General features: G+C 37.8%; 6 protein-coding genes, 1 long non-coding RNA gene, 1 other non-coding gene and 1 pseudogene across 9 annotated transcripts in view; 3 read left to right on the forward strand and 6 right to left on the reverse strand.

The window, feature by feature from the left end:
- Positions 1–9,720: 9,720 nt before the first annotated feature.
- On the reverse strand, positions 9,721–11,826 carry LOC126627492 (uncharacterized). The gene is made up of 4 exons (XR_007625027.1): positions 11,475–11,826; positions 11,275–11,373; positions 10,885–10,987; positions 9,721–10,018 (listed from the first exon to the last, which is right to left on the reverse strand). It is a non-coding gene; the product is annotated as an uncharacterized LOC126627492 (long non-coding RNA).
- Positions 11,827–22,871: 11,045 nt separating this feature from the next.
- LOC126625057 (NAC domain-containing protein 71-like) lies at positions 22,872–26,061 on the forward strand. Its single transcript, XM_050294129.1, has 5 exons — positions 22,872–23,707; positions 24,302–24,579; positions 24,732–25,058; positions 25,148–25,382; positions 25,475–26,061. Exons 1-5 carry the CDS (start codon positions 23,551–23,553, stop codon positions 25,588–25,590), a joined length of 1,113 nt encoding a protein of 370 aa, XP_050150086.1. The 5' UTR covers positions 22,872–23,550; the 3' UTR covers positions 25,591–26,061.
- Positions 26,062–30,820: 4,759 nt separating this feature from the next.
- Positions 30,821–31,996, reverse strand: LOC126625223 (uncharacterized). Its single transcript, XM_050294311.1, has 2 exons — positions 31,764–31,996; positions 30,821–31,431 (listed from the first exon to the last, which is right to left on the reverse strand). The coding sequence occupies exons 1-2, from the start codon at positions 31,939–31,941 to the stop codon at positions 30,911–30,913; spliced, it is 699 nt and encodes a 232-aa protein (XP_050150268.1). The 5' UTR covers positions 31,942–31,996; the 3' UTR covers positions 30,821–30,910.
- Positions 31,997–32,617: 621 nt separating this feature from the next.
- On the forward strand, positions 32,618–32,689 carry TRNAC-GCA (transfer RNA cysteine (anticodon GCA)). The gene has a single exon. It is a non-coding gene; the product is annotated as a tRNA-Cys (tRNA).
- Positions 32,690–34,215: 1,526 nt separating this feature from the next.
- LOC126625360 (aluminum-activated malate transporter 12-like) lies at positions 34,216–37,095 on the reverse strand. The gene is made up of 6 exons (XM_050294462.1): positions 36,634–37,095; positions 36,381–36,521; positions 35,925–36,197; positions 35,628–35,746; positions 35,373–35,516; positions 34,216–35,065 (listed from the first exon to the last, which is right to left on the reverse strand). Exons 1-6 carry the CDS (start codon positions 36,938–36,940, stop codon positions 34,451–34,453), a joined length of 1,599 nt encoding a protein of 532 aa, XP_050150419.1. The 5' UTR covers positions 36,941–37,095; the 3' UTR covers positions 34,216–34,450.
- Positions 37,096–43,106: 6,011 nt separating this feature from the next.
- LOC126626031 (MND1-interacting protein 1) lies at positions 43,107–48,127 on the reverse strand. The gene is made up of 3 exons (XM_050295191.1): positions 47,983–48,127; positions 46,175–47,822; positions 43,107–43,825 (listed from the first exon to the last, which is right to left on the reverse strand). Exons 2-3 carry the CDS (start codon positions 47,819–47,821, stop codon positions 43,307–43,309), a joined length of 2,166 nt encoding a protein of 721 aa, XP_050151148.1. The 5' UTR covers position 47,822; positions 47,983–48,127; the 3' UTR covers positions 43,107–43,306.
- A 7,806-nt stretch (positions 48,128–55,933) lies between these two features.
- LOC126627467 (plant intracellular Ras-group-related LRR protein 5-like) lies at positions 55,934–58,736 on the reverse strand. Its single transcript, XM_050297032.1, has 3 exons — positions 58,063–58,736; positions 56,653–57,569; positions 55,934–56,345 (listed from the first exon to the last, which is right to left on the reverse strand). The coding sequence occupies exons 1-3, from the start codon at positions 58,595–58,597 to the stop codon at positions 56,202–56,204; spliced, it is 1,596 nt and encodes a 531-aa protein (XP_050152989.1). The 5' UTR covers positions 58,598–58,736; the 3' UTR covers positions 55,934–56,201.
- Positions 58,737–61,677: 2,941 nt separating this feature from the next.
- On the forward strand, positions 61,678–63,514 carry LOC126626852 (homeobox-leucine zipper protein HAT5-like; annotated as a pseudogene).
- Positions 63,515–66,167: 2,653 nt separating this feature from the next.
- LOC126626997 (eyes absent homolog) overlaps positions 66,168–70,988 on the reverse strand; it is a 5,480-nt gene continuing 659 nt past the window's right edge. The window contains exons 2-6 of one of the 2 annotated variants that reach the window (XM_050296410.1): positions 70,849–70,988; positions 70,599–70,766; positions 69,621–69,714; positions 67,758–67,949; positions 66,168–66,679 (exon numbers count right to left, since the gene is read on the reverse strand). The exon at positions 70,849–70,988 is cut by the window's right edge and continues 140 nt beyond it. In XM_050296410.1, coding sequence (XP_050152367.1) covers positions 66,420–66,679; positions 67,758–67,949; positions 69,621–69,714; positions 70,599–70,766; positions 70,849–70,988 — 854 coding nt within the window. In that variant the 3' untranslated portion in view covers positions 66,168–66,419. The remainder of the gene's footprint in view (positions 66,680–67,757; positions 67,950–69,620; positions 69,715–70,598; positions 70,767–70,848) is intronic. The other variant, XM_050296411.1, reaches the window with a different exon arrangement.

Below are 70,988 nucleotides of genomic sequence, written 5' to 3' on the forward strand. Positions count from 1 at the left end.
AGCACATTCATCAGTCCATGTAATGTACTTCTTACTTTCTTTAAGTGCTTTGAAGAAAGGAGCACATCTGTCTGTGGCCTTAGAGATGAACCTAGTTAAGGCTGCCACCTTGCCAGTAAGGCTCTGGATGTTTTTTGAAGTTATCGGTTCCTTCATGTCGAGGATTGCTTTGATCTACTCAGGATTAGCCTTAATGCCTCGTTAGCTTATCATGAAGCCTAAGAATTTGCCAGAGCCTACGCCGAAGGCCCATCTGTTGAGGTTCAACCTCATTCGATACCTCTTCAGAATGGTGAAAGTTTCAGATAGGTTGGTGATGTGTTGGTCAGCATGTTTGCTCTTGACTAACATATCATCAACGTAAACTTCCATGCTCTTCCTAATCTGTTCGGCGAACATTGAATTGACCAGTATCTGATAAGTCGTTCCTGCATTCTTTAGGCCGAAAGGCATGACTTTATAGCAATATAGTCCCCTGTCAGTAGTGAAGGCTGTGTGTTCTTAGTCCGGAGGGTTCATGATGATTTGGTTGTATCCTGAGTAAGCATCCATGAAGCTCATGAGTTCACACCCTGCCGTATAGTCTATAAGTCTGTCTATGAGAGGAAGATGAAAGCTATCATTCGGGCATCCTTTGTTTAGGTCGGTGTAATCGACACACATTCTCCACAAGACCTTTTGGTGCTGGAGACTTTCCTTGGTCGGATTCTTCTTAACAAGGACAACATTTGTTACCCACGTTGGATAATTGACTTTGCGGATGAAGCCTATGCCTTTGAGTTTTTCAACTTCTGCCTTCATTGCCTCGTACCGTTCAGCGTCATAAGATCTTCATTTTTGTCTCACTGGCTTGGTCTTGAGGTTAATACTTAAGCGATGACAGATGGTATCGGGAGAAATGCCTGACATGTCCTCGTATGACCAGGCGAAGACCTCAGTGTTCTCTTGCAAAAACGAGATCAATGTCAACCGAATGGGTGGTGACAAGGTGGTGCCAATCTTCACCATGCGATCCGGATAATCTTTTGAGATAGAGACCTTCTCAAACTCTTCAGTGGGTTGTGCTTGATTGTTGCCACCGTGAAGATCTAAGTTGGCTTCGTCTGGGCTGGTCTTTATGACTTGGTCATGTATAAAAAGGGTTTCCTTGGGCACATGCAGGTGTTGTTGCTTGACCGAAGTGTTGTAACATGATCGTGCACTAAGTTGATCTCCTCTGATGTAACCATTGCCATAAGGGGTTGGAAATTTCATCAACAACATATGTGTGGATACCATGGCCTTGAGATCATTGATACCTGTGCGTCCGAAGATGACATTGTAAGCCGTTGGGCAATCAACCACCAGGAAGTTAGTGGTAATAGTAGTTGTGTAAGGGCCTGTATCAATGGTGAAAGGTAAGTGTATGCTCTCCAAAGGTTGCACGATATCACCGGAGAAGCTTATCAGAGGGGAAATCGAGCAATCGAGCAAATGTTCAGCTACATTAAGTGCCCTGAAAGCTTCAGCAAACATGATATTGACCAAAGCCCCCGTGTCTACCAGGATTCGTCGTACTTCAAAGTTGGCTATGTGAGCTTCCACAATCAGTGGGTCGTTGTGAGGGTAGATGATACCTCTTTCTTCCTCAGGGTAGAAACATATTAAATCCCAGTTAGGCTTTTGATACTTACCTCTCCTGATGTCTTCCACGTGAAACACTTGGTGGCCAGACCTTAAAGCTCGTTCACTATTTTTCATGGCCCTGTTGGAAGATTTAGATATGGGTGTGCCACCACTTATGGAATATATCACATTCACCTGGCGTTGGTTACGGTTACCCTTTGGAGGGTGAAGGAGAAATTGATCAATTTTTCCTTCACGTGCCAAAGCTTCAATATGATCATGAAGGGTGATACATTTCTCGCCGTCATGGCCGTTATGCTCGTGGTAGCAGCAAAACGTGCCCGTGTTTTTCGTGGGCTTGTAATCCGGGTGCCTCGGCTTTGGCTTCGATATCAGTGGTGCTATGCTGGGGTAAATGGCCACGCATGTGACGTTCAAAGGTGTGTATGCCTTATACCTCGGGGTAGGGGCTGTCCTGACACGTGCTTGACCCATTATGTTGACTGCCTGGGGTCGGGGATTATCATGGCGATACCTTTGGTTATCGTGGTAGTGTCCCTTACTCCTTTTACTAAAATGAGACTGGTGATGATGGAAATCTTTCCTTTTGCCCTGAGATTGATATGTCTGTTGACTTGGCAAAGTATTAAGTAAGGCAGGGGAAGGCACCGCTGCCGTTTGGAAGGTCGAGGTCTTCTCATTTAGTTGGATCTGGCTTCCATTCCCTACTTGCTGATAAGGGGTGGTTGTGGGGGTTTTCCCTTGATATGTCATTGCCTCGACGGAGGCATGGTTGTAAGCTTGTGCCATCACCTCAGAGTAACTCTTCCAAGTGTTGGCATTGATCATGTACTTGAAGAAACAATCACGTAGGTCTGCCATGAAGGCTTTGAGAGAGGTCTTGTCATCTGCCTCAGCGCAACGAGAATACTCATGGCTGAAACGACCGGCATACTCTCGTAGTGACTCGTCCGGCTTCTGGCGAATAGTGTACAAGTCATCTGCAGAATGCAAGCGATCGGTCTGGAAGATGTGTTGAGAGACAAACAGTTTCCTCAGTTCCTCAAATGAGTCTACTGCCTCAGATGGAAGACGACAATACCAGTTTAAAGCTCCGCCAGAGAGGGTGGAGGGGAAGAGAAGACATCGCTCTTCGTCGGTGTGCATCCGATATGCCATGGTGGACTCAAAGAGGTTTAGGTGTTCAATTGGGTCTTCCCTTCCAGTATAGAGTTGTAAACCAAGCTTTTGTTTTGTCTCTGCTTAAAGGGGGTGTCAAAGATCCTCCTTGTAAGAGGGCCAGGCCTAGGTTAGTTCCAATTAGGTATCTCAGCTTGTCGTTCGGCCTTCAACTTGTTTACTTCCTTAAGAAGCTGTAGGACAAGAGGGTCCTGAGTGGAGTCATGTACCACTGGAGCTTTCTTTCGTAAATCTCCATATCCTCTTGGAAGTATGAAGGTTTGATCAAGAGCATGTGATTTTTCTTTGGACTCGCCGTACTGACTTCCAAGGTATGTCTGTCGGAACATCTCTGAGTCCCCTATACCTTCGTGTTTCTCTAGGACTGGTTGCCTCTTCCCCAAATTGGTAGCCGGCCTGAGACATGGAAGAGGGTCGAGTCTTTCAGAGACCCTTGGGTCATTGATCTTCGAGCTTACATGGATAAGATTGTCTCGACATTGCTTTAGGAAATCTCGACAAGTCGTGAAAGACGGCTTTCGATCCTTCTACTCCTTCTATAAGGAGGTGTCTTCCTCCACTTCTCCTACTTTGGGTCGAAGCAGCTGGGTTGAGAGAAGTCTCATGTTGATCAATGTTTTGATGATTAACTCGCTCTTCATCAGGGATACCTATGTCAAAGGAAGGCGACCCTCTGTGTTGGGGGGCACCCAGATGATGGTTGATGTCCACAGGGGTAACGAGCTCGCGTATTTGAGTACGCCTAGTTTCAAGGAGCGCCTCAAAGAGTTTCTTATACTGCTCCTGTAAGACCTCATTCTTCATTGCTATCTTGTTGTTCTGAGCTTCTAACTCATCGACTTTAGCTTGAAGAGTAACCCTCTTTCCTTCCTTTTTTCGTTGCTTAGCACTAGGTGCAAGAAGGGTGTCATTCTATGTGTTATGGCTTCCTTCGCTCCCCATGTTGGAGAGGGATACCTGGTCAAAAGAGAGTGTACGAATGGTGAAAACCAGCTTGACAAAGCTGAAGAGAATGGGAAACGATGCCAAATGTTGATGCACAAAATTAGCGAGGACTTTGGTACAACAGAAAGTGTTAAGTTTGTGACCTTCGCTAGATTGCTCTGGTCACTAGTGTGGATAAGTATGTAAATGGATAGGGACAGGGAAGCAAACACAAGATGTACTTGGTTCACCCAGATTGGCTACGTCCACGGAGTAGAGGAGTTCTCATTAATTGTGAAGGGTTTACACAAGTACATAGGTTCAAGCTCTCATTTAGTGAGTACTAGTGAATGATTTAGTACAAATGACATTAGGAAATATTGTGAGAGAATGATCTCTATTTATAGAAGAGAGTTTCTAGTTTCATCCTGACATTGACACGTGTCGTGTTGTGATTGGCTTCTGATATTGACAAGTGTCGCGCTATGATTGGCTTCTGATGTCGACACGTGTCACGTTGTGATTGGCCTCTTGGTTGGAGGGAAACTTTTCTGGGTCTTTGACGGTATAACGTTGACCGGTGCTCAGTAGTTTCGGGATTGGTCAAGCATGGTACAAACAATATATATAGAGAATATGATTATGAACTTTGAATATTATATCACGGTACCAAGATAACCACTTACTTGAAGACGACAACATGCTTTCTGAGATTAGGGTTCTTCTGCAGCTCTCCTCTTTAGTATGCAAGACCTCAAGAATGGGTTTTGAGTTTCTGTAAGCTTGCGTGTCCAGAGAGAGTGCAGGGACCCTAATATACATACCATACACAGTGGTAATCAACTAGGACTCTTCCCATTGAGTAATCCTGATTGATCTTAACCTTATCACCGTGAATTCTCTTATTCATATCAGCTAGAAAGACTTCTAGTAATGTTGTGAGTGTTCAAACTGAAGAATGCTAATATACATGTTCCTTATCAGCTCACAAACATTGTCAATCTTGATCTCTAAATTCCCACGTGAATAACAAGTGCTAACCAAGTGCATAGCTCTTATTAGAACTTACAATTTTGACATAATTCTTTGACGAAAATGACCATAGCTGCACGTTTTGACGAGTTAAACGACCAATGATTATGAATTTTTAGTTGAATGATTATTGCTCCAATTGAATTAAAATTGAGGGACAATTGCAACAATTTTCTACAAAAAGTAATAGATGTAACTAAAATACTTCACACTTATTAGTTTTAAAAACAAAAACATTGAATCCAAAAAGGATACCAATCAGTCTATTTTCTTGACTTATGTCTCCATTGTAAACCTCAGTGGACTTGTATCGAAACTTGTGGAAATAAAAATTGTGCGAACCTAGACATATATAGCTATATATCATCAAAATAGTTGCTGCGCTACAAATTGTTTATGAAACGCGATGTTTTCAGTATCAAAATAAGCGAGTATTTGCAACATAAACCGATTAGACATCAAAATAGTTCCAAAACGAATAATATAGCTGATGGCCCGATCGATGGTTGAAAATTTGCATCATTTGCTACAACTCTGGCTAATTGCCTAGGAGACGTTGACATTTAAATTTTTCATCAGAATTCAAAAATTTCTGCTGATAAGTTAGATTAGTTTAGGATACTGCACCGATTTGAAATGAATAATAAAGAAAAAATGAAAACCTAGAAAACATTGTGAAACACAAGGCAATAAGGAAAACCAATAAGGTCGATAGAAAAAGAAAAACCAGCAAAGAAAAGCACTATGGTTTTGACCCTGGAGATATGACCACTGCACAAGACGGCAGAACCTGCAACACGAGGTACTTTGGTTGTGCCATTAATTAAATATGATTATCCTCTCCTTAGTGTTTGTTTTGACCAAAACCAAAGTACCTGGATGACGTTCATGCAACTGCATCATTATCGATTGAATACAGTAGATCGAATGTCCACTAAAGCCGGATGATCAAGATTTTCTTGCTCCTAAACATCTTATTAATTGTCAACTATTTGCTTAATTAATTCATGGAGTAAAAACTCAAATTGGTTCGATGTTGGAACATGTTTATTGTCTGCTACAATTATGTTTATCAAAGAGCCCTTACTATATATACATCTGTACAACAATAATAATTTATTGTCTGCTACAATTGGATTGAAATAAATAATTTATTAAACGGAGAAATTATAGAATTATGACCATCTAAATAATAGAAGATAGATTACTCATGCAGAATGAATGAATCTTCTTAAATAATAGCTAATCCTCTTCTAATTCCCTAGATGAAAAACCAACCACTTCTACCTTCAATATCCCATGAAATTTTAGATTTCTCTATTCTAATTCAATCTTGTGTACCAAACGAGCCTTAAAGATGGGGGAAATAAAATGACATCAAACTCCTATTTATGAAATTTGAACCTAGCTAAGACATTTTATTTATAAGTTAAGAAGAATACTACTAAACTGTAATACTAAGTGACACGTCAATTATTTAATTAGTATAAGTGTCTTCATAATCTGATCCTCATAGAGCCACGCATAGGTATCTTTAACAAGACATGGTGACAATTTGAAGAGACATAATTAGATTAATTGTGATTTGTGTCTTTGTTAAGGGGGATATGCTGTTTGGCTTTTGGGTATTAGTAGTCTTTGGAGGCTGCTTTGGCATTTTCCTAATCACCAATTATTCCAAAGCCTTTAACTTGGTAATGTACAAATTAATAATTACCAACTCATATATAAAAGGTAGCAGATCAAGCCAAATTAGTCAGTAATATAATTCGAATCTCTTTTCTTTCACTACCTCTCTCTCTGTGCGTCTGTGAGTTGGTGGATGCAGCCATATCAAATCTTACCCCACTAATTTGGGAGTTGGTGGATGCAGCCACATCAATTCTTACCCCACTAGTTTGGGAACTGGGACATCCAATTGCCACATTTTTCTACCCCGTGCCAAGTTTACCAAGATGTTGACCCCTTCACATGAGCTTGACGAACGGTTAATTAGACAAAGTAATTTTCCAAATCATTCAAAACCTAGCCACCTTAATTAAAACATAAAATATAACTAGCATTACGTTTTACTGATATTCACTTGTATCTGTAAATATAAAGTTTGGAGTTTAACTCGTACTGATAACAAGTTTGTAACTAATTATATTTGAGCTGTTGTATGACTTGAGTCCCAATTTTTATGTAAGAAAGCAAATTAAATTGAGTACGAAACTTAGTTAACCAATTCATTAACATGTTTGAGTAAAATCATATCTCAATCAATTCACCATATGTCTTGTTCTTTGGCCTGCGTTTATTGTTAAGCTGAACTTTTAGAGAAATCCAAACCCATTTTCTTTGAAGCATCCTTATACATTGACATCTTTGTGTCTATATGTGTGCATATGTGTGTGTTACAACTGCCATTGATTGACATTGGCACCAGCAGACAAAGGGGCCGAAAGCAGTAGACAAACAAAGACCAAGATAAGCAAGATAAGGTGGTTTTCTCCCCCAATTTCCCATAATTAAAGACAAAAATTGTTATATACTATCATGTTTAAAGAAGTTCGGATTCATTCATAAAATTAATTGACAATATGAGGAGTATTTCAATTATTTATAAATATATAGAAGATTCATTTTCTCATCACTGTGTGATTCATTTGCAACAGTATCTGTATCCCCTTATCTCTTCTGTTAGTATCATTCACTCAAAATGAGAGAGAGAGAGAGAGAGAGAGTAACGACCTTCTTTTCCATTGATTTCATTTCACACAAAGCTTCAACTTACTCAACTACGGTACACTAAGGGGTGGTTTGGGAGTGAGGTGCTTAAAAAAAAAGCACCTATGAAAAAAAGTTGTGGGGGTTTTAGGTGTTTGGTAAACTGAAAAAAAAAAGAAGCTTATTTTGGAAGCTGCTGTGAGAATAAGCTAAAATCAAAGGAAAAAGCTGAAGTTGCTATTTGTAGCTTTGGAAAACTGGCTTTTTTTTCAAAGCATATGGAGCTACAGTGCTCCTTTAATGAAAAGACCCACTATCAGACTGTTTTTTTTTTTCAAAAACACTTTTACAAAAAAGTTTACCAAATACTCTGCTGATTTTTTTCACAGCCGCTTATTCTCACAGCAATTTTTTTTCAAAGCACAGCAATACCAAACCAGCCCTAAACCCTATCTTCAGTCATTGCTCCCAACTGTTCATCGTTGACTTGATGAGCATTTTGTCCCAACTCAAATTTAAGAGGGAATTCGTACACCCTAGCTCATGTATATGGTCAAAGCACGATTACCTTTAAACGCTTTCCAGATATGGTAATTAAAGAAAATTTTGACTAACAGTTAATTAATCATAAAGCTCAGGAGGGAAGAGGGAGAGTGTGCTGGAAGAGTCTGGTTGAGCATATATTTATATTTAATCATACCATAGTTGAAGAATTTGAATCATGTCCAACAGTTCTTAAGCTCCAAACTGTTAGTAGCTAAAGGAGTTAAGGTTTTATTATAAAATTAATTAACAATATGAGATTAACTTAATTTCTTATAAGTTCATGCAAAGTCCATCATCTTATCAATGTGGGATTTATTTTCAACACGCCTCTTCACGTGTGGCGAATTTTCAAGCCTAACACGTGAACAACATGTACAACGGCGTAACGTAAAGCGCGTGTGGCTTCACACGTAGGACAACATACTCTGATATTATAAAGAAGTTAAGGTTCCACCATAAAACAATTGCCAATATAGAGATTAACCTAATTTACTTATAAGTCCATGCATGATCACTTCTCATATCAACGTGAGATTCATTCTTAACTGCTGCTACAGTGCTGCAGTTGGTACGATCAATAGTAGCCCTAAACCCTAAACTCTATTTACCTCAAAAAAATAGGCAAAGCCATTTCTAGTTCGTTTTCTAAATCAAAAGTCAATGCATTAACAAGATACTCACTACCCTAATTTGGTCACATGCAACGGTGGAAAACTAGTGCCTTTTACTCATAAAAAATAAAGCATATAAAGTTTTTTTTTTTTTTAACAAACTCATTCGTTTTTTTAACAACCGTCCACGTAAAGCATACACTTTCTCAGTAGTCAAATACTTTATGTAAGAACTCCACATGCGACCCTTCACCAAATTCCTTAATTTGTGAAGTCAAATGGGCTAAAGAAGAGACTGAGCAAGTACAAACTAATTAAGATTTTGATCATTGTTCACGCCAGAAGATAATTTAATCTGTCCATCTATTATTTACCTCCTAGTGCGAAAGCTCATTGCCTATAATTTTCTTAACTAAAATTTACAGATCAGCATATTTGGAGTGGAATCAACGTACTGTAACCATTAGGCTGTAAGAGATTCCAAAAGCCCCACAGGCCTTTTGTAAAACATTATCTGATTAATTTCTTTTTGCCCTTATTGTAATGTAAAAAGAAAATAGTTCCATGAGTTGCCGATGTTCAAATAGTTTCCTCACTAGTCACTAGAACTTACAACCCAGTCGAAGTGAAAGAGTTTCCCGTACCAGGATTATAAAATTTGGCTATCCTTGAATGAATATGTCCACAATCAAGTCCGAAGGTTATTCAAACCAAACAGCTCAGTTTCTGCAGCCCATCCTCGCAAGTTGAAATAGTTTTGTGAACAGTTGCTAACTAAATTTAGCCAACGAGAAAAAAAAAAAAGGTAAATTACACAACACTACCTCAACTATTGGGTCAATTACAGTTTCATACCCCATCTTTAAAACATTTCAATATCATACATCATCTTACGAATTTGTTACAATATCAAACCTCTGTAAGGTTTTATATCAATCTCTCTATTAAATGCTGACGTGACTTCAGACATGGCCCACTTCCAATTCCAACTAGATTAAAAAATTAACTAAATATTAAAAATTAAAATAAAATCATTTTAATATTTTATAAAACAAATATGGGACCCACCCATTATGATACACCCCGACCGAGATCGAAGCATGCTGGGCGTCACGTAAGGGTGACGTAGCCATGTGTACAGTGCGGAAGCAATTAAGATAAGAAATATACGAATAAATAAAAACCGAAAGCTACTAATGTGCACTAATAACCAGGAAGTGCTAAGAGTGAGATACAAGTGTAAATACTCCTAATCAGAGCATAGAAAGTCTAGGTGCAGTCCAGTAAGATAAATACTAGTTATACAATACTAGAAGATGTCGTACAATTATTTTATTATGTCAGAACCGCTGAAATCCTCGTACGCCACCAACAACAAGTCTACCTAAAACCTGGAGGGGCACAAAACAGAAAATGTGAGTGAGCAAAAACAAATGTTTTCAAAATCATTTCATTTCTCAAAAGTTCTAACCCTTCGCCGTAAAACATGTATAATTTTCCCAGAAATAGAATATAAACATAAATATGTGTGTGTGTGTATATATATATATATGTCAATTCATGCTTCACATATTCATAATCATAAGTATGCCACACCAAAATATAAACAGAATAAGTAACTCAGGTGAGAATAAATTCATGGAATTTAACATATTAGCCGGAACCCCTGTAGAAGTTTGTACAGCTGAATTCATAGCTCATTAGTCAATCTAGCAAGAGTCACTACAATGACCTATACGGTATTACATTGCACACAAGTTGGAACCATTAAAAAGGTCTGTACGACAAGACTGGGTGTAATATAATTATGCTTAATACTACGCTCTTATGATAGTTGGGCGATAAATCGCTAGTCACCTACGAGTCGGAACCACCTATGATCGTTTGTACGACAAGACTGTGCACCTAAATTGGATCCAAAGTGAGCATATGGTGCGGGAGGTGACATTATATATAGGTCTGTGTCATATCTCTGGCTAAATCACAATCACCTTAGGTGCAGGTTTATGAGCTCAAAGTTGCTCAATCACATGTCACATTATCGATAATTCACATAACAAAACATAACTCACCTGGTACTTACCAGAGCGTCGACAACACCACAATTATATATATATATATATATGCAAATAATTCAACTCATCGTTTAAGCATAATTCAATACGCATGGCATTTTCAAAGCATACTTCATTTAAACACATTTTCTGGGAAAATATCAAGTATATAAATATATACTAAAAACCAAAAGCCCACTCACTGGTATGTCGAAGGGTCGTAACCCCCGAGTGGCCCTTGAAAACCAAAAGCGTCGTAACCCCCGAGTCGCCCTTGACTGCGCTCGTCCTCTGGATAGGTCTCACCTATATGCGAAACAACTGAATAAACGCTATTTAAAGCACATAGACAAAACTAGCTGATAACTTCTTATACAATGCTCAAATGGGGTGTTTTAATATACCAACGTGATTTACACAACCTCACGAACATCCCCATATTTTTAGAAAAAAATTCCAACGTCCCACGTGCCGGCCAAGGCACGGCCAGACGCGCCGCCCAAGCGCGGGCACGTGCCTGGCACACTGACAGTGGCAGTAACGGCATTAAGGAATATTCCGTCCAAAAGCAAGCATATTTCGTTAAAACTAACCTGACGCCGTTAACTTCCGTTAGGAATATTTCGTTAATTTGACGGAATATTCTTCTATCTTCTCCTGCGCTCATTCGGTGCCGTCGCCGTCGTCGGAAACTAGAAAATTATTCAAAGTTTGATATCTCACTCATTTTTCATCCAAATTTCATGAAACCAGTACCAAATTGAAGCTCTTAACTTGTAGAACATTTCCTTACCTGTTTAAAACCCCAAAGATCACGAGATCTCGCCGAAGAAATTTGAGAAAAACCGGCAAAACTTGAAACTCACAATCCCGACGTCCAAAACTACCCAGCGAGCTACCCCGAGCTTCGTGAAGACCTTCTAAAGCTCCTTGTGAGCTTAAAATCCTCTAAAAACTCTTCGTTTAAATGTGCATGAACAGTGCCAATTTCATGGTAAGGTTTTTCACAAGTTTTCCGAAGCTGCCAAGTCCTAAAAATGGTATGGTTGAGTTCGTGATGACGAGATGAAAGTGATGGTACTAATCACGAGCTCGATCTGTGCAGAAATAGGTTGGTTTGAGGTTCGTCCGTACGTTTGTACGGATTTTCTGCAAAGATCCGAGAGGAAGAAGAGAGAGAGAATGCACGGGAGAGAGGGATAGTTTGTGTGTGTGTGTGAGGTCCACGTGGGTCACCAACCAACCAAACAAAACACTTGAGTCCTAAGTGTTCTAAAACTTAGGAAAAATTTAGAATTTGTCCAAATAAAACTCCACCCACATAACCACACAAAACGTCCAAGGGTAAATAAGTAATCTCATGCCGTCGAAATTATATATCTCGGGACGGGCTGTGATAATCTACCCACCTTATAAAAATTTCGTCCTCGAAATTTATACATTACAAATAAATCAACTAATAGTCATAAAACAAGCGTGAATACGTCTCTCTCATCCGATCCTCTGTCTCCCAAGTAGCCTCTTCTACTGAGCGATTTCTCCATAAAATCTTCACCAAACGTACAATCTTATTCCTCAGCTTCTTATCTTTCCAATCCAAAATAGTTACTGGCTCATCGTCATAAGTCAAGTCCGAATTAATTTCTAGAGGTTGAGGAGGAATCACATGTGAAGGATCTGCAACATAATGACAAAACATCGAAACATGAAACACATCATGCACTTTAGACAACTCTAAAGGCAACTCAAGCCTGAAAGCAACCTCACCGACTCACTCAGTGGTCATATATGGTCCAATGTACCTAGGACTCAACTTGCCTTTCTTTCCAAATCGCATAACACATTTCTAAGGTGATAACTTCAGAAATACCCAATCACCTACATTATACATCCGGTCAGTGGCTTGCTTGTCTGCTAAGCTCTTTTGTCGATCCTGGGCCGCTTTCAGGTTAGACTTAATCACCTGAATATTTTGGGTAGTTTCATCTACAATCTCCGGGCCCACCAAAACTCTTCCGCCAACTTCTGACTAGCATAATGGCGTTCGACAAGACTTGCCATAGAGTGCCTCAAAATGTGTCATACCAATACTCGAATGGTAACTATTGTTGTAGGAAAACTCCATCAAATCCAAACAATCATGCCAACCATCGCCAAACTGCAGCACTGAAGATCTCAGCATATCTTCTAATGTCTGAATGGTCCTCTTAGATTGCCCATCTGTTTGAGGATGATATGCCGTACTATAAAGTAATCTCGTAACAAGAGCTTCTTGGAATGCTATCTAGAACTTAGAAGTGAATCTAGGATCCCAATCCGAGATAATATTAACTGGAACACCATGGTACTTCACAATCTTCGATATGAATAACTTAGCTAATCGGCTTAATGGATATTTTTCCCTCACTGGAATAAAGTGTGTTGACTTAGTAAGCCGATTAACTACCATCCAAATACCGTCATAACCATTCTGTGTACGAGGAAGCTTGTACACAAAATCCATGGTAATATTTTCCCATTTCCATTGTGGAATGGGAAGTGGCTGCATCAACACAAACGGCTTCATCTTTTCAGCTTTAACCTGTTGGCAAATGGCACACCTATTCACATATTCGACAATTTCTCTTTTCATACCCGGCCAATAATAAAATGGTTGAATGGTATGATACATCTTGGTACCTTTTAGATGCATTGCTTACGTCGAAATATGTGCTTCATCAAGGATTTCTTTCTTTAACTCTGCGTTATTCAGCACATACATTCTGCTTTCTGCATAAGCATACCATCAGTTTCTCAAATCTTGAAATCTTTCTTCTTCCCCTGATTCCTTACTTGAATGATTTCCTGGGTCTCTTCATCATTCATCTGGGCCTCGAGCACACGATCAATTAAAATCGGCCTAACTTGAAAATTAGCAAGCAAGGCTTCCTCTCGATCTTCCACTCCTAACTCCACTCCAGTGGACCTCAAATCCGCAAGAAGAGGAACATGGCAATCATAGATGGCATTAAGTCTAGCTGGAGTCTTCCTACTAAGTGCATCCGTCACTGTATTTGCACGACCATAATGATACTCAATTGTGCAATCATAATCACTAAGTAACTCAATCCACCTCCGCTACTGAAGATTAAGATCCCTCTGAGTAAAATGATACTGAAAACTCTTATGATCCGTGAAGATCTTACATTTCTCACAATAAAGATAATGTCTCCAAATCTTCAAAGCAAAGATGATATCTGCTAACTCCAAATCATGAGTAGGGTAATTCTTCTCATGAGGTTTCAACTGTCTCGAAGCATAAGCAATTACCCTACCATGTTGCATCAATACACAACCCAGACCATTCAAAGAAGCATCATTGTAGACCTCAAAATTACCACTATCATCCGGGAGTGCTAAACAGGTACATGAGTGAGATAATACTTCAACTGCTGAAAACTTTGCTCACAATTATCATCCCACTCAAACTTGACATCCTTCCGGGTCAACCTCGTCAATGGCAAAGCAATCACTGAAAAATCCTTAACGAACCGTCTATAATAGTCTGCTAGGCCAAGAAAACTCTGTACCTCAGTGACGGTTCGAGGTTGTTCCCAATTCTCCACAACTGCCACTTTTTGAGAATCCACTTGAATGCCTTGAGCTGATATAACATGTCCCAAAAATGCCACTTGATCCAACCAAAATTGACATTTGCTAAACTTAGCATACAACTGATGTTCCCTTAATTTCTTCAACACCAAGGTAAGATGTCGAACATGTTCTGCTTTAGTCTTATAGTATACCAAAATGTCATCAATAAAAAGAATGACAAACCTATCTAAAAATGGCTGGAATACTGATTCATCAAATCCATAAAAGTTGCTGGTGCATTTATTAATCCGAATGGCATCACCAGAAACTTATAATGACCATAACGAGTCCTGAAAGCTGTTTTAGGTACATCTTCATTTTTAATCTTCAACTGGTAGTAACCAGACCTCAAGTCAATCTTAGAAAATACACATGCACCTCGGAGTTGATCAAACAAATCATCTATATGGGGTAACGGATAACGGTTCTTAATTGTTACCCGATTCAATTGCCTGTAATCAATGCATAGTCTCAAGGTTCCGTCTTTCTTCCTCACAAATAAGATTGGAGCTCCCCAGGGTGAAGTACTAGGCTGAATAAAACCTTTATCCACTAATTCTTGCAACTGAATTCTCAATTCCCTTAATTCAGCAAGAGTCATTCTATAAGGAGTCAAAGATATAGGATTCATACATGGGAGCAAATCAATAACGAACCCCACATCTCTATCTGGCGATAATCCAGGCAAATTATCAGGGAACACATCCGGAAAATACCTGACCACACGCACATCCTCCACACTACTAGGAACATCATCGTTCAACACCACATGAGACAAATATCCTTGACAACCTTTCGACAACAATCTTTTGGCTTTCATGGCAGAAATAACACCATGCCTCACCCCGCTAGGCTCTTCTACAAATGTAACTTCAGGTAATCCAGGACGATGGAAAGTAACTGTCTTTTAATAACAATCTATCTTGGCACGATTATAGTGCAACCAATCAGTGCCCAAAATCACATCAAAATTCACAATGTCCAACGACATAAGATTAGCTAGCATAACAACATCCTCCACCATCATTGGACATCCTGGATATACCCGATCCACAAAACATCTATCCCCTCTAGGCATAGAAAACTCTAAATCGTATCCTAGAGGTGTACGATGAGGTTGCGTCAAATGAGCAAATGTATGAGAAATAACATAATGTGTAGCACCATAGTCAATCAATAATCTAGCAAAACGACCAAGAATATTTAATGTACCCATGATTAAATTAGGATCGTTCTGAGCATCTTGCAGTGTTATGTTATGGATACGTCCTTGATTCTGTTGTCGTCCACCACAACCTCTGTTAGCATGAACACCTCATCCTTGTCTTGGCTGACCAGACTGCCTTGAAGATCCTGCACTGCTAGTAGCAATCTTTACCTGCTGGGGCTGTCCCCCTTGGTACCACTGGAATCCACCAGCTGAATATGGCTGATATGGCATAGAACCTTCCTGATACTGAGGGTAACCACCCTGATAATGAGGATCATGAAAGTACTGATACTATCCTGAAGTATAAGAAGCGGTGTTGCCCTGATAATGATAAGCACCTCATCGTCCAGTTTAGGCATAGCCACTAGGTCTTGAAGCTTGCTGGATCGGTGCAGACGTTGGTAAGGAAGGCTGTTGGGGCCTCTACTGATTATGAGGGCAATGAGTAGCTCTATGCCCTATCTGTCCATAAGTATAGCATGCATTGCTGCCTCTCCTACACTCCCCATAATGCCTATTATTACACATGTGGCATAAATGAGCACCTGAACCACCAAAGTCCCTTTGCCTCTAAAATCTCGAGCCTCCATAAAATCTACCACCTCTCATCTACATATTAGAGCTCAAACCTCCACTAGAAGAGCTGGAACTGACACCACTTCTCCTAAAACTCTGGGTTTTACGAGGTCCCTGAGATGATTGACCTTTACCTTTATCATCTCGCCTCTGGTTCCCGTTCTTTTCTTCTTCATCTTCACTTTAACTGGGCATATTCTCTGAGTCCTCAATCCGCAGTAAAACCTCATAAAACTCCTGGTAAGTGGCACAGGGAATCGATGTCATTATAGAACGCCATTTCTTCTTAGTACCCAACCTGAAGCGATACAACATCTCGACCGGATTAGCAACAACCTCCAGATCATATCGAGATAAATCAGTGAACCTCATGCAATACTCATTCGCTGACATCTTTCCTTGTTTAAGATGAGTAAACTTTTGTATCTTGCGATCAATGTACTCAGGGGGAATGAACCTTTTCTGAAACAACTGTTTCAACACTTCCCAATCTGCTACAACCTCTGGTGGCATCTGATATGACTCCTGTCTCTACCAGGATGTAAGCTCCGGACCCAAAAACCAGGTAGTTGTCTCGACCCACCTATCAGGAGGAAGATTCCTCTGACTCTACATCACAAGGAAAGTCTTCTCGACATGATTAAGCCACTTCTCCCCTCCCTCATGTCCTTCATTTCCCATGAAGTGATTCAGCTTCAGATTATAAACAATCTCAAGATATGTCCTTTGAGGAGGATGGTGCGAAGACTGAATGACATTAGCTATATCTTCCCCTAATTGAGCAATATCAGGGAAACTAGGCTCAGCTGAGTGACGTGGCTCTCTACGAGGCGACATAGTTCTGACAGAAGATATCATAATGATTAGATCATTCACAAGATATATATGACTGCTAAAACTAGGCTCTGATACCAAACTGACACACACCGACCGAGATCGAGGCATGCTGGCCGTCACGTGAGGGTGACGTAGCCATGTGTATAGTGCATAAGCAATTAAGATAAAAAATATACGAATAAATAAAAACCGAAAGCTACTAATGTGCACTAATAACTAGGAAGTGCTAAGAGTGAGATACAAGTGTAAATACTCCTAATCAGAGCATAGAAAGTCTAGGTGCAGTTCAGTAGGACAAGTACTATAAGATGTCCTACAATTATTTTATTATGTCAGAATCGCCGAAATCCTCGTACGCCACCAACAGCAAGTTTACCTAAAACCTGGAGGGGCGTAAAATAGAAAATGTGAGTAGGCAAAAACAAATGTTTTCAAAATCATTTCATTTCTCAAAAGTTCTAACCCCTCGTCGTAAAACATGTATAATTTTCCCAGAAATAGAATATAAACATAAATATGTGTGTATATATATATATATATTAGCCAGAACCCCTAAAGAAGTCTATACGACTGAATTCATAGCCCATTAGTCAATCTAGTCAGTCACTACAATGACCTATACGACACTACACTGCACACAAATCGAAACCACTAAAAGGGTATGTACGACAAGATTGGGTGTAATATAATTATGCTCAATACTATGCTCTCATGATAGCTGGGTGATAAATCGCTAGTCACCTACGAGTCGGAACGACTTATGATAGTCTGTATGACAAGATTGTGCACTTAAATTGGATCCAAATGGAGCATTTGGTACGAGAGGTGACATTATATACAGGCTTGTGTCATATCTCTGGCTAAATCACAATCACCCTAGGTGCAGGTTTATGAGCTCAAAGTTGCTCAATTACATGTCACATTATCGATAATTCACATAACAAAACATAACTCCCATGGTACTTACCTGAGCATCCACATCACCACAATGATATATATATGCAAATAATTCAACTCATCGTTTAAACATAATTCTATAGGCATGGCATTTTCAAAGCATACTTTCATTTAAACACATTTTCTGGGAAAATATCAAGTATATAAATATATACTGAAAACCAAAAGTCCACTCACTGATATGTCGAAGGGTCGTAACCCTCGAGTCGCCCTTGACTGCGCTCGTCCTTTGGATAGGTCTCACCTATATGCGAAATAACTGAATAAACGTTATTTAAAGCACATAGACAAAAGTAGCTAATAACTTCTCATACAATGCTCAAATGAGATGTTTGAATATACCAACGTGATCCACACAACCTCACGAACATTCCTATATTTTTAGAAAAAATTTCCGACATCCCTCGCACCGCCACGCGCCGCCAAGGCACGACTAGACGGGCCGCCCACGCGCGGGCACGTGCCTGGCACACTGACGGTGGCAGTAACGGCGTTAGGGAATATTCCATCCAAAAGCAAGCATATTCTGTTAAAACTAACCTGACGCCGTTAACTTTCGTCAAGAATATTCCGTTAATTTGACGGAATATTCTTCTATCTTCTCCAGCGCTCCTCTGGTGCCGTCGCTGTCGTCGGAAACTAGAAAATTATTCAAAGTTTGATATCTCACTCATTTTTCATCCAAATTTCATGAAACCAGTACCAAATTGAAGCTCTTAACTCGTAGAACATTTCCTTATCTGTTTAAAGCCCCAAAGATCACAGGATCTCGCCGGAGAAATTCGAGAAAAATTGACCAAACTTGAAACTCACAATCCCGACATCCAAAACTACCCAGTGAGCTACCCCGAGCTTCGTGAAGACCTTCTAAAGCTCCATGTGAGCTTAAAATCCTCTAAAAACTATTCGTTTAAACGTGCATGAACAGTGCCAATTTCAAGGTAGGGTTTTTCACAGGTTTTCTGAAGCTGCCAAGTCCTAAAAATGGTATGGTTGAGTTCGTGATGACAAGATGAAAGTGATGGTACTAATCATGAGCTCGATCTGTGTAGAAATGGGTTGGTTTGTGGTTCATCCGTACGTTTGTACGATTTTCTGCAAAAATCCGAGAGGAAGAAATGAGAGAAAAGGCATGGGAGAGAGGGAAAGTTTGTGTGTGTGTGTGTGTGTGAGGTCCACATGGGTCACTAACCAACCAAAGAAAACACTTGAGTCCTAAGTGTTCTAAAACTTAGGAAAAATTTAGAATTTGTCCAAATAAAACTCTACCCACATAACCACACAAAACGTCCAAGGGTAAATAAGTAATCTCACGCCATCGAAATTATATATCTCGGGACGGGCTGTGACACCTTATCCCCTCACACTTCTTCCTCGCTTCCGTCTTCCCCCAACCCAAAATTAGAACCACCCCAGCTCGAACTCGTATCTTGCCTTCAATCCCAAATGGTTCTCGCCATCGTCCCCGCTTCCCAAACCCTAAACCCAATCATCCCCGCCTTCTCTCCCGAACCCTAAACCAAAACCCAGAAAAACCCGATCGAACCCGCTCTCCTTCGACCCCATAACCCAAGCACAGTTGTCTCCCATCCCCTTAATAAAACCCACAAACTTTTGAGCAAAGCCTGAAGTTTTCTCCGAAACAGGCAAATTTTTTAAATTTAGGATTAGGGGCGAGGCGGAGACTAGGTCCATGGGCGACGTCAGTGGTGGTGGAGACTGAGGCCGTGGGAGACGGCGGTGGTGGTGTTGTGGACATTGTTGTGGGGATGATTAGTGCTAAGTGCTAAGAATTTGAAATTTAGGTTAGGGTTTGGATGGAATTGGGGTATTTTTGTTTGAAATTGGTTACATGGATTAATTTGGTGATGGTGATAGGTGTGTAGGAGGAAGGGGAGGGGGAGGGGGAGGGGGATGAGCGCCATGAGAGGGAGGTGGAGATGGAGGAAGAAAGTGCGACGGTGGGGTTCTGGTTTTGGTGGTGAAGGAAGGTTGGGGGGATACGGATGGATGTGGAGGAAGGGGTGATGGGTTTGTAGGGGCGGGTCCCCCATTTAAAAAAATTATTAAATGATTTTATTTATAGTTTTTAATATTTAATTAGTTTTTTTAATAGGGACTGGACCTCGTCTCAAGCCACGTCAGCATTTAACGAAGGAATTGACAGACAAACTGACGTAAGGTATGAAATTGCAACAAATTCGAAGATAATGTATGACATTAAAATGTTTTAAAGATGGGGTATGAAACTGTGATCGGCCCAATAATTGAGGTAGTTTTGTGTAATTTAAGTAAAAAAAATTAATAAAAGATAAAATTTTAAGTTTTTTTTTTAATAAAAAATAACAAAAGTTTACAAAGAGAACCCTCTCTCATAATAACCCAATACTTGCTATTTTAGGCCTTGAATATTTTATTAGCTTATAACCTTGTATGGTAAAATAAACGTCTAATAGTTAGTTAGAAACCCCCAAAATACAATGCTAACTAAAATAGCTAGAGAGTAACATTTTGTAAACTGGTTATATAAAATAATTTTTCAATCATTTCTATATTAAAATAACTTAAACATAACTAAGGTTGTTGAAGATGGTGGTGTAAGAATTAAGCTAAGCACACCTTAGCCGCCAAAAGCAAGAATTTTACTTACAAAAAGAGAAAAGCAAAAACGCAGTTAGGTAAAAAAATGGGAGAATGATTCTCTTACCTTTTAATCTTTCTCTCATTATTTTTTCACTATTTGAACGGTTACGATTAAATTATGTTAACATGTTATATTGATTTTTTTAAAAGAAACAATAAGACAAAAAATAAAGTATGAGATGAGAAGAGATATTGCGATAACAATAAAAGAGAAGAGAATCCTACTCCAAAAAGATAAGGGTTTGGCTCCTTAAGACTGAGAAGGAATTCCTTCTTAAGATTGAGTAGCAGTTCCTCCCCAAGATAATTTATAGTCGATTAAAATAGCTTTGTGCTTATTTGGAATTGTTCATTTTGTATTCCATTATGTAAAGATCATCTTTGTGAAAGATCAATTAAAAATAAGATTCTTTAATCAATTAATTGTAATAAATAGATATATGATTTGTAATTCTTTTACGGATTTATCCATCTCTTATTATATAGTTCGATGACTATACGATCTCATATTTTATTACTTTTTTTATAAAAATCATCTTCATAAAGTGCTTTATAATATAAACAATTTTACTGATAAACATGAAATTTCATAAATTGAAAATGTCCTTTCGAGGAGTAACTCCTCTGCATTCATTTTTTTTTTTTTTTTAATGTTTACTTAAGTAAAAGCAGAGAGTTCAATTCAATCAAATCAAATCACTTATTTGTAAGCACCACGACTGTGTTCAATTCAATCAAATCAAATCACGTATTTGTAAGCACTACGACTGTGTTTCTTACGAGACAAATCGGATACAGTAAAGAATTCTTTTTCTAAGAATTTTAGGAATTTTATGACCGTTTAATATATTTAATTTTAAATTTTAAATTTTGAAATGATTTATAATCGTACGATTCACAATGCAAGATCATCTTTTTTTTTCTAATTTAATATCAATCAATTACAAAAATAAAGATATAAATATAAAATTCTAAGTTTCCACCAAACCCTAGTAAGCACTGCGTCAATTAGTCCCACTACAAGAAGGTCATCAAGTGATTGTGAACATTTACCAATATGTGAATAGGTGAATTCAAGAAGAGTCTTCGTCTTCATTCTACAGCTCCCACCAAGGCCTTTTTTTCTCTTCTCAATCCAAAAAGCTGGAAAACTGAGTAGGCAGAGCACACACTTTTGCCACTTTCCTTTTTGTACAGTGTGGGACCAAGAAAGAAGATGACACAATCACTTCTATATAATAAGGAAAAAAGTGCTTTTGTCCTACTCATGATGATGTGGATGGAGCTTCGACTCTACTGCAACTATGTAAACCCAAATTCCTCAAATTCGATTATTCGATTAAATTTCTTACTATCTTAAGCGAAACTGTGTTTATATTATTTTTGTTCATATCGTCAAATGTTTCTATACGTGAGAAAAGTGATGCTACACAATCTCTTTTTGTAAGTTCCTTACCTCACCAATGTTAACAATGTATTGAAAACTATATAAATTATTAAACCTAATCCAAGTTTATGTTCTTTTTGTTAATATTAGTATATACTCTATGGTTTAAATATAGGTGGTCACCTTCTAATTACACCGAGTCTTTTTAAGATAAAAATATCACACATGAGGTCTATTGAGCTTGAGTCCTAGCAGAACCAAGATATGACTTGAGGTGGAAGTCAGGTTCTTGTACAATTTTTCTCAATAACTAATTTGGTGTTGTTTCTAATGATAAATAATGTTCCACATGTACAGTGTGCCACATAAAACTTACACAAATGCAAAGTAGCACACACAATTAGAGATGTAGATGCATCTTAATTTTGAATCTTTGCTAATAAAATTCTAAACATAACACATCTATGAAAGGGGAAAAAAAAGTATGCCATAATGTGCGATTTGGTACGTATTCGAATGATTTCTTCATTTCGATAAGTAGTATACAACTATATGTTTATATACAATTGGTATAGAAGGACTTGTATATTACTATAATTAATATGACAGTATGTTAAACTGATCATTCAATATTATATATGAACAAATTAAAAATTTAACAACGAGTGATAAACTTCTAATCGCATGTAAATTTTTTTCGAGTTCGAATAATTAAGAAGGTTGAAATTCAACGTCGGAGAGGAGAAGTAACTGTAGGGTGTGAACTCGTTCAGGTTATGTGGACGTGGGCCAGTTCCATTTGGAATTTTATGTACGCGTCAGACAAGCAATGTTAAAACTTTCGGTGTTTATTTATGCATTTTTTGGACTGATGGTTCCCTCAAAACACCTATATATAAGCACGCCCCACTTCCCACTCTTTTTACTCCACCTTTCTTCCCTCCCTCCCTCCCTCCCTCCCTCTCCTCTCCCGTTTTGTTTTCTTGACACTGACTCTTGTTCTATCAACATCCCTTTCTTGCCCACATTTTTCCAACTGGCACTCTCACCCTTTCACACAAACACTTCAGTTTTCGACAAGTTTTGAATTGTTTTAACTTCTGTGAATCGCCATAGGTTCGATTTGGAAGTTGTAACTAGTGTTTATACTTGTAGGGCAGTCTCTCTCTTGTACATTTTCGGTTACGATACAAGGATTTGACACCCTAGTAGTGAAGTTTGAGCAATATCAGCTTCTGGTATTGTTTAAAGGATCAAGTTTTGTTCGTTTTCATATCGTTTTGGGAATTAAACAAATTAGTTGCGAGGGGGGTTGGTCGGGGTGACACATCCATCATAAGAAAAAACCGTTTTCGAGGACAATGATTCTGCTATACAACGGGTGCACTCAGTCGAAAATTTACTCATTTCTTGATAAGAAATCAATTTTCGATAAAAGCTTTTATTTCTGGATTTTCCATATCTTTAATAGATACAGTTTGGGCACTTAGCTATAATTTTCTTACCATTCTTCATCATAACGTTGCATATATTATAATCTTTTTTGCTCTCTGTTTTCATTTAAATTGGGGTACTGGGATTTTTTTCTTTTTCTTTTGAGGATTGGATTGGTTGAGAAGTGGAGTTATGGGAGGAGCATCACTGCCACCAGGTTTCAGGTTTCACCCAACTGATGAGGAATTAGTTGGATATTACCTTCATAGAAAGGTGGAGGGGCTCGAATTTGAGCTTGAAGTTATTCCAGTGATCGATTTGTACAAATTCGATCCATGGGAGTTGCCAGGTAATTAGTAATTCAATGCTTTTAACTCTTTTACTAATAGTAACTTCACTACATTTTCGTTCACTAGTTTGCTCTGTGAGACATTGAATGAATTACAATAAGTTGGTGTGACTGCATTGGGTTAAGTATCATTTTGTATTTCGAGCGATATTCCAAACTAATCTAAAATGCAGAGAAGACTAGTTTAGCCAATTTGACTAAGCTTAGGTCTGCGCATTGGGTTAAGTTATTCGGTGTTTAGATTGATTCTTTGATTAGCTTATGGATGGATTTCCTATATGAATGTGAACAGAGGATGCCATAAAGCTAGTTTCGATTTAGTTTAGTTTGGCTTCTTTTCTCTTCTTTTTTTATGAATTAAACCTGCGCAGCATCTTCCTTTTCTGATAGGGTATGTGGGTCTCTTTACTTCCAAAAAGCCAAGCTAATTAGCTTTTTTTCTTTTTTGAACCACCAAGCTAATTGGCTATATATATTCCCCTATAAGTATGTAACAATTCAAATCAAATAAAGCAATAGAACAGTGAAAGTTGTTTTTTTTCTTCCCAAAATTCCAATTAGATATTCAGTAATATATGTGAATTTTGATTGCAGAGAAATCCTTCCTCCCTAAACGTGATATGGAATGGTTTTTCTTCTGTCCCCGGGATCGAAAGTATCCAAACGGCTCAAGAACAAATAGAGCTACTAAAGCTGGCTACTGGAAGGCCACTGGAAAAGACCGCAAGGTTGTTTGTCAATCTGGTGTGAACGGATACCGAAAGACCCTTGTTTTTTACCGCGGACGTGCTCCTTTAGGAGATAGAACAGACTGGATCATGCATGAGTACCGCCTCAATGATGATCTTGCTCAGGGAACATCAGGTCATCAGGTACATCATCCCGCAATGTCATCAAATGCTTTGGCTTCATACAACATACGTTTGTTAGACAGTTCCCTTGTGTAATTAATAGTATAAGAGCTTCGATGCTATTAAATTTTGGAAGGCTTATGCTGAATTCGGTTTGTTGATCATCTCTACAGGGAGTTTTTGCTTTGTGCCGTGTTGTTAAAAAGAATGAGCATGCACACAAGACACATGATTCCCATGGAGAGCCAAAGGCCAAGAGGGTTGGAAGCGCTTCGAGCAGTGGGGAGGATATGACCTCAACAAGAATCTTAAAAGAGCCCTTGAGCATCTCTGCTGATACATCATCTCAAGCGAGTTACCTGCATAGCGAGAGTCGTTATTCAAGCCGTGCTACTTCTCCACATGAAGTTAATCCAATGGCAGAGTTTGAGCCAGCTTCAAGGGAGACCAACCCTGCAGACTTCTGGGTCTCACCTGATTTGATTCTTGATTCTTCTAAGGTATTGATGCGAGAAAAAGAAAACCATGAGATTTTGGACTAATAATATTGTTCTTATTTTTATAGCTTTCTCAAACATTTGTACTGCAGGACTACCCACAGTTGCAAAAAGCTATGCCTAATTACTTTCAGCAGTACGAGTTTCCAAGCACAATGTCGCCGTGGCAGTCGTATGAACCCAGAGAATCACCCAGCTCGTCATACTCGAATTTCACGGGGGACCTTAAAATGGCCGATGATGTGAATCAAATGGGCGGCATGTCACCATTCTCTGGACACACAGACTACATGGGTTACTATGGGAATGAGGAAATGCAATTTGAAGGTTTTGACCAGACTAGTTCACTGAGATATCCAAACCCCTTCTGAAAAGATGAACCGAAAGATCATTTTGTCGCTCTCTTTTTTCCAATGCAGGGTCTGAAACATGGGATAGCCAAGCTCTAATTTGCAGGCAAGTGAGCGCAGATGGGAGTTTGGGGGAATTAGGAGGACTTTGGTTACAGGAAGACAATATGGTCATTGTGATGTAGGGGTCTGCCCAGTGCAGGATTGATCAACCGAGTACAATGTATTGTGTCATCCACAGTCGACATCCAAGACAACGCCTTTTAACGTTTGTTCTTGGTAGTATAAGATAATTACAATCACTTGTCTTTTACAAATAACGACTGGTTTGTTTTCTTTTCGGACGTAGTATGTGTACTTCATCTGTTGTTTGAATAGTTATTTCAGAAGCCACTTTCCAAACTTCCCACTTCGTTTTACTTTGCAGTCTGTTAGTTTCTCCGGGTGAATCACTTTTATCGATTGCACTTGGCGTTGGTTTTTCTTACGAGTTGTATGGTTTTAATAAGTTTGATTGTTAAATCTAAGCTACCTTGTGGTTGTAATCTATACATTGTAATTTTCCATGCCTTGTGCATGTATGTGGAAGCATCTTTTATGTATTTGACTCCCTTTATATGATACTAGAAATTATTATACATGGTTCTTTTACTTCTTGTCTTCTAGTGTTGATCATGTCTGTCTATTTTCTACTTTTTATCATTTCCTTAGTAAGGCAATACAACCCTAATCTATTGAGAGAGGGATTGGAGCTTAGGTACAAGAGGGTGGACACACTATTTTAATCAACTGACCTAACTCATGTTTGGCTATATTCTACTTTTTATCATTTTTTTAACAAGGCAATACAACCCTAGCTAATCTATTGAGAGGGTGATTGGAGATTAGGTGCAAGAGGGTGGGCACACTACCTTAACTAATTGATCTAACTCACGTCTAGTTATGTTATACTTTTTATCATTTCTTTAACAAGGCAATACAACCATAGTCTATTGAGAGGGGGATCGGAGCTCAAGTGCAAGGAGGTGAGCACACTATCTTAACCAACTGACTTAACTCATGTCTTGCTATGTTCTACTTATTTTTTTGGCTAAATAGTCAAAATGGTCCCTGAGATTTGCATAACTCATCACTTTGGTCCGTAACATTTCAAATCAATAAAAGTGATCCGTGAGATTGTCCACCATCCATCATTTTGGTCATTCCGTTAAAAACTCTGTTAAGTGTCCTGGAGCTCTTGGCTGGAAGTTTGGACGATTTTCAAAACTTCGTAACTCAATTGTTTCTCAACCAAATTTGACCCATATATATCAAAATGAAGATAGAAAAGTGTAGAATAAGATTATACCTATTTGGAAGCCCAATGGTAATCAGAGATAGCCTCAAAGTTGACTGGTCCGAAGGAAAACTGAAAAACTCGCCGGAAACTGGGTAAACTTTAAACGTCATAACTTCTTCAATACTCAACGAAATCAAGTGATTCAAAAATGAAAATCATACTTCTCGACGAGAAGAAGAGAATGGTATATTTTTCGATGGCTAAAGCACAGTGGTTTGGCCGGAAAACTGCTCGAAATTGGCTATCTTGGTCTCGCGTTAGCCACTTTCAAGCCGTTTTCCGGCCAAACCACGGCAATTTAGCCGTCTAAAAAGGTACCATTCTCTTTATCTCGTTGAGAAGTATGATTTTCATTTTTAAATCACTTGATTTCGTTGAGTATTGAATAAGTTATGAACGTTTAAAGTTTACCCAGTTTCCAACGAGTTTTTCAGTTTTCCCTCGGACCAGTCAACTTTGAGACTATTTTCTGGCCATCTCCGGCATCCATTGTGCTTCTAAATAGGTATAATGTTATTCTACACTTTCCTATCTTCATTTTTATATATTATGGGTCGAATTTGGTTAAGAAACGATTGATTTACGAAGTTTTGAAAATTGCCCAAACTTCTGGCCAAGAGCTCCAGGACACTTAACGGAGTTTTTAACGGAATGACCAAAATGATGGATGGTGGACAATCTCAGAGACTACTTTTATCGATTTGAAATGTTAGGGACCAAAGTGATGAGTTATGCAACTCTCAGGGACCATTTTGGCTATTTAGCCTATTTTTTTAAGGCAAAGAATAATTAGTTGGCAAGTATACCAGGTAAATGCTAAAGAGAGTACCAAAACAGAGAAAAGTGGTTGAGCATGTGAACTCAAGGCAGTAGTACTACTTGTGTCTCAAACTTTCAACGACCTTCAATCAATGGCGGAGCCAGAAATTCATGTTAGAAGGGGCACACTTTAAACCAAAATGGACATAATATATGCAGAAACTATCTCGTTCTTTTGGCCGCCTTGGTATCAAATTTAAAGGTGAGTGACCATGCATTAATTCTTCATTACAAATGATCAACTACATCAAGAGTTGAAAATAAAACATTATTATAAGCACATCCATTTATTCTTCATTCTTAATATCAAATTCAAATGTAACTGACCATGCATTCATTTTCTCATAGTGGCCAAGAGAACATTTTTTTCTAAAAACATGAAGGTATGAGAGCATTTGAAGGGTTTTTTGTGCTAATTTGGAAAAAGGAAATATTTCTCTTCTTGATTTCATAGACGATCTAATAGAGGAAAATGAGAAATTTACCAAAATAATAGTCTACAAGCAAAGGAAAAAAAATGTAGATAGGCAAGAAACAGAGAATATGATCAACTAATATTAGTATAGAACTATAATTTCGAATCTTTAATGCAAAAAATTTAAGGCTTTGTATTTGTTGGATTGAAGTTAATTGGACTGACCAATACAACACAAATTCAAGTTGATAGTGGTATTATAAAATTAATTAATGATAGTAAAAGTTGTTAGGAAAAAATAATTTTAGGATAGGCCCGAGCCTATCCTAGTCTAAAGGTGGCTCCGCCACTGCCTTCAATCATCATGCTCCTTCAAATTATTGAATTTTTTCCAAACTTAATATTCTCTTGAGATATAAAGCTAGTGATAAAGTCTGCTTTTCTAAGTGTTGATAAGCCATCCAATAATTCCATTAGGAAGTTAGATTTAGAGTTTAGACACATTCTTTAAGCTTTTTTTTTTGGTTTGTAATAAATGGAATTTGGTGGGGTTTACTAAGGTTTTGGTGGGTAGCTAAAAGAGTATCACTTGCTAGATTTTCCACATCTTTTTAAGATTGAAGATTCACATTACTGTTCAACTTGATCTGAGTGATGGAAAGCTCTAAGGCTAACTTCCTTGTCTGTTCTGAAGCTGTAATAGTAAATTGCATTTTCGTTATTCAGGAGGGAAATGGAGTTGAGGCATCTTCAAAAACTTTCTGTTGAACAATGTGATAAATAGTTTGAATTATTTACGAGGTTGCGAAGATTTGAACTTCTCATAATTCGATACTACAAGACACCAACTGATAAAGGATAACCTCAAGCCAACAAGGCTCATCGCTTTGCGAGAGTTGGGGAGGGAACGTCTATCGTACGCAGCATTACACTTGCTCTACAAAGAGGCTGTTTCCACAACTAATGATAGATTAAATTTATTATTTGGAACACTGTTCTGAAAGTTTTGAGTTATGCATGAGGTTGCGGGGATTTGAATTCAGCTTCGAAGTTTGTTTGATTTGATCATATGGGGCTGAACTGAAGTTACCCATCAAAATAATTTATTCTTCAGCCTTTGAGGTGCTTTTTGGCAACCCCAAACACGTTTTCTAATGAAAAGTGCAACCACTTCATTTTTGGACAGTTAGTAGTGTGAACTCCCCAAAAGAAACAAATTATAACTTTGGTTTCGAGACAATTAATTGATTGAATAGGGGCATGATGCCTTGAAAAGGCCATAAAAAAAAAAGGTGCCATCCACACCCAATAAAATGTACATTTCTCTCAGCTCAAGTTATCCAGTTGTTAAGCATCTAGTTAAAGAGACTATACCCCATTTGTCACTTTAGGAATGCTATTGCTTTGCCATCCTAAAAGGTCTCTAATTTGCTCTTTCCTATCTACGACACTAAGACCCACCATTGTTTTTTAAAACAGATTCTCCCGCCCCCTACGTACTACTATACATACATTTCCCTCTCAGCCCCCTACTGCTTCGTCTAAAGTATCGAATAAGTGCTGCAGCTTTTCCTTTGTCGTCGAAGCAACATAACGAGTATTCTCCACTTGGTTTGGTTGAAAATCAAATGAGGAAGTATCTCCATCAGGAACGTCATGAAGAGAGCCATGTCAACGATGGTGCACGTACAGGAGAAAATCTTATGAGTAAGTTTGTAACTGGGTGATATTACATTCTGCTCTCACAAAGATAGTATCACGCGACAAGCAGACTAGCACGTGACCACATTTGTGGAGAATAAGGATGTATATGCATCCGGTTACATGTACTTATGTATAAGCACGGGTTTGTATAGAACCTTTGTTGTAAACTGAAATAGAAAATGAACGAAATTACCTGAAAAATGTAGAAGTCTTGAGTAGTGAATGATTTTTGAGATGAGTTGTGGACTAAGTCGCTCTCTTTAAGACGTTTCGCGGCTCTGCCCAAAGTGTGCAAAGCAGTTCACAAACACCATGTCGTTCCCAGAATAAAACAGCCCAGAACTTTCTTCTGATAAGATTCTTCCTTGCACACCGGAAGAACCTTCTAACTCACACCCTTTCAATATGTTGCTTTTAAATCAATATATGTAAAAAAAAAAATTCTTGTTTTTACTTCCAATCCACATAACCCAAAATTACAAATATATATATATATGTTGGTGTGTGTCCTGGTATCCGTTGAGATGGCGATTTTTATAAAATCATGATTGCATGTGTGTATGTATGTATATATTATAATAATAAAAAAATATGTTGAGATTGCAAACGGTAGGAATCAATGCAACTGAAAGCCAAAACGCCAGGAATCATGGTAATCAAAACAGACAAAAAATCACAACGGGACAAAACGTAGTCAATTCAAACTGAAAAAGAAAACAAAACACTTTGAAAATTAACATTGGTAATAAAGGAAAATATTATGTATATAATATTGGTAATAAAATAAAATATAAATATATTTTGTTTATACCATACTTAGGGTTTGCGTATTTAGACCTCGTATAAATACTCAAGGGACTCAAATGTAATTATGTAATAAAGGAAGGGGTAAATATGTAATAAGTGAGGAGTCATTATTCTATAAAAGAACTCCTCACCCTCACAATTAGGGGAGGCCATTTCCTAAGCTTCTCTTATCTAGAGCAAAGCTCTCACACTCTCTCCCTCACAAATACTCTCAGATAAATACAATCAGTGTGGGCGTAGCCCAAACCTTGGGGTGAACTACGATACATCTTGTGTTATTTACATTTCTTGCAAATTCACAGTCGGATTTACGTTGTTCGAATACTTCTGGTTTTGTGCATCAACATATTTAAATATTTAAATAAAAACATAACTGCTAACCTTCAATATATATATATATATATATGTACCCTTTTTAAGTTTAGTACAAGCTTGCAATTTGAGGACTGCAATAAACTTCAACTTCTTCAAGGGTTGCTCTAGACTCATCACCAAAAAGTGACTCCTTCCCATCTTCCCTCTTTGCATATGACAATCCTAATCTAGATTTAGCTTGCCTTAAATCACCAATACCCGAATTAGTATCCGGGCCTGCAAACCCGCCCATAACGGGCGCTAGAGGTGGTCCGATAAGCAGCCCATCGGCCCCAAATTGCGGCCCACCTCGAGCATAATCGAAAAGGGCTGCACCACTTCCTCCTACTTTGGGCAAAACAATTGGATCGGTTATGTCATTGTCTGTCCAGTAGAAAAGGAATGCATCGAAGGTGTCGTAATAATCGTCTGTGCTTCTGTAGCCTTCAGGGTTGAATGCACCAAACTTGAAGGACTTGTTTGTGTAGCCAATTATGGCACATGGCCCCTTGAAGTCACAGGAGTTGTGGAAATTAGCTGCACTAAATCCATCAATTGTGGCCTTATAACAACACTTGAGTTCCCTGCCTGCTCAAAATCATCATATGACATAAGGGTCATTGCTATATAAGTTTTTTGCATCAGAATCATCGATGAGAGTTGGACTCAAAACATCCTCGATTAAAGTATAGAATGGATTCCGTTAGACTAAATGAACATCAGGAACAAAGAAGGTAAGAATTATATTTCATATTATCAATGCGAGTATTTGCCTACAGTACATGCTAATAAGGACATGCCTAAAGGTAAAGGCCCTATATTAGATCTGTTTTCATGTTTTATACCTCTCAAAATTAGATGTACAAGAAACCACCATATGATACAATTGAGAGAGAGAGAGAGAGAGAGAGTAAAAATACCACTTAAGAATGTTTTGTCAAGCAGAGAAGGTGGGAATGGAAGATCAGTGTCATAGTACTTGGTCTGTGGCATTTCATCCTGTTTGGTTTTTCCTATACTCCAGCCAAACAAGCTGTATGGGCTGCTTCTTTTCAGTTTCCAGCCATAAGATACAGTGTTTGAGAAGCAACAAGCCATTTGTGTGTGTGCAGCAAATGCCTACGCACTAATTTATCCACACCCAACAATACTATATATCTCATTCACTACTATCCTCACAAAATATTGGCAAAAGTTTGTAATATCTTATCCTTAAACATTCTCTACCCTTAAAATGACATGTGTCATGCAATCATTGGATTTGTCATTGATGTTCCCAGGCTTCAACCTTGTCAAGACTTATAATTCCACCAAAAGAATTATAATTTGTAATATAATGTTGCTTTTGTATAATTAGAGTTTAGGAAAGATCTCAAATTCGGTTCCCATGTTTAGCAAATTTGATACGTAACTTGACTAACTGTAACTCATTGGGTAGTTTAGTTCGATTCTCCCCTCCTCTGGCAAAAGAACATTGATGTATAAAAAAGAAAAAATAGAGTTGTTATGGTACTCCAAAAAAGTCATCATGTACTCCTTCAAATATATTTTCCCCCCTTATAATTTTATAGATACAAAACGATCTTTTTGGAGTCTCGAAAGCAAAAAAAAAAAAAGGGTTGCATTTGTATAAAGTGAATAGTACTAGAAAAAATTCGGCAAAACTATTATGGCCTAGCCTATGTTTTAACCAGAATTTTAAATTAGTTAATAAGGTCATAAAGTGTCTATATTTAACGCTATTTAAATTACAACGTAAAGAAGAACAGCAAATGGGTCCATAGCTCAGTGGTAGAGCATTTGACTGCAGATCAAGAGGTCACCGGTTCGAACCCGGTTGGGCCCTATTCAACTTTTTCAAACTTTTTATTTTTATTTTTTAATGTTTTTTCAAGCTTCTTCAAAATCGTTTAGCAATTTAAGGGACATTTTGATTAGGTGCCTTGTTTTTTAATTACTTACACTAAACATCTGTTTCTTTTAAAATTTTGATTAAACATTCTCCTATAAATTGGGGATTATTAATTTCATTTTATATTATTTCCCTGTGGCAAATTATCTTCTTTTCTTTTCATTATTCATGCATTTACAATTTTAAAAATTGTCATTAGTTCATAAAATTATGAAAATTTGAAATCTTCCAATACTCATATGACACTGGTGTTTTATCTTGACTCATAAAACGTACCTAAAAGACAACTTGCAATAGTTTTTTCTTTAAATAATTGGCAAATACATAATACACACATATAAAATGTAGATACAAACAATAAAATAGAAAGTTACTAAAACATACGTGTTGGTACATTTAAAATAAGCGTACCTAAAATCCATCAGTACACTTCGATTTAACATGGGTACATTTTAATTCAGCATGGTTACATTTTAATTTAGTACTAGTACATTTAAATTTACTATGAAGACTTTCAATTCGGCATAAGTATGTTTTAATTTAAAAATAAGTGGTGTTGGTACATTTTAATGTTTTGTTAAGAAAGATGGTACATTAATTTTACCTGAATCATAGTTGAATTCTAAAGAAAATAGAGAATGAGAAAGAATATTAACCCTTGTAGAAATAAAGATTGTACCATGTTAGAAATGAGGTACATTTTAATATTTTGTTAAGAAAGATGGTACATTAATTTTACCTGAATCATAGTTGAATTCTAAAGAAAATAGAGAATGAGAAAGAATATTAACCCTTGTAGAAATAAAGATTGTACCATGTTAGAAATGAGGTACATTTTAATATTTTGTTAAGAAAGATGGTACATTAATTTTACCTGAATCATAGTTGAATTCTAAAGAAAATAGAGAATGAGAAAGAATATTAACCCTTGTAGAAATAAAGATTGTACCATGTTAGAAATGATTTATATATATTATCCTATTGAAAATTCTTAATAATTTAAGTCTCTTTGTCCACAATTAATTTGGTTATTATCTATTTGGATATTATTGAATTTTTAAATTGAGGTAAGGATAAAGATAATAAATTAAATAAATATTATTTGAAGGCATTTCTAGCGTAGAAATTAATTTAAAATAAATTTGAAAAGCATCTAAATCAAGAATATACGTGGAATAGATGGTTTAATAAAAAATTAAAGCACCTTAATGTAAAGTTAAAAAAGAATGAATGTTTAATCTAAAAATGTTTAAAATGAGGCATCTAATTCTAATTTTTAATTTGATAAATAGAGAAATACGGATATGAAATATACCTAAGCGCCTTAATTTAAATCCTAAATTGCATAAGATGTTTGATTAAATTTTTTTTTTAATTTTGAGCGTCTAAATCTAATTTGCAGTTTTTTTTTTCATGTTTTTCATGTCAACCGTCTTCCAAATCATTTTGCTGCACCCGAGTTTAAACTGAATAATCAAATACATTTTTTTTTAACAATAACAACAACAGATTCCTGGTAAAATTTTCATCAAAACAAAAATATGAAGGTCATGGTTTTTATCATTCGGAGCCGATTATTCTCTAATCGAATGAACATTTGTTCTATCAAGGAAGTTCTGCAATATTAGCCAGCCACTGCCGACAATATTTGGATTATGACATCCATCCTTGCTTGTACAGATTAAGGCTTAATAATTAATCAGCTCCATGGGAAGGCAAATGGTTTTGAACAGGATTCACCGGTGGCCTCTCACAAGTCACAACAATATTCTCATCACCATGCTCGTACTCTTTGAAGCATGCAATCCTCCCCAACTCTTCAACTTCCTCGATCACATGATCCAGCTTTGCCACCGTCTCCACCAGAAGAGACGCAAAAGCGGCAAATGGAAGCGCTTCTGAGAACTCGAGGCTTGTTATGGCAATTTTACTCAGCTGTGGCCTCAAAAACTTCCTCTCCGGCTCCTTTGCCTGCTCAGTAGCCCCCTTTGTTTTCCATTTGAGCAATGCTGAACTGTCGGTTTTCACGCTTGATAATGAGACTCCTTGCTTTTGCTGGGTTGCGTGTGCAGCTGCTAGGGCAAGCATGTTGGTTGCCTGGTTGCTGTTGGAGCCTAGGAACAGTCTTGGTTGTGATTTTATGGCTGTGTTAAGATCTTGCAGAGCTTCGTGGAGGTGATCGGATAGTATTTCGGGAGAGCAATGGCGGCGATTTCTTATGCTATTGGCGAGTTCCATCAGTGCCTTTGATACTTCCCCGGCTAGGCGAATGCATGGGTCGTTGAAGAGTAACCTAACAGATCTTGGGGTCTGCAAGAGAAATTTAGTAGAAAAAGGTACATCAATTATTAAGAAAAACAAAGCCAAAATTAGATCCCCTTTTTGTTGATGCATATGAAACTATGTTCCAAATCTGCGATCTGTCACAACAAGAAACATGTGACCTATATTCTTGTTCACTACGAACAAATTATGAGGGTTCTCGAGAACATAATCATAATTCTCATGACAATCATCATACTATGTATATTTTTTTGTTTCTTGTATATTATTTTGTTTCTTTTCTCAATGAATATATAGGGTAAATGTATTAGAACATATAATTTTTAAGCGTTACCTGAATTTCGGTTCCTATACATCCATGTAGAGCTACAACAGTGTATCCGAAGTGGCGAAGAACGTTTCCCAATTTCACATATCGCTGCCATGGAAATCTGTAACAGTGTCTTGAGTGCCTTGGTTCCCAACTTGCATGTAAGGCCTGCTCAAATTGCAACACCAAAATCATTGAAGAGGGCATAACAATTTCGCAGAGTTTCTGTGAAGTTGAATATAAAAAATAAACGAAACCAAAGATTTCCAAGAATCATACCATGGTTTCATCCTGAGACTTGGAGTCCAAAACAGCCTTATAACCTTTATATATGGGATCCTCTGTCGATTTGTCTTGGTCTACATCTGTTTCTTCACTGAAGTACTCATTCGCACAAGCTGCAAAATCATAAATCGCAAAATACTTTGAATCACTGGGCATGTTTAGTTATTGATATAATGATTCTTGGTTACTCGAACGATATTCTAATCAAATATAAAATTCGGCTAGGAGATTCAAATTTGGGTGCAGAGGTCGAAGATATGATCACGATGATAAGTAACTTTGCATATATACCTTCAATAGCTCTAGCTAGGCCTTCAAGTTTGAACACTGAGGAATTATGGAGCTCTTCTCCTGACCAATTCGGAAATACCAGTAGACTCATCAGTAGGCAGATACCACAGCCTATGGCAATGGTGTAGAATCGATCATGCGCAATCTTCAGGACATGCTCGACACGGTAGCTTGACACGGTTATCAGGTTGAAGGTCAAGAGAAATATCACTATTCCGTAGTCGTAGTTCTTCCTAATATAAGGGAAAAACCTCATGTAAGTAGCTGCAGCTCCTGCCAAATCATAAAATGAAAAGATAGTAAAATATTAGTATAATTTTAATTAGTAGAGAAATTTTCAATTGACAGATTATGATAAAGGAACTAACTTCAAATTAACATGAAAAATAAAATCTGTCTTTTTTTAGAACTAGGAAATGTCATTAAAGATTGCCTAGTGAACAAAGATGAGATTACCAATCAGAAAGACTGCTGCTCCGATGAAAACTGCTCGAAAAGTCTGACCGGATTCAGTTGCAATGTACTGAATGAAAAATGCCAATGATCCAGCTAACAATGTTCCCAATCCTCGGTTCAGTCCTTTGCATAAAGTAGCCCCTGTTTACAAATAACAACAAGAATATGAAACAACTTTTGTTCATCACATATATATATAATATACATATCTATTATTTATAGTATTTGAACAAATCATAGGCTAATCAACCACCTGCAGTGAACTCAAGCACAACAACCACAGTCATGACAGCCCAAATGGCATTCGCTCCAATCCCAACAAACAATGGCTGTATCAGATACAACAAGGAAACCAGTGTCAAAGACAAGCCAACTTTCAGAGCATGGATCACCCTTCTCGGATCATCCCGTCCGACGGTCCACACCGTGCTCCAAACCAAAGCCGGAAATCGTTTCATTCTATCAACAAAAATCTGCAAACGCTTCTCTCCATTCCCTCCAGTTTTACCACAATCCTTGCCCATGTCCATTTCCATACCTGCATGAACTTTGGGAAACATACAGGAAAAAACCCCCCAAAAATTTAAGGGACACAGACAAACAGAAAGTCGTGGAGGGAAGATCAGATGATTAGAGTTCTGATCATTAGAAGTTTGGTATAGACATATATATAGTTTGCGTATATATTCAGTTTGAGGAACACCACCGTGCAGCCATAATATGGGAAGAGTATTAAAATAGTGCCGAGTATTGTGATGTGCGTGGCTGGCTATCTGGGAGTTTTTGTGTAGGGTAATGCTAGGAAGATTAAATTTAGAGACTAAATTTGCAAACTAAATGATATGTCACCAATTGGAGTAAGCACGTTTATCAACATTTAAGTAATAAACCAATTATCAATTTCCATGTCCTTTAATTTCTAAAACTTTGTCTACAAATTTAGTTTCCCTAACATTACTTCTTCGTGTATTCAGAAAACCCCAACTCTCTCTGACGGTTACTTTATATGGGGTGAGAAAATGAGATTGGTGTGTGTTCCTACATTTCACATGCATAGCACAAAAGTGTGTTGTCATATTAAATATGGGTTGCTTTCACAAGGGGTAAGAGTCAGCATTTCATCACTCAAAACTGTTTTGTTTATTTACTCAACCGTGATTAGGGGTTTCTATAATCTACTACTAATATTATTCACTCGTTTTTCTTTGACGGGTATTTATTTTCACTTTATGGCATGGGAGGGAGCTCAATGACTCACACAAACCGGCCACTCAACATCAACCAAATTTAAAAATTTGTATTGCACCATCTGGGTTCTCATATATCAAATACTTAAAAGAAATTGTCCATCATGTAGAGATTCTCAACTCCAAATTAGGATCACATTCATGTATATTAAGATTAACGAGGCCAATATTTGAGATCTCAAACCTCCATTAGTGGAAACTCAACTTTTACTCCCTAATCCAAAATTGTTTACTTGAATATCAACTTAATATGAAAGTAATTGTGAAAGACATGTTTATTTATAGGAAATGAGAGTTTGAGCCAATTTGAATCTTGAGTTATAAGCGTTTAGTAAAATATGAGTATTGACGCAATCTACAAAGAAAGAATCCACCATAATGTAGGACAAAATTTCAAAATTAATTTATTGATTATTAATAGATAACAAACCTAATGTCTAAACATTCTACTTACAATGTCTCTTAACACTAGAAGCCCTAGGAGTCCGAATATGGTTTAGAATTAAACAATTAACAAAATATTAAAAATGCCTTAAACTTAAAACACTGCGAACTATGGAATTTGACCCAAAACGCCCATATGTTACATGAAAGCATTGTGTTGATGTGCGATTTCATTCTCTTCGAAACGAGGGGTCATTGGCCCAAATTAGACATGAGAGCCCAAATCCGTAAACCTTTGGTCTTGTTGCCCGATTTGCATCATTCAACTTAATCTTTAATCCATTCCACCATTTGATCTACATCAGAATCAATTTTCATTCCTAATATATGCAGTATCTACTAAAACATATGGAATCAGAAAAGTGTGAATATCTGTTTATAGTTCACGCCAGAGAATTAGCAATCTAATCAACTAGGATTGGGCCTAGTTAATTGATCCTATTCTCTTACCTTTTTTTGACAAACTATAGCGTTAGCGGGTTAAATTGTTAAATGTTAGGAGACAGGGAGATGGGTGAGAATCGAATCCGCACCAAGATACATAAGCATTATTGTTTTCTACCACTGAGTTAAAGCTCTATCTGGGATCCTATTCTCTTTCCTTACTTCGTCTATTTAAGTTCTCCATTTCCTTCCTTATCTCTCGGACATAAAGCATACCATTTGTTTCACAGATTCTCCTATGTTTCTCCCCTCTTCCCTCTCACCACCCTCCCTCCATCATTCATCATCCCTATGTTTCCCCGTATGCTTTCCCTTTACCTCTAACACCAAAAATAAAAGCTAAAACTAAAAATGGAATGTAATCAAACTAATTTTAACTAATTTAGCGATGAATTTTGTTTTTTTGTTTTCATCAAAGTTGTTCTGTCTTCATCAAAAAACAGGTACAAAGATCTCAAGCACCGTACCGATGTTGACATACAAGAAATGAAAGAAATTTTTTGTTGAGTCAACGGTGCAACGTGAGTTGACCAGAGACTGCAAATAATGCAACTGAAAGGCCACAAAACTCGTGTGGAAACATCTGTGGCATTAAAAAGTGCAGCTACCAGCAGTTCTCTTCAGGGCTCACGGATTACAAGTTATTAGGGAGCGGACTTTTGATGGATGAAATATCAAAACTTGCTAGAAAAGGAATAAGTAAATCTTCTTGTTAACCTAACACCATGAATTATGAACCACTTTGTTGCATGCAAAATTGGGCAACTGGGCATACGTAGCTGTTATTCTCAAACAGCTGTCTTGCTTGATGTTTTGTGTGAAATAACATCCCTCGTGCATCTCAACTTCTCAATATGAAGCCTACCTTTTACCACTTGGCACCTTCCCTCCTTGTCCAACTTGCTGACCTTAATTATTCTTCCTGCAAATTGAGTTGAGTGGAAAGCAAACAAAGTTTAGAACTCACAACTCAAGTTTGAACACGGATGCATTCTTTGGGATCAACGCCTCTGCTTTGGCGTACCTTTTGATCCAAGGGCCAAAAGTATTGCCACTTCATGTGGTACTTTGGCTGCATGGAAAGAAGGATTAGTCTGCCGCTTGATGTGGTACCGTGGCTTCATTGGTTTATATTTGTATGTGCCTTGTATTTGACTCTATAAACAACTAGGGCAAACTAAAGTACAACCTTCTCCTCCTACTTCTATTTTTTTCTCTCTATCATCAGTGTCTTCTTTCTCTCTCTTCTTGTATGCGACTCTATTGTGTGCACCAAATACTCGATGAAATGCCTCAATTAACATTACCTTCAACATTAATCTACGTACATCCACCCATAACAAGCCTCTACACATCATTGTAGTTGTTTACATATATTGGCATAAACCTTCGACAGGTGTTGGCAAGAATCAACTTGGTGCAATGAAATTTTCTTGGTCGAAATCACAACCCCATTATTTGAAAATCCTAGCTCTGCCTGCAGCCAATGTGTGATTGAATATCTCTTATATTGAATAAAGAATTTAGTAAGAAAGAAAGAAGCGATGATTGTGGCAAGGGGTTAGTGGTAATGACATCATAACTAAGTATTGAGGGAAAACAGTAGTATCTTTCAACACAATTTCACCAATATTCAGTAAAGAATATAGATTTTTTATTAATTAAGTTTGGAGTCATTCAAATTTTTTTATTACAAGAGATATTACTATAGTAAACTACAATAAGGGGAGGGAGAATGTTTGAATTTAGAACATAATGAATTGATGATGAATACCATGTTCATCAGGGCAATCCATCACTTATCATAATCGTCAAAATTAAATAATCTTTAAATTATAGTCTCTTGTTACAATGACACAAAATAGTACCATTTAACGAAAATTACAATGAAATGCATCCTAAATTGTGTCCTTTTGGAGAGAATCAAGCAAACTCGTAGTTCAATAGAATTTATTTTGAATTTTGTTTTAAAGAATTTGGATGGTGTATGGATGTGGTACTTAAGTCAAATTTGGTGTCGGGTGAGACAAGGATTCCATTTGAGTTGATTTTGGTGAATGAGGATCTCTTTGTAAGGATTTTAGGATCCTCCAATCACGTTCGTTCATCGTATATCGTGCGATTAGTTTTCGTCAGGTACTGTTTATATTCAATTTCAAGTAAAAAAAATTACAATAATTTATGACTGCACAATGTACGATGAACGAACATGATTGGAGGATCTCTGAGATCCTCACAAAGATGATATGGAGATGATCCTCATTCGATTTTGGTTAGTTGGAACCAAAGATTCAGATTGGTTGTGGAACTTGCATCTAGTGGGTATGCTATTGCATACGTACTGTCTTTGTGAGAGATCAAACCGACATAGTTCTAAATTTGGTTTCGTTAATAGGTGGGCGACACATAATAAGTAATCGTAAAAAATGAACAATTTGGGATTAACTCATTAATTCGTGTTTTTAAGAGGGATGAATCAATCACAGCATCTCCACCCGTTTTGCCTTGGTAAGGGCCAGTGGTAGGCTAAGATAGTTACTTTTGACTCTAAATAATAATTGCTTTAGAGTAAGTCCATCCGTTTAAGGATTAATATGAGCCATTTAATTTTGGAATCGTTAGACGTTCAACGGCCCAGATCAAGCCACTCTCTAGCATTGTACGTACAATACAGGCACCAAACAAAGAAAAAGGTTTCTCGCTAACGTCAGTTGGCCCTCACGCAACAGCTCATGCCAAATTCTAAATTTCAAGATCTTGGATGTTTAAATAATATTCACATCTGCCACTTAGTACTACGATCTAATGGTATTACTCTTCATTTGTAAGTGAGAGGTCTTAGGTTTGATTCTCATCAAATGCAAATTTGAACCACATTATTGCTAGTCCATTGTGATATTAAGCTCAACCTCTTCTCTTGGTGTCGATAATATCGTTTGTTAAAAAAATAAATACAAATCTACCGCATGTGGGATATTTTAAATGCTACATATCCACTTCGATTCTTCATTAACTCTCAATGCATGCAATGTGATACTCTCGTTCCCAACGAATATAATGCATGCGCAATATATGTACACGCACATACATTATATATATATATATATATATATATATATATATATATATATATATATATATATATGTAGAATGAAGTTTTTGAATGTGCTAGCTCAACAAAAACTTATCAATATTCATAGTAAATGTTATAAATTACGTTCGATAAAACCACCAACAATATTCGAGATTATAATGATATGGAAGGTAATAAAAAATCTTGTAAACCTAAGCCTATATACATTTCTTTGTAACATATATATAAATCTGATTTTTCGCTGGTTATTTGCCTTCTCGCTTACTCACGGAGGTAAATACTCTTTCTAACTTTGGAAGAGGTTTCAAATTTGAATCTCCTCTCCGACTCTCTCTCTCTCTCTCTCTCTCTCTCTCTCTCTCTCTCTCTCTCTCTCTCTCTCTCTCTCTCTCTCTCTCTCTCTCTCTCTCTCTCTCTCTCTCTCTCTCTTGTTGATAGAAATAATATATTCTTGAGCTCTCTCTCTCTCTCTAGTTGATAGAAATAATATATTCTTGAGCTTTATTAGGATGCTACGGTTATTTCTAACATTAATCTCTTTATTTACTTGTGATTACACAATAGTACTGTTTGACCAACTATTAATATTTTGGACCCTATATATTTGCCATTTTTTCCTTACAAGTCGTGGCAGTCAAATCACTATTTGACATGTTAGTAAATGCATGCGAAATCGTGATTGTTATTCGTTTTTTCTCTTTCTTAGCAAAATTCCGAATTACTATGCAATATATGTGCATTCTTTATGATTCGGGCATGGACTTGTAAGAAAGATGTGAATATAAATTTGATACTCTTTAACTATTTTCAGAAGAGGGAGACGGAGGAAGTATGCAGCAGAAGGTGCTTGTTGCTTTTGTGCCGATGCTCTTTGTCTTGCTCATGCTTGCCTATTGTCTCTGTATCCACAAACGACACCAAGATGGTTAAGACTCTTTAGAGAGAAAAACATGTCTGTTTAGCAACTAGCTAATCTCAGTTAATTTGTTATATCATTTTGTTAAGGGAAAACTTTGTCCATGTCTGGTTATAGTTCGCCGGAAACAATGGAGAGTTGCAGTGTTGGGTGTAGAGAGAGATACACTCATCTTTATTTTCTTTTTCTTACGTATTAAGTGCAATTTTGAGAGTTTAAAAATTCTATGGTGTAATCTGTTGTATATTTCTCTCCTCGTAGCTCTCTTATCAGACGATATAACACGCGATAAAGACAGGGAATGCGATATACAACTAGTTACACCCAAAATTTTGCCCTCCCGCAGATCAAATGAATAAAGAATAAGCAGCACTCCGAAGCCCTAGCAACTACCACTCTGCAAGTAATTTCTGGTATCATGATTCTACTACTTCCCTACAACATGCTCCGGTAGAAAATCAGCACACTTTGACAGCAATCATAAGCATCGATTACTTCGTTGTTGAGCTTCAAATGCATACATATGTGTGTGACGATATAAAAATCATTAGCTTATACTGCTAACAAAAGGGAGGGTAACAAACGAGAAAACGGATGTTCCTGTCATTCCAAATCGAAACATAAGTCCGATACAAGCTTTCTTTTTATTTAAGTACATATCTGTTTTGCTGATGTGCTCAGCGTGTAGCTTGAATGACAAGGGGAAATTTGAAATGTATATTATTTGGTATACCTGAAAAGGTCTTGCTTAAGAAAAACGCAGAATCCTTCACCGGACAAACTAAGAACTTGCACCAAAAACACGAATCCTATGTTCAATAGGAGCCTGGCAACATGGGCAGGTGGCCTTACCTTTTTTCCCGTGACCATCATTGCAATTGGCACAAAGAACTTGATGAGCACATGGCAGGAAAACAACAGAGACTTCATCTCTCATGCAAATTATGCATTCCCTATCACAGCCCACTTCTTTCTCTGCTGATTTCTCCAGGTTATCCAAATCACGAAGCATCTTAGCAATAGTTTCTCCTTGGGGTTTTGCACCTTCTGGGATTGCTTTTGGCAACGCATTTGATGGATGAACCGATTCAGTAGACTGGGCGGATACTTTTAGACGTGAGAGTTCCTGCTCAAGTCTTTGGAGGTCATCCTTGTGACGCTGGAAATCTATTTCTATCTTTAGGCGCAAAGCTTCAAGCTTTCTTTTATTACTAGCCTCAGCTGCTTCCTTAGCACGTCGTTCCTCTTCTACTTGAGTCAAGGCTTCCTCCTTAGCCTTCTGTTCCTGCCTCCATTTCACCTGTAACAAGAAATTCGCAGAACAGAGTTGTTGCATTGGTATGTGTTTCGTACTATACAAGGATAACTATTAAAATGGAACTTAAGTAACTGCATTTGAAGATATACAAACAAGTTTTTCCTAGAGAGAAGAAATTATGGAACATCAATGGAGAGTGATACCTTCTGCACTGAACAGAAATAGTATAAAATGTAGTTGAAGACTCGCTAAGGTAAGGATATATAGCATGCAATGGGATGAGATTGTATGAAAAATTTTAAACAGGAGAATAGAGCAAGGTAATTGAGCTAGGCCAGCACTATGGCCACCAACCAGAAAGATGAACTCCACACCCTTCAAAAAGACTTACTACAATTTTGTGCTCCCATATAATCACCTAAAGAGTCTGCCGTCACACCCCAGTCAAAGGGTGCTGCGTCTAGGACTAGCTGATAAGATGCGGGGTTAACCAGAAAAACAGGAAGTCTTGGATTCGAAGTATTTTGGGAATACTGATGGCTGAAGTGAGCACTTCTGTGAGAGGTAATAGCACCACTTATAATTCAGTCAATGTAAACTTCAGAGAACAACAAAGTGATAGGGAAGAAGACTATAGGGAATCATAAAGGAAGAGAGTGAGAGGAGAAAAAGAAGATTAGAGAGTGGGAAAACCAAATTCAAATCAGTACTAATTTTATCCCGGTAATAAAAGCTAATGATAAGGAACAAAGGAAAAAACAGGATTACATCATACAATTGATTGAGAAAGGCAAAAACTGAAATTTCATACGGCTATTCTTATATATAGCAACCTTGCAACTCCTAAGAAATTAAAGAAAAAGCAACAAACGGAACTTTTCAAACAATGTTCCGTTTGACTGTATTCAATATAGAGTAATCCCACACTTCAATTAAGCAGCATCCAACAAGGTGGAATGACATATAATGCTAGAATCATCCAGTATCTACCAAGATAGTAATTTTCAGATAAATTCAGGGCTCGTCAGGGAAGTGCTTTTAAATGACTAAAACTTCTTTTAGAGAAAATGTTTTTAATACCAATCCTTAGTAAAAGCAATTCAAGTGCTTTAAGAATCCAAAAACATTTTCTCTAAAAGTGCTTTCAGTCATTTAAAAGAAATTCCTAAACGAGCTCTCATTCTAACTGGTAAGTACAGGCTGCCACTTAATTAAAACTAAATCATAATTGAAAACTTTGCACGACTTTATTTTTTGATAGTTTCTGATAGAGGATAAAGTAGATTTTGTCTATTGTACAAGTGGTTATGACATCACCCTCAAAAGTAGGTTTTGAGGGTTGAAAAATTAGATGTCAACTTGCTGGACTTATGCCCTCCTACCTATAACAAAATCTCCCCACCTTATGCTACCAAGAAGATCAGAAATATGAAATCTCCACAACTGAGGTTAAAGAAAAAAAGCTAGGTCCAAGAAATTTATCTTGTTGCATTCTCTCCCAATTGAGTTGAAGACCATTAGTCGAACTAAAAATGCTAGTATCAGCAAAGCAAACAACAAAATTCCCCTCACAACCAACCTGAAGTTCTTAAATAACTATGACTATCGAGAAGAAGACTCTTGAGCCATAAAAGGAAAAAAATAGAAATAGTAAAGACCCCGCAACAAACACATTAACCATTAAAATATATCCATAAGAAAGCACAGACCATGATTAATTTATGAGAACATTTTAAGTCAAAGTCAACAAAATTTTAACTAGCAACTCTAGAATGCAAACAAAGTAGTACAACCTTCATGGAGTTACAACAATACTTCAGTATTTCACATGTGCGTCTAGTCCATACAATTCACAAGTGGCTCCGCAGGTGGACAAATATTATAAGAGAACAGAAAAAGGTTGGAATCTCCAGACTCACCATCATAAGCATATTGCCATCCCCTTACAAGTACTGAAGTAACAGCTGAGCAAAAGAATGAAAGCAAACAGATGATAGAACAAACAATACCAGCCTATGATTCTTGACTTCTCTCCATTATTCTAAATGAAACTTTAGAATCTTAACTTTTAGATGACAGGGCTTGCACTTGCACATTGCACTATGTAAATTATTCCTCCACATCCGGTGATGCCCCAACCATTGAACTGTAAAACTTTGTTTCAATTGTTGTTCAAGTTGTTGCTTCATTCACTCACTTATTCAAAACTAAGCATTTGGTTCTAATCAAAGGTTGCACGACTTTCTATGAAACATAAACCATCACCCTATGTAAGTTACCAGACGCATCAACAACCTGTAAATTCAAATCACACGAACATGGCATTGTGTAAAAAGAAAAATGTTAGGTGTGTGCATATGTGCAAAGATAAAACAGATAGATGTAACCAACCTCAGCTTCTTTCTGATCATGCTTCATCCGAGCCAAATGTTGTTGCAATTCTGAAATCTTCTGTTTCTCCTCTGCAATCTCTTCCTGCAATTTAGTTTTCTGTTTCTCCCAAGCCAAAAGCCTCTTCAGATATTTTTTCTCCCTCTTTGCAACCTCCAAACAAGTTGTTACTGACTCTGATGCACTCAGTTTAGAAGCCTCCATCTCTGCTCTGATTTCTGCATTCTCAGTCTCAAGCCGTCTCACAGCTGCATTTGCGCGGTCCACTTGACCACTGGCCTTTCTTAGAGCGTTTTCCATTTCTGAGAGTCTCTTCATGGTTGAGTCCTCAAGAGTTTGCTTCCCTTTCTTCAACCTTTGAGTCTCCTCCCTTTCCAGCCTCAGCATTTTAAGCTCTGCAAGATCGTGACTGAGCTTTGTTGCAGCCTGCATTGCCTTCTGGTGCGCCCATTCCTTCCGTTCCTTAACTTGCTTCTCAAGCTCTTTTACTTGATGAAGTAGAGTAACTATCACCTCATTCTTTTGATCTTCCCCCACAAACTCCATATTCTCATCAAGATTCAAATCGCGAAACTTACTCAACACTGAGTTAACCACCTCCTGGTTCTTTGAATTCTTTGACTCATCAGACTGCTGAACTGCAGCTTCAGACCCCAGTCCAACCGAGGTGTCCCTACTAGTTAAACTGTTCAGGCAAGCCTGTGGTTGAGCATTTAACTGTTTTGAGTTTGCTCGAAAACCAGCTGCAAACATTGCAACATTCCTTTTCAGCAACGACTTCATGGAGGGAGAAAGGTTAAACCTCTTGGGACACTCAATATCCCTTTGCAAAGTCAATTCAGCACCATAAGAGAAAAACCCAGGAACTGGAAACTCTGAAGCTCCCCCATCTCCAAACCCCCAACCACCATGAAACCTACAAAGTGCAGGAGCCATAACGCCAACTGAATGGTTCCCATTACTACCAGATTCAACATTACTGGATGTCGAGCTATTATTTTCATTACCTCCACTGGGAAGGGAGGGAATTTCCATAGTACTTGCCCGACCCACATGAAGATCACTCATAAGCAAACACCACATAGCATCACCTTTACTTAAATGTGGCCTAACTTGTTGCAACATACACACCATACCCGCAAGCGAGTACTCCTCCAGCTGCCTTAAATCAGCAAAAACAGGCTCAGCCTCATCCGACTTCCCATTACTGCTTCCACAACTACTATTCAAATAAGCCAATGAGTTATGCATAATGTTGGTTAACACATCCATACCGCCATAGCAATGCCCATTTCGCAATATTGCTTTAAGTGCGGCATCCTCATCATAACCCAACGCAGTTAGCTTAGAAATAGCCTCATTGTACAAAAATTCCAAATTTTTCAATAAAATCTCCTCCAATTGTTCCTCAGTGCAGTAACCCCACCCGCTCTCATCCAAATTGGGGTTGGGGCCTGGGATCGATTTAGGGTTCTGGGTGGAATCGTCATTGGAACCCAGATGGTGATTGAACGGTTTGAGACCCGATTCGAGTATGGATTTGGAGATTGATGCCCTATCAAAGTGACAACAATAATCGACATCGGGTTTTGTAGATCGGGGCTTTCGATTTGTACGGATGTGCTTCTCTCTCACAGTGCAACCCATTCTGTGTGTATAGATAGATAGATATATAAACAGCTGTATCTATAGGCTGAAGAATAAAATGTAAAAAAAACACAAACAAAATCGTGCAAATAAAAGGGGTAGGAAAATCGCTGAAAGTATATTGTGCGAAAATTATCGAATAAAGTTTTGGAGAAACTCACATGGAATTTGGCGACGATCGGCGTCTGGTTGCGGTCTGAGTTGCTGGAGCAGAGAGATAGGGGAGAAGGGGAATAAGCGGACGGCTTGCAAACCACAATGGGTGGGTAGGGACATTGGATTGTGGGCCACTGGCCCACTGCCAAATAGGATCCCCAAACCCATGTCTCCAACTCCGAGAGATTTTTCAATGTGCTCAAAAAATAAGACGGTACATCATATGTCATTGTATAAGTGGGGGGAATGTTTTTTTTTAAGTGTCTATCCATTTGTATAACGACATATAACATATGTGTCTGTGTTCCGAGCACAGTGAAAAATATATCACCAACTACAACTTCCTGGGCCAAAATTGTCTTTATTTTTATTGAAAACCATCATCAAGATACCCAAAAAGTCTAATCGTGCAGTCCTCATAAGAGTTTTTTTTTCTTCTAAATATAGAACTTTGAAGTGCACAATTAGATTTTTGAAATGTCAATAACAATTACTTTTTTTTATTGTGTTTATTAAGTATAATTTTTTTTTTTATATATAAGTTATAACTATATATTTACAATAAAGGGGTGAGAGGATAAATTGTTTGCAAACTCGTCGTTCTTGAGATTCAAACCTGAGACATGTCACTTATAAGTAAAAATGAATTCCACTAGATTGTAGTATAAGTGGAAAAAAAAATCATTATCTCCGTTAATGCTCAAAACTAGGAGGTCAACACAAGACCAGTATAGTCAACCCTTGGTGGGCTTGGATAATAAAGCTAATTTATGGACAACATAATATAAGTGGTTCAACCCCAAAAATAGTTACGTTCACTATAGTGGTTTGGTATATATTTAATGTTGATCACAATAACTCTTAAGACAATGTAATGTAATTTTGCTCTTGTGAATCTAATCGCTTGTAAAGGGTATTTGACCGCTTTATATAGGCCCTAAGTGAGCCCCAAAAAGTCCTCCGCTCTTAATTATCTCACCGCCCTATCATTTAATAGCAAACTTGTAGATACGACCTATAAGCTATTCCTCCATTGTTCACTCAACACGTGGAGAGGAAGTGACATTTACTTAAAGCTATTTGCATGATTTTTTGTGTCTATGTGCCTCGACTGAGTCTATCATTAGCGAGTGGAAAAGCACTTTACCTAAGTGCTAGGCTTGACAACATTTATGTTTGTTCATAGACCTTTTTTTTCCTATTGAGGGCCAATCGTGGTTAGGAGTTGACATCTAGATAAACCTGTCTTTGAAACTTTGTACCAGAAAGTTATCAAGTCTGCCAATTGGCTTGAATGATCAGAAAGTACCTTAAATTTTGTCATCGTCTCTTCTTGTTCGTAGACGATCATGGCTATCAGAGGTCATTGATGGCAAGTCGTCTTTCGTTCTCGTGGTGGTGTTCTGTCATCTGGATTTCTTGGGTTGGCTTGCAAACCTAATATCTTGATCATCTCATCCTTAGTGGACTTTCCAAGCCTATCTATTGTGCCTAAAAACAAACCATATATTATTTTAATAGGTCTAAAATGACCCTGCATTAACAAGTCCCCTACTCTTCCTTCAAGGGCTTTTCTTGGTATATAATTGTCACAATCGGTCAATCTTTCTCTTAAAATAATTTAGAGTTTTTCTTTTTCTTTTTCTGCAAGTGTGTAGTGATCTAGTTTTCCTCTTTACCCAAAGTACTTAGTCCCGTAGAATGTCAATAGTCTCTCAACTCCTTGCACAAAAAGGAAGTCAATGCACTCTGGTTTTTCGATGTAAATAGTGCACGTGTCTGGCTTTTGCTGGCAGATGAATCAAAGCGTTTGGCATTGGAGGCATAGTGGGCAGGCATGACGTTGTGGGAGATGAGGTCTCTCCAAGCTTGAGAATATGCCCAGTGAAATAGCCAAGTTTTCCCAACACTACAACGTGTACTTCCATCATCTTTGACCAAATCTTGAAGTTTGAGTCATTCAACTTGAACCCAAATGGCAAGTGTTGATGTTTGTTGATTCACTTGGAATTGTCGAGGCTTGATTCAAGACAAGAATCATTTCTCCAGGTTTCCTATCATCATCCATTAGTGTAGTGGACAGTGATCATGGTGATTAGGGTTTCGATGTCGCCTAAAAACAACATGCGATGGTAGGATTTTTCGGTGGTAGGGTAAGGACTTTTTCGGGAAAATACAGGCATAAACCTATTCTAATGCCAAGATAAAATTGATAGTAAAGAATAAAGGTTATATTTAAATGTGTGTTCTTCTCTCAAAAAGGCTCAATATATATACAAGTACTAGTTGACTAGGCATTCAAGGAATCCCTCAGAATAAGGAAATTACAATCCTGCAATAAATACATCGAATCATTGACTCACGCCAACACCATCATCCACAACCATCGCTTCAAAGCTCATCTACAACACTCCATCAAAACCATTTATCCAATCACCATTTTACTCAATTCGTACGACACCCCAGCTCCTCCATCAAATTTCTTCTCATTGCCTTGACGACAACGTAGTGTTTAGGACAACCATGAAAATTGAGCATCCCTTGAAAGGTCAAATATTTACATGTTGAATTACTCTATTAATGGTCCCGTTTTCATTCACAATGATGACTACAACAATATTGCTATGTGGAACCCGTCAATTCAAAAGTCCAAGAGGATCGTTGGGCCAATCATTGAGATTAAGCAGTTCCCGTCATCAAATATGGGGATGAACCTTCTATATTCGGGTACAATTCAACTGCTCATAACTATAAAATATTTGGCACTTATGGGGTTTGATAATAGCATATCGCAAGTTTAAATTATAGTCTAAAATAATCAAACTCATGGAAAAGGATTCGAAACTTGCCTTGGAATTCTTTTAAAGCACCCATCTAGAGTTTAGATAAAAATTGACATGCAAATTCTAACTGTTGATCCTTCGAGAGAGAAGTATCAGGACTTTGACACCCTGGTCAGTAAAGGTGACACTGTTGTGATAGGTTTGGAGGTATTGCAAGTTTTTTTTTTTTTTTTTTTTTTTGGGTTAGAAATAGGTCATTGTATTAAATAGAGCAAGTGCTCCAAGAAACAGAACTAAACACGGATGATGATATCCCATGTTCAAGGAGTTAATACATTTAAACTCTTAGAAAAAACAGGAAATCACAATCAAGCCTCAAAAAGCACAAAAGGATGGTGATAAGCCATTCTTGACCCTAAAAACTACCAAGCCTATGTGGCGCGCATGCCGAGTAACTAATGAGCTAACTACGTCTTTCGGTTATGTGCGGGGCGTGCCAACTCGACCACCTAAGTCGATCGGTGAGTAAAATGAGTTGATGTTGTATTGAGTGCCCTGCTGACTTTTTGATCTTGCCACTACGGTCGAGGAAGGAACACGTCTTGACTTTTGGGTTCTAGAACCTGAAGACGAGGCTACTAGTTATCCGAAGCTCACGAATTGTCGGGGCCGGGTTCTGCCACGGTGATTATATTCGTAAAAGTATAAGCACGCCGAACTGGCACCAAACTATATGGACACAAGTACTCAAATGAGATGTATATCTTGATGGTGAATAAGATTCGACCATCAGAATGCCGAACTCTAAAACTTACTTGTGAATATCCAATCATAAAACACCTCGGCGTTCAATGCGCTAAGCCCAGTAATCTGTAACACCTCACTTCGCCGAAAAGGCTAGTGAGATAACTTCTGCCAATAAGGATTCGAAAATCCTTCTCAACCGAGACTTGGATAGATAACCAGTCAGCCTCGATGCAATGTTGTTTATCCAAACTGAAGGTGCTTTGCGGTCGGCTGATTCTATGGCAATAGTGCTGTTTATCCAAACTGAATGTGTTCGCCGGTTGCCTTCACAGTGTTGTTTATCCAAACTGAAGGTGTGTTGGCTAAAAAGAAAATAAAAATCTCAAAGTTGTTGAGAGGTTTCGTATAAAGCAAGAGTTTGCACATGGCAGTTTGTGTGTTGAATTGGAGGGGCTTAGAATGATGCAATCCCTTCTTATTTATAGCAGCCAATCTTATCATGGTTGACCCAGAACTATACTCGGATTAGGATTTCTTAACCTAATCCAACCAGGTCTCGGCCAATCCTGCCTCCATTAGGGCTTTGAAACAACCTCTTTATTCGGCCACATTCACCTCTCAAATCTCAGCATCCTCATCCTATTGAGACTTCTTGTTATACTAGGATTCAACTTGCCTCATTAATCCGTCTCATACTAGGACTTGGCCGAACTTAACCAAGCGGCCCATAATAACTCAAATTCACGATGATTCTAGAAACATATTGTCAGGCCAAGAATAACTTCTAACTTGGCCTACACTAGTATTTTGGGCCCAAACAGCCATCCAGAAAAAAAAACCTAGTTACAAGTGGGGCAAGGAAGCCCATCTCAAGAAAGAACAAGAACCAACGAGGGAAGGGGTTGTGAACAAGAACAAGAACAAGAACAAGAACCATCTGTAGTTTCTCACCCTCGACAAAGCCAAAGCTACAACCTTATGAGCTGCTCTATTTGTCTTCCTTGAAACCCATCGCCAACTGACAGCATTGAGAAAACAACTGAAGCCTCCAAATCTCAGATACCATATAGAAAACTTTCCACATACCACTAGCACTCTTTTTTGTTATGCAGTCCACAAGTTCCGTAGAGTCATTTTCAATGATCACATTCCTAATCCTTAACTCCTTTCCCAAAGATAAACCTGCAAAAGCCGCCTCAACCTCCATTGCTTTAGGAAAAGCACGCTGCAAAGTAAACACCTTCCCACCAATAAGAAAGCCCAGATGATTTCGAATAATGATCCCCATAGCCCCATACAGTCTTCGCTTATTCCAAGCCCCATCCACGTTAATCTTAACAAAAGGATCACAAGGAGGGGACCATGTAGAGAGAATTACATCCTCTCCTGCAAGGAGGGTGGGTGTAACAAAACAAGAGTAAATCTCACCAAAACGAAAAGAGCTTTTGCTATAAAACTCGAGCAGGGGAAGGATCCAGGCCTTTGAAGAGAGCATGACATCTTTCTTTCCAAATTTCCCAAACAATTATTGCTGTTAGATTGAGAAAATTAGAAAAGCGAGACCTTGACAATGAAAGGCTTTGTACCATACATAAGAACCACGAATCCAAAGTTGTAACTAGTTGAGGATTAGGCTTGTAGTTTAATAGAGAGCCAAACCAAACACACATCGCCCAAGGGCATAAAAGCATGATGTGTTCGATAGATTCCTCACACTTCTTACAAGAGGGACAATGAAGGTTTGAGGCAACCTTACGACAAAAAAAAGAGAAAGCTTTGTAGGTATGGCATTTGTTGTCGCTCTCCACAGAAAATTGTTCACCTTTGGTACCGCTCTGATGTTCCATATCAATTTCCAAATCTTATTATCAATTTGATGAGATGAATGCTTCAATACTCGACTCGACGAAAAAGAGTGGGATTTCATCCAATTATAACCACTTTTTACTGAATAATTCCCATCTTTAGTCCAAGGCCAGAATATCTTGTCCTCCTCCAAATGACCATACAATGGGATAGACTTAATCAAACAAGCATCATCCTGAGAAACAAAATGCTTAATTTCATTCAATCTCCAAGGGAGGGAAGTAGAGTCAATTAGAGACGCCACCATTGTGGGAATTGGCCCCACAATGATCGTAGTTGGTTTCGGACAAGAAGTAACAGGCGTGGGGAGCCAATTGTCACTCGATATTTTAACACACTGCCCATTTCCAATCTGCCATTTCGCCCCCCTTTCAATAATTTTTCTACCTTCTAATAGGCTACTCCAAGCCCAGGAAGGACGCGAGCCCCTTGACGCCTTCATGAAATCAGAATTTGGGAAGTATCGAGCCTTCAACACTTGAACCCAAAAAGCATTGGGGTTTTAAACTATTCTCCAACGTTGCTTTGCTAAAAAAGAACAATTGAAAGTCAGGTCTTGTGAGTCTCTCTACGATTTTTGGTTCATTTTTTGGCAAAAGAAACAGTGTTTGGATTATGAAGGAACAAGCCAATGGTCTCAAAGAATGGTAATATGGTTTTATTTTTTTTTTAATTGAAATAGTAAGGAATTTTATTGCTTAAAAGAACAAGCCAAATCACGGAAGCAAAACAACAAAAGATTGAAACAACCACCAAAGTACCAGTACACTCTTCAAGAAGAATAAATCAATAATGAGGTCTAGCGGTTCCTCAAATCATGAACAAAGAGAACCACTAAAGGCAAGTGGTCATTTACTACAGTAGTGGAAAAATGTTACGTCTTTACATGACGGCGTGGGTTTAAATCCTATTGGTAGCTAATCTAACATCTAATATAACAAAATCTATCGTTGGTCATAAAAAACCACTATAGAGGGCAGTACGACTCAAGGGGTGAAATGGTTCTTTTGGGAAGAGGATCCTTTCCTAAGCTCAGGATGGGGATCCTCCTGACCACGAAATCCGAGCCGTTCAAATTTAATCTAATGACTTTAAACAGGGAGCCCTTCTAAAAATTATAATAATTGCAACCGTTGGATTAAATTTGAACAGCCCGGATTTCGTGATCAGGAAGATCCCCATCCTGAGCTCAGGAGAGAATCCTCTTCCGTTCTTTTGAATCAAGTTTTGACTACTTTTTTTTGGTGTAATTTAAAGGAAAGGGAACAAAACAAGTCAATATTTGGGGTCTAATAGGAAGACATTTCAAGCAATGAATGGTTTCTGAATGTGGTAGTCAAAGCAACAAAAGATGATCCAAGTAATCTTCCCTGCTTTCAGTTTTTCGTCTAGATAACGCACATCGTATGCCAACATGATCCTCTTCAGAATTTTTTTGTGAGAATTCCAATGATTCGTAAATCGTATCTGTTCATTGTACATCGTGAAATCAGTTTTAGTCAGGTACTGTTTGTGTTCAATTTTAAATATAAAATTTAAAATAATTTCTAATCACATGATGTACAATAAACGGACACAATTTACCAATTTTCGGAATCCTCGCAAAGAGGATCCGGATTCCAAGGAATGTAACTGTCTGTCTAATCAATATACTCCACATTTCCATATATTTATCTGATTTGAAGAATAATAAATAGAGACCTCTAATAAATAAACACACTTTGTTTGAAGCATTCTTGGTCGAATAACAAAAAGTAAAACATAAGCAGCTTACTGCTCACGCAGAATTGACTGAGCCCCGTATTAGAATATATTTTCAAATAAGAAAATAGTTATTAGCATTTTAAAAAATTTATTTGGTATTCTAAATTTTTTATGATTAGAAAGACAAATACACTTGTGAGAACTGTAGAATGAGATTTTTGGAGTGCTAATAACAGTTCCCTCAAACAAAATGACGTTTTTAAAGAGTTGTTTACTATAGTAAAAGCCAACTATGTATTTCCATAAGGGCCAAGAAAGATTTTGTGATTGTTTCAGAATAAACGTAACATAAGATGCGGTAAAGTTAGGACAATTATTGTATGAGGTCTATCCAATGTTAGATGGCCAGGCACATAAGAAATTGATATGAACATCACGAGCTATCTCGTAATAAAATTGGCTGTTGCTGATGTTAGGATTAGTTACTAGTTATATTGATTCAAATTTATATTTTTTTGGGAGTTAGTTGGAATGTGTTCTTATCTATTAATAGGTTTTTGGTTCACACCTATTTTTACTTCTCAAACACCTTTGTTAAAAATTTTGTTAATTGATTTTCTTCAATTCATTTTATGTTGAAAGATGTGTGTGAGAGGTAGAAGTAAGTGTGTAGATAGCACCACCCTTTTCATAAATAAGTTGGATCACATTATCTTCCCACAAAAAGCCAATACTACCGCATAAACCTACTTAGAGATCGCATTCAAAGTCTCTCGTCATGGTATTTTAATACAACACCTCTCCTAACAAAACAAAAAACTGTAGATAGATAGATCCATATTTGCACGAATAAGAGTAGCTCAAAAATTGAAGTTTTTTGGACTGAATTAAATATGTACAATAGAGACTTGTGGCACAATTTTTTCAAAGGCAAGGAAATGTAAGAGAACGAAATAATATCCACACACTAATTTTTTTTTCTTCTGCACATTTCTGTTTAATGTTATTTGTTGTTTCTATTTGATTTATTCAATCCGATATTAAAAATAAACAAAAATATTTAATAGAAGAAAAATAGCGTGTGGTTATCATTTTCAAATAAAAAAAATTCAAATAATTACTTGCTAGTTGTTGGCAGAATTACCACCAATGGAGCAAAGTTTTGAGCAAAACCAGAACCAAAATCCCTTCTTATTCTTCTGCTTCAATGCTTGAAAAGCAGCACTCTCTCTCTTGGCCTCAAGATCTGCCATGTACTTCACAACAGCCTGGTGATGAACAAAAAAATTGAAAGAGCGTTTATTACTTCAAAAGAATATGAAAAAAATTGACGTTCCACCATAAAATGAATTAGAAACCGGGTGAAATGGAGCACGTGTTGCTGTTGGGCCCCTATGAGACAACCTGCTATGATATCATGAAGTAAGTTGGGTTACACCATAAAACTAATTGGAAACATGAGAAGTAGCCCAACTTACTTATAAGTTCATGCACGATCAGTCCTTCCGTCATTATGAGATTCATTCTCAAGATAATATATACAAAACTAATTGAAAGTTTCTTATATAGCGTTACCTGGGCACCCAGTTTTATCACTTCTCTTGGTGGAACTTCCATAGGTGTCTCATCGGCGCGAAAAATTCTCAGTTTCGACAACATTTTGAAAGAGTTCGGTAAAGTTCTGATCTGATCATCACTGATATCCAACTCTTCAAGCAACTCAAGATTACCAATTGACCGCGGCAAGGCTCTCATGTCTGCAAAGTTGTTTGCCACATTCAGCTTCTTGAGGTTCACTGCAAAGCACAAGTTTTCGGGTATGGATTCGAGTTCGTTGAAGCTAATGTCAAGCTCCTTGAGGTTGTTAAGATTACCAATTGTTGTTGGCAACGCTTTGATTCTGTTATAGTGAAGTGTAAGAACCTCTAAGCTTTCGATCTTTCCAACTGCCTCCGGAAGAGCTCTTAGCTCGTTGAAATCCAAATGTAGCTCAACAATTGATGTGCAGGATCCAATTGTGTAAGGCAATTCCTGAAGCTCATTTGTTTCAACATTCAGTAGCTTTAAACTGGCCAATTTCCCGATTACATCGGGCAAATGGGTGAACTTGTTTGAACTCAAATCGAGGTTAAGGAGGTTAATCAAGTTCCCGAAAGAGGCCGGCAGAGATTTCAACATGTTTGCATGGAGGTCAAGATCAGTGAGATTGCTCAACTCACCAAATGACTCTGGAAGGTTTACCAGCTGGTTCGAGTGAATGTCAAGCTTTGTCAAGGCTTTAAGGCCACCGATCGTGGGCGGAAGAGCCATGATTCGGTTTTCAGACAAGTTCAATTCGGTTACATCTGACAACTTCCCAAGGGATACAGGAAGCCACTCCATTTGATCTACTAACTTTCCTCCAAGATCAAGAACTACTTCCCCACTTTTAGCGGTGTTTTCAATCACAGCTGCCACCTTCATTAGGCTTAACTTTCCAGAGTCCACGACACCTATAGCGACATCAAAACATTTGAAGAAATATCAGATAGCTACTTTAAGTTCCACAACTTTCTGCAGTAACAGTTGGGAGATAGCTAAACAATCTCTTGATTGAAAAAATAGACCGAGTTAGTGAAAATGAGCAACGGAGTAACACAGGGTTATGCTGGAGAACCCTAACAACTAATATACGAGTTCAGGGACCAAAACTAAACTCGGGGTAAAGCTCAACGACCGTTGCTACAATCAAGCCTTCTCATAGGACCGAAACTTAGAAAACAGAAGAAGAAAATACTAACATAAAATCTTGATGATTAGAGGTTGATTAAAACATGAACATCTTATTGATTAACAGGTTTTAAACTAATCACACTTTATGGCTAACTAATACAACACGAAGATCAGATAACCTTAGCAGATTTAGTACGCTTTGAGTTCCTAATCGACATAATCCTCTGATGACCAAAAAATTCTGAAATAAAATTGAAAAATTAAGAGGCTGACCTGAAGAAAGAGTGGAAGCACTGCTCACCAAACCCTTAAAGCCATCTTTCTCATCTTCTTCATATCCCATCTTCTTCTTCTTCACCAAACTTTGATCACGGATCACAGCTTCCCTCCCAACTTTCTCAACCGGGTCACTGAAATCAACATGATTCTGACTCGGAACATCACCCGAAACCAACCCGGAAGCTCTCTGGATAAGATCATCAAAGGTGTGAAACAACTTGTCAGTCTCAACCACATATGAAGCCTCCTTCCTCTGCTCGTGGCTCTGAAACAAAACCACGGTCTTCTTCGACTTCTGCAACACATCGAAGAGTTCTTGGGGAACGTCTTTCGGTTTCTCTAGCTTCGATATCTCCTCGAGCTTCGCTTGCTCCTCGTTGGCCACTGTTTCGAGGACGGACAAGGCTGCTTCGACCTCTTCAATGGAGGGCCTCGGTGGCAGCGACTTGTACAGCTTCATGATTTCTTCAACTGTTTCTACAAGGGCCGGGGATGGTGGTTCTTCCTTGAGCTTGGGTTTGGCACCCATGGCTAATGGTTTGGGGGGAGACTTTGGAGAGTGCTTGGCAAGAAAACACAGTAATTGGCAAGTTTTGAATATCTGTTTGATTCCATGGGCTCTCTCTGTTATTCTATCCCATATAAAACAGGGGAACCATTTGCTTAGAACTTTCTTTTATTTTATTTCCTATTTCTTTTCTTAATGTAATTTACAAACTTCACGCTTTTCCGTTTCCTTAATTCAATATCTTTTTTTTTTTTAAGAAAAGCACGATATTCATTAATATGATTGACAAGATACGTATATTTAGGTCTCGTTAAATTTTTTATTAAGAATGTTAATCTGATTGAAGAGAAAAATAATGTCTTGCACTAAAATTACATAACAATACTATCTTAAACCAAAAGATCAATAATTATATCGGGAGGTTCTTTAAACTACATCACTTGTTCAACAGACAATCCACTCTTGCCAATCTGTGAGCCACCCTATTGGCCTCTCGTCAAGTATAGGTGAATTTGAAGAGATGCGAAAGTTCAACCCTTGTCTCTCCAAAGATTGGACACGTGTTTAAAAGTTTTTTTTTTTTTTTAGTTCAAACGATATTATTACTATTAAAGGATATCAAGAAATGGGCTAAACCTACTTGTAATATAGTGGTTAAAATTTACTTTTGGTAAGAATCAAACCTAAGACATCTCACTTACAAGTGAAAAAGAATACCCCTAGACTGTAGTAATAAGTGGTTGTCTGAAAGTGCTTTTAAAATAGGGAACTTTAACAAATACTTTCGGTATTGTTGACTTTAACAAAAAACCATATTTTTACACTAAAAAGTCAATCCTTGTACTATTCACTTTACCCTTTATTTTGTCTTTATCATTCAAACTCAAAATTTTAAAACCCTTTTCATTAATTTTCCTTTTAAAATATCTATTTGTGACATGAAATTTTTATTCTATTGTCATGTCGATTACAAGTTTCAAGTTATGAATAAAGATTTTATCCGTGAGAAGAACAAATGGGATAAAATCAAAAGGATTGGACTGAATTGGATTGGTATGGATATTTTGTATATTTTCTTACTATATTTAAAAGATACAAAGAAGGGTTGAAATTTAAAAGGGAGAAGTGTGTCTCCTTGTACAGCTGCTCAGAAGGTCAAGGTCTATTAATTGAAATTAAAATATGCCAATGAAGTTGATGACGTTGATTTTTGGAAAAGGACGATTTTGACCTTTACAAGACATCATGCATGATGCACATCGATGCACATGTGTACAAGGTTTCGTTTCTTACAAGGAGCATGCTTGGCTGGCCTACTAGTTGAATTCCCAAATACTGCTATTAGTGTTCTCGTTTCTCTTTCTTCATTTTTTGCATTAAACTTATCGTTCATTGACTTTTTGTTTTATTTTTGTTTTTAGATTAAACGGAAGTTTATTAAAATATCAATAGGATACTCGTTAGATTCTCTTTATAAGGATCTTGAAGATCCTCCAATCACATCCATTCATCGTACATCGTGCGGTCATAAATTATTGTATTTTTTTTAATTTAAAATTGAATATAAATAGTACCTGACAAAAACTAGTCGCATGATGTATGATGAACGGATGTGATTGAAAGATCTGCCGAGGATCCTCTCTCTTAAAATATATACAACACAATTCATCAATCGTAGAGGTTCCATATATATAGCTGGTTTGGAAGTAATTTTAAAATGATTGAAAATGCTTTTTAGATAAATGTTTTTGGGTTCCAAAAGAAGAAGCATTAGTTATGTGCTACTTCCAAGAAGCACTTAAGTGTTTTTCTAGGATTTACTTACACTTTTACTAAGGATCGGTTCAAAAAACATTTTTAACAAAAGCGATTTCAGTCATTTTAAAACACTTTCAAACGAGCTCACAATTAACAAGGAAGATAATACTCTTGATGAGCAAACCTTGCAAGACGGAGAATTACCATAAAGGCATCACGAAGAAAAAATCGGGGATCATTCTATAATTAATTTTATAAAATGTAACAACCTGGCAAGTGGCTTGTAGCTCAATAGATTTTTATTTTTTTATTTTTTAGTACATCGATATTTTTACCCTAAAGGAAAGGGGAGTTCGGCTAAACCACACAATAAGTAACCTAATTTGGTATCGAATTCGTCATCCACAAAAGGAATACCACCAGCTGTAGTACTAAGTGACTGTAACTCAGTTGATTAAAAGTATTTGTCCTTACACTTGAAGTCTCATGCTTGAAAACTCACCTTAGTTTAGAATAAATAAATGTAGATAATCCTATCATTTGTAAAAGGAATTAAATGTAATGACTTGTTGCAAATCATAAGGATGTTTTGATGGTTGTTTAATCATGAATGATATACACAAGCCATATCACAGCCATATCAATGCGATCTTATTTTATAGGATTACTTCGTATCATTAATTAACAACTTATTTTAGAAGCTTATTTTCCAGCAACGTCTCATAGAACTCGATTTTGATCACATTGAAACTAAAAAATCATAATGTTTACTTACTGAAACTCAATTTTCGTCCCACTTTATCAGTATCTATCAAAATAAAATAATTGCTTTCTTTCACTCAAAAGAAATCTGCAAAATTTGTGGTGACCAAGTCATATGATCAGAGTCCCGTTCTCTTAATCTTATGACCACCCAACATTTGATTTGATATCAATGATTGTGTTTGTACCATACTTAGGGCATCCGTATAAATACTCGGATGACTCAAATGTAATTATGTAATAAAGGAAAGGGCAAATATGTAAAAAATGGGAGGAACCCTTATTCTATAAAAGGGCATCCTCACCCTTACAAACCCTAAGCCTCACAAGCCTCCTCACCCCCTCAAGCTCTCACCCTTACTACCCTCTCACATACAAAGAGGCTATCTCAACTATCTCTTTTTATGGGGACTCCCCCTCACCCTTGTAATTCATACATACAGTCAGAGAAATACAATCAGTGTGGACGTAACCCAAACCTTGGGGTGAACCATGATACATCTTGTGTTATTTACTTTCTTGCAGATTCATGGTCGGGTTTACGTTGTTCCAAGACCCATCCGGTTTTGTGCATCAACATTTGGCGCTGTCTGTAGGAAACGACACAAAAAACTATGTCGGTTCTTTTTCATTTTTCCATCTCATCACCGTGAGACCTTACCACACTCTACCGTGAATCTGCAAAAACCCAGAACATCCCTTTTTGGGCTTTTCTAGAAAACCTTCGCAGACTCTATGCAGTTTAAAAAAAAAAACCTTCCAAAAACCCATTTTTCTTTCTCTCGAATCTTCCGCAATCTTCCCCTCCATTACACAACCCCCTTTTGACTCTCTCTCTCTCTCTCTAGACTCCAGGTGTTGTTCTCAATCCCCTGTATAGACAAACTCCCTCTATCTATATAGATATAGAGTCACCCAATATTACCCACCAGTCATTCACATTCAAACATCGTTAAGAAGAACCAGAGGAAGAAGAAGAAACAACAAACTTGCAATTGGAAGAATTGGAGGAGAGATGGGAAACACCGGCTGTGCTTCCATTTCCAACTTGAACTTCGTCCGGAATCGCACCCACAATTGCTTCGACCAGCAAGGACCAATCAGAAACAGGCTGGGTTTTGTTCGAGTCCACCACTCGAGGAGGCCGATACCGAAGCTCAGTGCTCTGCGGATCTGGAGGAGCCTCTGCGGTGATGTCGTTTGCTACGCTGTTGATGATGATTTGAGAGAGAAGTAGCAGGAGTTTGGCGCTGGATCTGGGGTTGGGTCATCTGTCGAGGAGAGGCCTTCTACTGATTTGGTTGATGGAGTGAAGGACAATGAAGGAAGTTTGATTTCCAATTTTCTATATCCTGGTCGGAGTGTTGACTGTAAACATGGCCGGCGGAAGGGTCAACGGCGATCGAAATTTGTCCGTCCTCAGTGCTTTGCTTCAGAACTAGAGGAGTTTTGAGCCTTTTGATTCTCTGTTCCTTTCTGGGTCATCAACTTCTTCCTCTGCTCATTTTCTGGGTTCAAGATCGATGGTGAGTTTCCAAAATGTACGTGGAGGAAGGGGATTGAATAAGTCATTGTTCCACCAGTATGAGCACGAAGATAACAGGGAAGAAGACTTGGGTAAGTATCTCCATCAACTTGGGAAGAAGAGACGGCTAACCGCTGATCAAGTCCAGTTTCTCGAAAAAAGCTTTGATGTGGAAAACAAGCTGGAACCAGAGAGGAAAGTCCTGCTGGCAAAGGACCTTGGCTTGCAGCCTCGGCAGGTTGCGATATGGTTCCAGAACCGCTGGGCGAGGTGGAAGACAAAACACCTTGAAAAGGATTATGAGGTGCTGCAAGCCAATTACAATAATCTCAAGGCTAACTGTGAAAGCCTTTCGAAAGAGAATGATAAATTAAAGGCCGAGCAACGCCAAGCTACTGGCAAGTCAGAGGCAGGGAAGATAGAGGCGTGGATACAGGTGTAGCCCTCTTCCAGTAATGTCTTGACCCCAGGGACTGAGATTACTTTTCTCCTGTTCACCTCAGCCTCAACGGCAGTAACCAGTCAAACCCAACTCGAAGGGGGTGGGCATGATCATTATCATCATTATCAAGGTGAAAGCGGGCCAGCATTGGAGCGAGTTGTGACCCACCAAAAGATTTGTCTGGGTTCATCGCCACTAGGTTGCAGATCCAAGCGCGGAAGCTGCTCGCTGTGTAAAGCAGAAAAAAAAAGAGAAAAGCAAAAGTAAGAAAAAAAGAAAAAGGAGGAGGATAAAGAGAAATCATGACCAGGCTACACATGTTTGTGAATGAACTTCCACAAAAAAACGGGTGGGGTAAAGGCAAAGCAGAAGATGCCATCAACTTTTGAAAAAGAAAACTCTCATCATGCATGTTCCCACTTTTCTGAAAAAAAGCCATTGGAATACGCACATGGAAAAAGATCTGCGACAACCCAGTACGCACCAACGATCTGCAACTGTCGAAACCTTTGTTTTGAATGATGGAATTTATTTTTCTTATTTTTCGGAAACATCTGTATAAACTCCATCAGAGGGTAATCATAAAAAAATAAAAAATAAAAAAATAAAAAAGGGCAAGCCCAAAATAATGGGCTGCAATGGGGAGGGCCAATGCCCATATGCCCAAAAGAGCCAAACCCTCTATTATCACCAATCAAGTGATCAAAATTACGCCTAGTACTTCCAAAATTATTCGGCAACCTGCCACTATTATCACCAACCAGGTGACCAAAAGTACGCCTAGTACTACAAAAAAATTATTCGGCAACCTGCTGCTATTACCACCAACCAGCTGATCAAAAGTACACCAAGTACTTCCAAATTTATTCGGCAGCTTGCTGCTATTACCACCAACCAGGTGATCAAAAGTACGCCTAGTACTCCAAAAATTATTCGACAGTCTGCCGCTATTATCACCAACCAGGTGATCAAAAGTACGCCCAGTACTCCAAAATTATTCAGCAGCCTGTCGCTATTATCACCAACCAAGTGATCAAAAGTACACCAAGTACTTTAAATTATACATAAGCATTACTCATGTCAATCATACATAAACATTCATGAGCATTACTAATATCAATCATACATAAACATTCATGAGCATCACTCATGTCAACATTCATGAGCATCACTCATGTCAACATTCATGAGCATCACTCATGTCAACATCCATGAGCATCACTCATGTCAACATTCATGAGCATCACTCATGTCAACATTCATGAGCATCACTCATGTCAATCAACATAAACATTCATAAGCATCACTCATGTCAATCAGCTTCAAAAGCTTCATTTACAGAGCTCTAACTTCGAAAGCTTCATTTACAAAAACTCTAGCTTCAAAAGCTTCATTTACAGAGCTCTAGTTTCAAAAGCTTCATTTACAAAAGCTTTAGCTTCAAAAGCATCATTTACAAAGCTCTAGCTTCGAAAGCTTCATTTACAAAAGCTCTAGCTTCAAAAGCTTCATTTACAGAGCTCTAGCTTCAAAAGCTTCATTTACAAAAGCTCTAGCTTCAAAAGCTTCATTTACAAAGCTCCAGCTTCAAAGCTTCACTTGCAAAGCTTCACCTACAAAGCTTCAATGCATGGTATACAAATACTGCCTTCGAACAACCGCCACTTTGGCCAATACATGGATTCAATTTGAAGTCTCCAACCAACACACTCTATTGACCGAAGACTTGAGGGACTACACTATACATCATATATAGGGCCTCAACTGGGCCTCATGAAAAATACTTGGGAGACTTAGCCCATTATTTATGTACTGAGGAGCGAACCCTTATTGTATAAAAGGAACTCTCTCACTTTCATTAGAGAGCACCCATTATTCATGTACTGAGGAGCGAACCTTTATTTTATAAAAGGGACTCCCTCACCATCATTAGAGAGCATCGCCGCTTGCTGAGCAACCGCCTCGCCGTGAACATCACTCATAACCCATTATTTATGTACTGAGGAGTGAGCCCTTATTCTATAAAAGGAACTCCCTCACCATCATTAGAGAGCATTAACTCTAGCCCATCATTTATGTATTGAGGAGCGAGCCCTTATTCTATAAAAGGGACTTCCTCACCATCAACACCATAAGCCAAACCTCAACCAAGGCAACATAAGCCACAAGCAGAGTAGCCTCGCAACATGTGCTACTTCAAGTTGAGCATTATTTCAGATTGAGCACCGTCTCATATCGAGTATCGGTTCAAGACAACATCTAGTTATTTCAGCCCACACATGGACTGAATTTCAAGTCTCCAGCCAAAAGACTCTCTTGACTGAAGACTTGGGGGACTACTGTTTGTACCATACTTAAGGCCTCCGTATAAATACTCAGGGGACTCAAATGTAATTATGTAATAAAGAAATGGGCAAATATGTAAAAAAGGGAGGAGTCCTTATTCTATAAAAGGGCCTCCTCACCCTTACAAACCCTAAGCCTCACAAGCCTCCTCACCCCCTCAAGCTCTCACCCTTACTACCATCTCACATGCACAGAGGCTCTCTCAAACTCTCTCCTTCTCTGGGGACTCCTCCTCACCCTTGTAATCCATACATACAGTAAGAGAAATACAACAAGTGTGGACGTAACCCAAACCTTGGGGTGAACCACGATACATCTTGTGTTATTTACTTTCTTGCAGATTCACAGTCGGATTTACGTTGTTCTAAGACCCCTCCGGTTTTGTGCATCAATTCTAGCCCATCATTTATGTATTGAGAAGCAGCAAATATGTAAAAAGGGGAGGAGCCCTTATTCTATAAAATGACCTCCTCACCCTTACAAACCCTAAGCCTCACAAGCCTCCTCACCCCCTCAAGCTCTCACCCTCACTACCCTCTCACATACACAGAGGCTCTCTCAAACTCTCTCCTTTTCTAGGGGACTCCCCCTCACTCTTGAAATCCATACATACAATCAGAGAAATACAATCAGTGTGGACGTGACCCAAACCTTGGGCTGAACCACAATGCATCTTGTGTTATTTACTTTCTTGCAGATTAACGGTCGGATTTACGTTATTCCAAAACCCTTCCGGTTTTGTGCATCAACAGATTGGATTAAAACATTAAAAGCAAATTCATCTATGCTCCACCTTTGATATCAAATCCAAGGGTACGCAACCATACATTTCTTGGTGACTTTTATCACATCATAAAATATTACAAAAACTAATAGTCAATTTGGCTTCTGAGGAGTTTTTCTTCACCTAACCGAGTAGATTGATACAATTTTTTTTTAAGCCATGATTCCACAATGGTGGTCTGGTTTTATGTACAGGTAGATATAACATCTTGCGAATCCTGTGAGTTCTACTCTTTCTCATCTTCATCGTCCGAACTCCCATATACAACAGAAAAGTAGAATCCGAGTGTCTTGGACGTGAGGCCCGGAAACCTGTGAGCGCTGTCTGGTTGCATATCAATCTTAACAAATGGCCATCGCATTGCTTGTGCTGCTTCACACTCCTCCCATCCATCCCCAATTACGCAGAAGCGGGCATTTGGGCTGTTAAAACGCGATTTGATCTGCTCAAAGCATTGTAGTTTTCCCACTTCCCAGGAACTATATACTTCACAAAAATTATAGATTCGTCAGTATCTGTCCTCACAACTTATGAATAACATGTTATATCCGCCCCCAAATGCATCAAACAATCTATTCGGCAGTCATCGGAATCCAAGACAAAACCAAAATATAATAATCTTTGTAACAGTGAGGAGTTTGTTGCATATTCATTACTTCAAATCAAGTTTTCCAAATGAATTTCCAAAAAGTTTAACTGCACTACTGGGCATATGCTGATACTCGACTCTAACTATAAAATATTGAATATCAACTGCATCTTTCTAGAGAATTTAGTTGAGTCTGTTCTATAGTATGTAAGTGTTGGTGGATCTGGTGCTAGAACGTCCCAAGTATTTTGACAATTCTTCATGCCATATAGTTGTATTTGGGCTAAACTCTAAAAGTTGATTGCCTGGAATCCTGATTCCGATCAACAAAAATTAAAATAAAACAGTTGCTTCTTAAAATTCTCTTTCCAAATATTTAACCAAAAACATTGAACGAAGCCATGTTCAAAATGTTTTCAAGCTGGTTAGACTGAAGTAGGATTCGGTCTTAAAAGTATCTGCCACCACACAAGTGGAGATTTACCAGACTACTTAGGGAGGTTGCATTTCCAGTAAGTAACTAAGTACGATTAAGGGATAATTATGGAATAAAAAATAAAGAGAGAAGTTACTGTGACCTCCACTGACACAATAGTTCACACATCTAACTTACATGAAAAATAGGAATGAAAGTGATTAATGTGTTATAAATGCACAATAGAGCACAGACTGTCTAATATTCTAACACAACTTCGGTATTTAAGTTTTAAGTTTTCTAATTAATGAGCCAGAGTAGCATGAAACGTGCGAAATCAATGTACTTTGAAGCTCTCAATTGTGTTACTAATGCACAATAGAGCACAGAATGCACAGGTTACAGTATAAGTCAGTAACGTAAACATAAAAGTGATAATGATTACTAACCATTTTCATGCGTTACCAAATTGATAAGGATTCAGAAAACAATGAAAAACAAGGGTCACAAATGCCAACAATAAAAAGTTTGTAATCATAAAAGTGATGAGGAATACTAACCATTTTCATGTGTTATCATATTGTTAAGTCGAAAGAGCAAGCATTTTACAAGGCTGGGGATTAATGATCCAGATGTCACTAAAAGATTAATATGTTGATACTTTGAAGCGGAAGATTCATTGATCCCATCAGAAGCCACGAGAGATGACTCATTGTGCCGAGCAGAACACTCTTCCTCCAAGAAGACACGTGCTACATTAGCATAGGAGGAAGATGATTACTGAGCAACTATTGGACAATGTTTAAGAATGAAAGAGAACATAGTTAAAACACTATATTTCTAACATCACACAGAGGAAACTGGCTATTTAGATTACCAGAGGGTGCCAAGAGTTGGATTGGATATAGAGGAAGGGAAGCAAAGTAAGATAAGGGTTGATTGCAATGGACAAACCACTATTTCCAAGGTATGCTGAAGGAAGAAACGAAAAATATTGTGTCCAACTTGGAGGAAAAGATGGATTACTCATGAATAAAACTTATCCATTCCAATCGCTCCCAAAATGGTAGGATTAGAAGGAAGAGGTTTCCTTCATGTCTAATCCCCTTCTAATCCCCTCAACATGAAAAATCTTTCTCCTCTACCTTCAATATAACTGAATTTGGAAGGTTATCCATTCCATTCCAACCCTCGAGACAAACGAGGCCAATATTATTGGTAGAATATCCATATTCTGTATCCTCAACCTATCATAAAAAAGAATGTTTACCAAGCAATTGCTATCTAATAGGCACAGGAAGGTCATTCCAATAGCTACTTCCATACAAAAAAGGGTGACATGCTCTCAACTTTTGTAAACCATCAAAGTATTGGTATCTCTTCTTTCATATTTAGATGCTTTCCGTCATATCACATTAAGTCGAGAGAATATTTTGAGTAGATTAATGGCTAGGGTAAAGAAGTGGGGACCGGTAGAAGGGCTACATATGGATTGGGAAAGGATTGCAGTTTCTCATTTCCAGTTGCAGACTAAACCAATTTCTTTCTTTTGCAGAGGGGGAATAAAATTGGGGCAATTTGTTCGCAGTGTTGGACATTTTGTGCATTGTCTGGCTTGAAAAATAACAAGGCGAAATGTTTAGTGTTGGCTGCTGGGTTAGTGTGTGAAGTGGTTTGGCAAACTTTTGGGTTCCTTTGGGGTTAATCAGAGGTCTTTTCCTTTTTGGGATTCGGTGGGAAAGAGTAGAGAAGAGATTGGATGGTTTGAAGCGGGCTTTCTTGTCAAGAGGTGGTAGACATATGGTCATACAATCTGTATTGAGTAGTTTGCCAGTTTATGATCTTTATTTGTTCAGCAATCCGGATGATCATAGATGCAGTTCCTATACCACAAACTTATTACTCAAAAACCTTATCTGACATAATGGAGACACATTCCTCAACACAGTAAATTCATTTTGCATTTTGCGCCAGTGCAATCACTGTGGCTTGAAGTGGAATAACTGTAAGTGTTCACGTTCTATGGCAATGGGAGCAATGAGTTGTAAACTATTATGATGACTTTGTAATAAACCTTACAACGTTTGTATTTGAAATTTTCATTCACAGAAAGTATTCTAAATATTTTGCATGTCTTCTCGGGATTTATCAGTAGAAACTTAGACCAACCTACCTAATATTAATCTCATCTTGCTTAGAAGTGGTTTTGCAGGTATCATTTAATAGAACAATGATTCTGTTTTTATGCAATCAGATAGCTTTCCCTTGATTTTGGAAAAGCATTTATGTATTGCAATATAGAATACTGGAAGAAAGGCCAAACTCATCATTAGGACGAGAAGGAAGTTGAACCAGAGGCGTGTAGGCAGGATGAACAATGATCGGAAGAGAAAGAAAACAATAGATAGCACATTCGCAAATACCTGAGGAGAGCCATCTATCTGTATATTTATCAGTCGTATCATACAACTCATCCAATTCTTTTATCATCTGTTGATTAAGAAAACTGCGCAAACCCTGAAATAATAGAAACCATTTGAGCTTTTCTAAAAAAAGGTCTAACGTTAAAACATCCAAAATAGTTTACAGAAGCGGATGTAACTTTCTTAAGCAGAAAAATATTAGTTCTACATACAAATGAATAATAAGATCAGATGTCAAATCAGTATGATGCAAGCTCAATATAACTTTCCCACATCAAATGTCTTAATAAGAGAATAGTTTAGATTGCTATTTATAAGCCTAAGATAGCCAATCCATCAGGAGCCAGCCAAGCAGAGCCAAATTCTGTAAGACTGCAGTCAAGCTTAGTCACATTCAAATATAGAATGCCATCATGGTTAAGTTAATTATCTGATTCATTCATCCCTCGAGTGTTTGAATGAAGATGATACAGGTAACAGATAAGATCATACAAAGTTTTCCATACACCCATTTGACAAGGAATCTTCAAAGAAAGGAACATGCATTTTTCTTTATTTAAATTTTACAATGAACTTTTCAAGAAAGAAGAAGTTGGAAGCTTATTACAGCATACAGGGTACATTATGAGTAATGCTGATACTGTTTCTCTTTTTGGAGTTCTGTCACATCCTAGAGCCAGTTCCTAGCAAATTTAAATGCATTTCTGACCAACTACATATTCTACGATAGATTAGAATAATGAATATTGCTCAAGGTGATCATGTGCCAAAACAGATTTGCACCAAAGAAACCAGTGCATCTCTATAATGGCTAGAACAGTGCACTCCAAATAACCGCAATCCTGAAACCAAAAGGCCTGCCTCGATGGTTTGTAAGAGTTTGAGACAATTACCAATGCATACACCAACTGACAAGTAAAAGCATAACAATGTAAATAAAAGAAAATTTCTTTTTGCAAAATGCCTGCATTTACACACCTGTTTGTACCTATGGGCTATGACTCGGTGCCTATAAGCAAGTTTCCTATTGTTGTCATCATCATGTGGAGTACCAAATCCATCTTTGGTGAAATCATAACCAGAAAGATTCTGCCCATCATCATATTGGCTCAAGGCATCGAGAGAGGGTTTATTGCAGTTCTCAATCTACATAGCATGCAAAAATTCAAATTCAAATAAAGAACATGCATACGAATATGTGTATTTGTAAATGAAGTTCTAAACTTACCTGTTCATAAAAGAAATGATCGTCGCACAAACTAAGAATATGCTTCTCCCACATCTTCCCGATTTCAACACCCTCTTGTATATTCTTGGAACCGTTGAAAACCTCTGCGTATGTTCCGTTCAACAAAGACTTGAGCAGGA

Source organism: Malus sylvestris, chromosome 6 (assembly GCF_916048215.2).
Source record: "Malus sylvestris chromosome 6, drMalSylv7.2, whole genome shotgun sequence".
Classification (NCBI taxonomy): domain Eukaryota; kingdom Viridiplantae; phylum Streptophyta; class Magnoliopsida; order Rosales; family Rosaceae; genus Malus; species Malus sylvestris.

Bases quoted from the DNA above. Each gene is read 5' to 3' on its own strand.
- LOC126625057 (XM_050294129.1), top strand. From the start codon at position 23,551: ATGGGAGGAGCATCACTGCCACCAGGTTTCAGGTTTCACCCAACTGAT. The intron at 23,708-24,301 runs GTAATTAGTAAT...TTTTGATTGCAG, and splicing joins CGATCCATGGGAGTTGCCAG to AGAAATCCTTCCTCCCTAAA. The intron at 25,383-25,474 runs GTTTTGACCAGA...TTTCCAATGCAG, and splicing joins TGAGGAAATGCAATTTGAAG to GGTCTGAAACATGGGATAGC.
- LOC126625223 (XM_050294311.1), bottom strand. From the start codon at position 31,941: ATGGCTTGTTGCTTCTCAAACACTGTATCTTATGGCTGGAAACTGAAA. The intron at 31,432-31,763 runs GTATTTTTACTC...GATTTTGAGCAG, and splicing joins TGACAAAACATTCTTAAGTG to GCAGGGAACTCAAGTGTTGT.
- LOC126625360 (XM_050294462.1), bottom strand. From the start codon at position 36,940: ATGTTTCCCAAAGTTCATGCAGGTATGGAAATGGACATGGGCAAGGAT. The intron at 36,522-36,633 runs GTGGTTGATTAG...ATTTGTAAACAG, and splicing joins TGTGCTTGAGTTCACTGCAG to GGGCTACTTTATGCAAAGGA. The intron at 35,517-35,627 runs GTATGATTCTTG...CAATTTGAGCAG, and splicing joins AGTCTCAGGATGAAACCATG to GCCTTACATGCAAGTTGGGA.
- LOC126626031 (XM_050295191.1), bottom strand. From the start codon at position 47,821: ATGGGTTGCACTGTGAGAGAGAAGCACATCCGTACAAATCGAAAGCCC. The intron at 43,826-46,174 runs GTTGGTTACATC...TTCTTGTTACAG, and splicing joins ATGATCAGAAAGAAGCTGAG to GTGAAATGGAGGCAGGAACA.
- LOC126627467 (XM_050297032.1), bottom strand. From the start codon at position 58,597: ATGGGTGCCAAACCCAAGCTCAAGGAAGAACCACCATCCCCGGCCCTT. The intron at 57,570-58,062 runs GTCAGCCTCTTA...ATGTCGCTATAG, and splicing joins TGCTTCCACTCTTTCTTCAG to GTGTCGTGGACTCTGGAAAG. The intron at 56,346-56,652 runs GTAACGCTATAT...GTTCATCACCAG, and splicing joins TGATAAAACTGGGTGCCCAG to GCTGTTGTGAAGTACATGGC.